Source organism: Salmo salar, chromosome 09 (genome assembly GCF_965601325.2).
Source record: "Salmo salar chromosome 09, fSalSal1, whole genome shotgun sequence".
NCBI classification, from domain to species: Eukaryota; Metazoa; Chordata; class Actinopteri; order Salmoniformes; family Salmonidae; genus Salmo; species Salmo salar.
Window position 1 is genome coordinate 79,161,580 of NC_138299.1, and position 72,089 is coordinate 79,233,668.

Sequence of the window (72,089 nt, forward strand, 5' to 3'; positions counted from 1 at the left end):
ATAGACCTGTAGTTATTATCGTGGTTGTATCAGGGGCGAAAATCTGATATCAACTTTGGAGGGGACAATTACATTACATTTTCTCAAGAGCAATTCCTGAGGGGGACACCAAAAGTAGTGCTGTAACACATAGCCTACGTTTAATATGGTAAATGTATATTGAGGAACCAAAGAAATAAGGTGTTTGCCGTACTCCTAACTACCGGTACCCAAAACTACACAACTAATCACAACAGCAATACCATTGCCTTTAACAAATCTTAGTTCAGTCACCAGTTTAAGTTGAGAGTGGGGGTATCCATGGCATTTTCCAATTATGTTCCTATTTTACAAGTCAAAAAAATTGAGAACCTTTCATAATGTTGCCAAACAAAGACTCAACAAACTTACCTGAGACTCCCTGTCTCTGCCAGTCTGTCCCTGCATATCTGTCCCCAACTCTGCTGTCTGTGTGCCATCTGTTGCCTGCTCTGCCTAATGACATCATTGTGAAACATTTCCATTAGAATTTCATTTCTTTCTTATGAACATTTTATCAACTAGTCTTTGAGATATTAGACTACTAGGGTTCTTACTTTGCGTTTTGGTGTACCGAAAAATACTCTGATGTCCGTCTTTTTTCTGCCATTTTTCTGCCATTTTTCTACCTGGCTGGCTACACACACACAGTATGTAGGTTATTTACAGTAGGAGATGGGCTTCTATCATCTTATCTTCTATCATTCTATATGGGCTTTGATCTAAAAGGTAGCTAGCAAATGTGAAACGGATTGCAGTGACAAGAGTTGACAGCTGTATGAGTTCACCATTTACACAACATATGCTGCAACCTTTTGTAATTTTAATCGTTTGTTTCATATTGGCTGGCTTCTAAGAATAGCTGAATTTGCAAAGCTAGCGAGCACCAATTCAGTGGTGTTTGCTATAATCTTTGCTACCCGGGTTAAATAAAGGTGAAATAAAATATTTAAATAAAAGTTCCCTTGCGACAATTTAGCTTTCGCAACGAGACCATTAAATATATTTAAAACAATGGTAGAAGAGAGTGTAGTTCTGTTCAGTTTATCGCTAACCTTATCACAGGGACTTTGAAGCACTAACTTACATGCATGCTGATCTTGGAATAAATTGACGATAGCAAAGATTCCATCTTTGACGACGCCACATAAATGGAATAGGTACTAGCTAGCTTAATAGTTAATATTTGCGCGCTAGCTCTGCCTATTCAGCTAGTGTGTGTGCGCGATTGACTGGATTAACCTCACGTCAGTTACGTGCATTGAGTGCCTTTCAGACAGTAGATACGACCTCTGTTACCTAGCAAGCTAAGGAACTGGCAGTGGATCAAACCATTGTGAGGCAAAGGGTGGGGGGGTCGCAATCTTTTTAAACTTAACCTCTATGGGCTAGGTAAAATTGATCAGCATGCATGTAAGTTAGTGCTTCAAAGTCCCTGTGATAAGGTTAGCGATAAACTGAACAGAACTACACTCTCTTCTACCATTGTTTTAAATATATTTAATGGTCTCGTTGCAAAAGCTAAATTGTCGCAAGGGAACTTTTATTTAAATATTTTATTTCACCTTTATTTAACCCGGGTAGCAAAGATTATAGCAAACACCACTGAATTGGTGCTCGCTAGCTTTGCAAATTCAGCTATTCTTAGAAGCCAGCCAATATGAAACAAACGATTAAAATTACAAAAGGTTGCAGCATATGTTGTGTAAATGGTGAACTCATACAGCTGTCAACTCTTGTCACTGCAATCCGTTTCACATTTGCTAGCTACCTTTTAGATCGAAGCCCATATAGAATGATAGAAGATAAGATGATAGAAGCCCATCTCCTACTGTAAATAACCTACATACTGTGTGTGTGTAGCCAGCCAGGTAGAAAAATGGCAGAAAAATGGCAGAAAAAAGACGGACATCAGAGTATTTTTCGGTACACCAAAACGCAAAGTAAGAACCCTAGTAGTCTAATATCTCAAAGACTAGTTGATAAAATGTTCATAAGAAAGAAATGAAATTCTAATGGAAATGTTTCACAATGATGTCATTAGGCAGAGCAGGCAACAGATGGCACACAGACAGCAGAGTTGGGGACAGATATGCAGGGACAGACTGGCAGAGACAGGGAGTCTCAGGTAAGTTTGTTGAGTCTTTGTTTGGCAACATTATGAAAGGTTCTCAATTTTTTTGACTTGTAAAATAGGAACATAATTGGAAAATGCCATGGATACCCCCACTCTCAACTTAAACTGGTGACTGAACTAAGATTTGTTAAAGGCAATGGTATTGCTGTTGTGATTAGTTGTGTAGTTTTGGCTACCGGTAGTTAGGAGTACGGCAAACACCTTATTTCTTTGGTTCCTCAATATACATTTACCATATTAAACGTAGGCTATGTGTTACAGCACTACTTTTGGTGTCCCCCTCAGGAATTGCTCTTGAGAAAATGTAATGTAATTGTCCCCTCCAAAGTTGATATCAGATTTTCGCCCCTGTCCGCATTTAGTGGCTTCATGGTGTGACATAATCTCGGATAATCTGAGGATTACACCGGCTCATTTACACCCACGACGCCTGGACCAACGTTCCCCTGTCCCCGTATGCTCATTCCATTACCAGTGGAGAGAGAGCCAGCTATGACACCGTTTCTGCCGCGTTCCCAAATCCACAGTGCATAATATACCCACCCGGCACAGATGTCAGTTCAACTTCAATTTTTTATTTACATTTGGTTGAGCTGTCAACTAACGTGAATTCAACGTGAAATCAACCAAAAATGTCACCATGTCATTGGATTTAGATGCAAAGTTGGGTGAAAAAAAGACGAAATTCCTTATGTTGATTACATTTTTCAAATCTAAGCAGTTTTTCACGTTGATTGAACGTCATCACATTGCATTTTTTGATTAACATGACGTGGAAACAACGTTGACTAGACTTGTTTTTGCTATGTGTGTAGGACTGCAGAAGGTCATATTAGGCTAAATCAAAATGCATGCAATCGAAAAAATATATATATACATCAAACATATAATTTAATAGAATAAAACGATCAACAACATATAGGTACACAAAAAATAGTCATTATGATTTCAATATAAAATAGCCTGATAACTAAATATGAAAGTAAATATGAAAATGTGTACGCGAAATGACAGCTATAACAGTCCATTTCTCTCTCATGAAAATAGGCCACCGGTGTGCTCACGATGGTGGGGAAACTATAGCCAATTCTGCCAGTCCATATTTCTGAACAACCACGTCAAGTTTTGGTTAGGTCTCTTGATATGCCTACCCCGTTTGTTCGTTTATGGAAAACACATGTATTGTAAACTACGTATTAATACGAGATCATTATTATTCATAAAGGAATTTCCCCAGGATGAATATGAAAACCTTAACGCACATAATAAAAAATAAAAAAAAGTGATATAGATGGGACAAAAAAAAAACAAGAGAACCTCCGTTATGGACATTTACTCATGCAACAAATTCGATCGAGGTTATAATTTTGCTTGTGGGAGGTACCTAGTTTATATCGCCTCATCAAATGAATCATTAAAATAGTCGTATTGTTATCTATGCCTGTCAAAATTAAAACCTATAACAAACTGGCAACCCAAAATATAGGTTTCAATTATAGCCTAATAGTTCACAAATGTTTTACCTGTGTTAAGAATCTTCGCTTTTGTCGATAAATAAAATGTACATGTTAAATATGATAAAGCCTATGGGCCTATATCCGGTCTAGAGAGACGAGGACAGGAACACATTTCAGCAAAGCTCTAGCCAGGGGTACATAAACAGTTAATTGTGTCCGTCTTTTCATTGATTCTGATGGGCAGGAGGTTCCAGCGACCATGCAGACCCTCCACTTCTTCTGTATAGCCCGTGGCCTCGTCAGACAATTCCCTTTTATTATCAATGAATGTGCCACAGTCGGGTTGTACCGTGCACCATTGTCATTTAGTTAAGGACTTAAAGCATTATGATTACCAGCCGCAAACACGGTTCGGATACAACCTATTCGTTTACTTCAAATGTATGTCTTACACAGAGTAATCAAAACGGAGAAGTAATACCTCGCTTCCTCTATACCTCAAATCAATGGCCCTAACCAAGGCCCACTTCAATCCACGACGAATAGACTCTTGTGTTAATACAGGTCCTCTCGTGTTCCTCGTAGAAAATCAATAAGACGACTGAACTGCCTGCATCCATCTTCACTGCTCCACAGGTCCGGTGAGAGACTCGCAGCCACAAACATGTGTATTGCGGGATGGACATGTCACAGAGAAGAGACAGAGACAAGAGCTAGAGATTATCAACGACTAAACTGTATCGAAATAGGAAAAGGCAATGGGAAGTAAGAAATATGGCATCGTTGCAACTTGTATCTGTTATTTCATGTCAATGAATATATTTCATTACAGCCTACTGTATTTTCATGGAGATCGGACAATGACAAGGCAACAAAATGGAGGTTAGAAAACAGGGACTCCGGGCACTTTTTCAAAACCTGTGGGGCGGCCTAGTGGTTAGATTGTTGTGCCAGTTACCGAAAGGTTGCTAGCTCGAACCCCCAAGCTGGCAAGGTAAATATCTGTTGTTCTGCCCCTGAACAAGGCAGTTAACCCACTGTTCCTAGGCCATCATTGTAAATAAGAATGTGTTCTTAACTGACTTGCCTAGTTAAATAAATAAAACACTAGGTCAAGTGAATTGTCCAAACAGGTCAAATGAAAGGTTTAGAAATGTATACTCTGATATTGAACTAAATTATATGAACTCTGTCGGAAAGCAGTCTAGGTTATGGTGTTAAATTAACCTCCCCCCAAGGGGTTGACAGCACCAACCAATAAAAACACAAGAATGGGGGGCAGCAAGACCAACATGTTTTGACGCATGGAACAGAGCGTCACAGACTTATCCAAACGCACATCAAACTTTCATGGCGTGCGCGAGGATGATCTGAAGGAGTGCTTTCCGAAGTTTCAGATGGTCGGATTCTGAACGGAGGATGACAATGGAGCCAACCGCAGTTTCTCTTTGGCACAAATCGGCTGTTTAACCTCGTTATTTAATTTCCATCCTGTCCAGCCATCCCACGGTCTGAGTAAACGGTGGGGATGGAGCGCGCACCCAGCGCCCCAAGCCCTCCTCACAAAGCGGTCCAGCACGAACCCATCAGCTTCGGCATCGACCAGATACTTAGTAGCGGTGCTGACTCAGAGAGCGGCCGGACCAGCAGTGGAGACGGTTACCTTTTGGGGAGCCCAACTGGAGGGAGCGCAGCGTCCTACACCGCGCTGTCCATCTCACTCTCGGGTATGGTACCACAGTTAGAGGATCCTGGTTTGTACGGAGTGAACCACAGCCTGGGCAGCAGAGGAGTGATCCGGGTGCCCGCTCACAGACCGTTGACGGTCGAGGGACCGCCGCATGTGGGGAGCGCTGTGCCCGGGTATGGAGGCCTGTGTTTCCCGTGGGTCGGTTATAGGTTTGCCAAGGACAGGTTATCAGGTAACTTTCCGATAGAACCCTTAGCCTATAGCCCATCAAATCATGTTTATTCTGTTTATATATATATATACATACCATTTCAGACACAGTGATTTAGTCTATCCACCTGAACATTTCCGAAATGTTCCCGGTTTCCCGTAATGGCAATTTTCAAAACATCTTATCTTACAATAAACGTGTAATAAGCTTTAAAAAAGTTAAAAGCCAAATAATAACGATAACGATACGGCAATAAAACAACAGTAATACAGATTATGTGATCAATAAAATAACAAAGCATTTTGATAACCATTAATTCAATCTTCAACCTTTTACGCATTAAAACGTAAGAAAATGCTAGCCTATTTCCTTTTTTCTCTAGATATTTAGCATATTTTAATGTTACAAGGCGTGTGCATGATAAAGTTAATTAATACTTATAGCAACGAAAACCAGATGTAAATATTTAATAGGACTATACAAATAAAATGTGGTAAAAAAAATGAGTCCGAACATAATTGCTACAATAATCAAATTGCATTGTGAAATCACCCAGAATAGCCTTAAACTGTATTGCTTTATGCCTCCATTTGTATTCACTTCCAGTTTAGGATCTTCTAGCGCCAATGACGTGATAAATTATTATTTTTAGATGTATCTCATGCACGTTGTTGTTATTGGCCTAAATATATATATTTTAAATATAAGGATTTTGTTTCACACCCAACAGTTTATACAATCTGATAAAGACATATGAAAACATTCTCGCGAAGAGTGGTAAGCCATAGTGTGAATGTTAGGCAATAATGCTATTGATCTCAAATGTAGGCCTATTCAATTTGTAATAGCCTAATTCGGCACCCAGAGTCGAACCCAACATGATCGACTCCCTGTATTTACTATTTAATGTCGTTGTTTGCTCACGCAAGAGGAAGCCCAACTTTAATATCCAGACAGAAATTATGGCTTTATCCCCAGAGAATAAACGAGTAAAATAAGGTTAAAAATGAATATTCACAAATTGCAGATGGATGAGTCGACGTAGGCCCAAACAGAAACGCCCGGTTTTATGCAGACGCCAAATCAACCAATACAATTCTCTTCTAACTAGGCTAATAATGAATATAAACTTTATTTTCTGCTGAGGATTAGCCTATACGCCAGAATGTATGAACTGTATAACAACACAGTTGGAGTCTTTCCTACCACAGAGGACAAAACACACATCACTCATCCACGGTGTAAACTCATCCTCCAGTCTGTTGTTCTGCTCCCTCCTTCAGCTCTCGTGCCATTCACGGTGACCCGGCGGATAGGTCATCCATACCAGAACCGCACACCGCCCAAACGGAAAAAGCCACGGACATCCTTCTCCCGGGTGCAGATTTGTGAGTTGGAGAAGCGCTTCCACCGGCAGAAGTACCTCGCGAGCGCGGAGCGGGCCACCCTCGCCAAGAGCCTGAAGATGACAGACGCGCAGGTCAAGACCTGGTTCCAGAACCGCAGGACCAAGTGGAGGTCAGTTTATCAATTTTACAGTTTACATGTTTAGTTATACCTTAAAGTAAATGTCAATTGAACATCTCAATGGATGATGTCATCCTCGTGAGGAGAATGAACTGGCCAATTAGCAGTCTACTCGCATGAATATTTTTAACGATGGTATATGCCCACACCGTTCTGTTGTTGGGGTACGCCCACACCATTCTGTTGTTGGAGTAAGCCGACATCATTTCAACACAGAAAAGCTGCTGCTTTTAAAAGCTGCTACACATAGGATTTTTGTTGTTGTTGGATTTTTGGATTGTAATTTCAGGAAATGTCCATATTAAATCTGGAGCAATAGTGAAATTAAAGTGTTTCATAGTCACTATCATTCCACTATTAACAGCAGATCTATCATGAGCATTTTCTGAAATTATACTAAACAAAAATATAAACACAACAGGTAAAGGGTTGGTCCTATTTCATGAACTGAAATAAAAGGTACCAGAAATCTTCCTCATGCACAAAAAGGTTATTTCTTTCAAAAGTTGTGTGCAAATTTGTTTACATCCCTGTTAGTGAGCATTTCTCCTTTGCCAAGATAATCCATCCACCTGACAGGTGTGGCATATCAAGAAGCTGATTAAACAGCATGTTCATTATACAGGTGCACCTTGTGCTGGGGACAATAAAAGGCCACTCTAAAATGTGTAGTATTATCACACAAGTTTTGAGGGAGCGTGTAATTGACATGCTGACTGCAGGAATGTCCACCAGAGCTGTTGCCAGGTAATTTAATCTACATTTCTCTACCATAAGCCACCTCCAAAGTCATTTTAGAGAATTTGTCAGTACGTCCAACTGGCCTCACAACCACAGACCACATGTAAGCACACCAGCCCAGGACCTCTACATCCGGCTTCCTCACCTGCAGGATCGTCTGAGACCTGCCACTCGGACAGCTGATGAAACTGTGGGTTTACACAATCTAAGAATTTCTGCACAAACTGTCATAAACCATCTCAGGGAAGCTCATCTGCATGCTCGTTGTTCTCACCAGGGTCTTGACCTGACTGCAGTTTGGCATCATAACCGACTTAAGTGGGCAAATACTCACCTTTGATGGCCACTGGCACGCTGGAGAAGTGTGATCTTCATGGATGAATCCTGGTTTCAACTACACCAGGCATATGTCAGACAGCATGTATGGCGTCGTGTGGGTGAGCGGTTTGTTATTCACAACATTGACGTCAGAGTGCCCCATGGTGGTGGTGGGGTTATGGTATGGGCAGGCATAAGCAACGGAAAACAAACACAATTGCATTTTATTGATGGCAATTTTAATGCAGAGAAACCGTGATGAGATCCTGAGGCCTATTGTCGTGCCATTCATCCGCCGCCATCACCTCATGTTTCAGCATGATAATGCACAGCCCCATGTCGCAAGGATCTGTACACAATTCCTGGAAGCTGAAAATGACCCAGTTCTTCCATGACCTGCATATTTACCAGACATGTCACCCATGGAGCATGTTTGGGATGCTCTGGATTGACGTGCACGACAGTGTGTTCCAGTTCTCGCCAATATCCAGCAACTTTGCACAGCCATTGAAGAGGAGTGGGACAACATTTCACAGGCCACAATCAACAGCCTGATCAACTCTATGCAAAGGAGATGTTTCACGCTGCATGAGCCAAATGGTGGTCACACTAGATACTGACTGGTTTTCTGATCCACTCCCCTACTTTTTTAAAGGTATCTGTGACCAACAGATGCATATCTGTATTCCCAGTCATGTAAAATAAATAGATTAGGGCCTAATTAATTTATTTCAACTGACTGATTTCCTTATATGAACTGTAACAGTAAAATCTTAGAAATTATTGTGTTTATATTCTTGTTCAGTATACAATGCAAAAATGAAAAAGAAAATCCTATCTGTAGCACCTTTAAACTGTGATGTAAAGTACTTACACTACCGTTTCAAAGTTTGGGCTCACTTAGAAATGTCCTTGTTTTTTAAAGAAAATCTATTTTTTTGTCCATTAAAATAACATCAAATTGATCAGAAATACAGTGTAGACATTGCTAATGTTGTAAATGACTATTTTAGCTGGAAATGGCTGATTTTTAATGGAATTTAAGCATAGGCGTACAGAGGCCCATTATCAGCAACCATCACTCCTGTGTTCCAATGGCATGTTGTGTTAGCTAATCCAAGTTTATCACTTTAAAAGGCTAATTGATCATTAGAAAACCCTTTTGCAATTATGTTAGCAGTTTTATTGCTTCTTTAATCAGAACAACAGTTTTCAGCTGGGCTAACATAATTGCAAAAGGGTTTTTTAATTATCAATTAGCCTTTTAAAGTGATAAACTTGGATTAGCTAACACAACGTGCCATTGGAACACAGGAGTCATGGTTGCTGATAATGGACCTCTGTACGCCTATATAGATATTCCATTAAAAATCAGCCGTTTCCAGCTACAATAGTTATTTACAACATTAGCTATGTCTACGCTGTATTTCTGATCAATTTTGTTATTTTAATGGAACAAAAATGTGCTTTTCTTTCAAAAACAAGGACATTTCTGTCACGTCCTGACCAGTATAAGGGTTATTTGTTATTGTAGTTTGGTCAGGACGTGGCAGAGGGTATTTTGTTTATGTGGTTTATTTAGTAGGGTGTTGGTTTAGTTAGTTCCGGGTTTTTGGGGTTATGTTCTATGTTTGTATTTCTATGTGGTCTCTAGTCTTTTGTATTTCTATGTCTAGTTTATTGGGGTTGGACTCTCAATTGGAGGCTGGTGTTTTCTAGTTGCCTCTGATTGAGAGTCCTATATATGGGTATGTGTTTGGTTAAGTGTTTGTGGGAGATTGTTTCTTGTTTTGCCTGTGTGAGCATGACAAGACTGTTTTGTTGTTCGTGCGTTCTTCGTTTTGGTGTTCTCTTTATTTAAAATAAATATCAAGATGAGCATCCACATTCCTGCTGCGTTTTGGTCCTCTATTCCCGACGACAGCCGTTACAATTTCTAAGTGACCCCAAACTTTTGAACGGTAGTGTAGTTAAAAATACTTCAAAGTACTAATTAAGTAATTTTTGGGGGGGATCTGTACATTACAGAGATGATGTAGTCATTCAAAAAATCATGTTAAATACTATTTCATGCAACTTATTATGTGACTTGTTAAGCAAATGTTTGCTCCTGAACTTATTTAGGCTTGCCATAACAAAGGGGTTGAATATTTATTGACTCAAGACATATCAGCTTTTCATTTTTTATACAATTGTAAACATTTAAAAAATGTAATTTCACTTTGAAATTATGGGGTATTGTGTGTAGGCCAGTGACAAAAAAATCTCAATTTAATCAATTTTAATTTCAGGCTGTAACACAACGAAATGTGGAAAAAGTCAAGGGTGTGAATACTTTCTGTAGGCACTGTATAATTGCTGATGATTTGAAACTATAGGTCTTGAGTCAATAAGTATTCAACCCCTTTTTTATGGCAAGCCTAAATAAGTTGAGCAAAATGTTTTATCCAGACTCATTGCAGGTAAGAAAACAAACGTCCGTGGGCATGGCATAGAATTTGGCCGAATTAAGGAGCCTGGGTAGCCAGGCAAGCTGTCAGCATGGCCACTGCTCTTTAAATACGTCACTCATTGCTTCAAGTCACACCCTGCCACACCCACCAAATGGAGCAAATGTACCTCAAAGTCTGCTCAAGAATGCTGAAGAAAGTTTTGGTGAAAGATGTCGTTCAGTTCAAACCATTATGCAACATAGCGATCGTTCAATCGAACTGAACAGCTGGTAGATCCCTAATTCTTCTGCCCAAAAAATTATTGGACTATCCTGTAGGCCTAACAGAATAAGTCAGGAGAAAACAGGATGGTAAGATCAGCCCAAGTGTCACACCTGCTCCCGCTTCCCCTCTCTGGCGCTCGAGGGCGCCAGGCTGCCCTTCATTACGCACACCTGTCACCGTCATTACGCACATCTGCGCTCATTGGACTCACCTGGACTCCTTCATTTTGTTGATTTCCCCTCTATATCTGTCTGTTCCTCAGTTGGTTCCCCCTGTCAGCATTATTGTCATCATGTTGTTTCGTTCCCCCGTCCAGGTGCTGTTCTTGTTTTGTTTGATGTCTGTTTTCCATTAAATGTTCACTTCCTGTACTTGCTTCTCGTCTCCGGCGTCAGTCCTTACAGAATGCTGACACCAGTATTTGAAGCATCAGGGAGTTCTTGTTTTTTGTTTTTGGTGGTGAAGTCGGATCCAGATGCCATCGCTGATGGAACCAGGGGTGCCTCAGCTGGCTCATCGGGCTTCCACGCCTTAGTTGGCACGAGAGTTTTCATTGCCTCGGTTGGCTCGGCAGGCTCCCATTCCATGTCATGCCTCAGCCGGCCCATCAGGCGCCCATGCCTGAGCCGGCTCGTCAGGCTCCCATGTCTCAGCTGGATCGTTAGGCTCCCACGCCTACACCTCTGTCCGCTAGTACAGCGACAATGCCTCGGCCTGGCCCGTCAGGTTCATCCAGGTGGGATGCCAGGTGGGGCCCCTGGGGGGGGGGGGGGGGCACTGTCACGCCTTCTCCCCCTTCCCCTCTCTGAGCTTGAGGGTGCCAGGCTGCCCTTCATTACGCACACCTGTCACCATCATTACGCGCATCTGCTCTAATTGGACTCACCTGGACTCCTTCACGTTTGTTGATTGCCCCTCTATATCTGTCTGTTCCTCAGTTGGTTCCCCATGTCAGAATTATTGTCGTCATGTCGTTTTGTTCCCCTCCGTCCAGACGCTGTTCTTGTTTTGTTTGATGGCCGTTTTCCATGAAATGTTCACTCCCTGTACTTGCTTCTTGTTTCCAGCGTCAGTCCTCACACCATAAGTTTGACCATTGTTGAATTTCAACATATTAGAAGTATTCTATGTTCATAATTAGATTGTAAGCAAGTAGGCCTAATCTCTCTCTTTCTCTGTTTTAGGAGACAGACAGCAGAGGAGCGGGAGGCTGAGCGTCAACAGGCCAATCGGCTAATCCTACAGCTGCAGGCCGACGCCCTCCACAAGTCCCTCAATGAATCAGCAGGCTTTGACCCGCTGTGCTCACATAACTCCTCCTTGTATGCCCTGCAGAACCTCCAGCCCTGGGCCGAGAAGAGGGAGTAGGAGGAACCTGCAGCCCTGGGCCGAGGAGAGGGAGTAAGTCTCCCATAACCACTGATCCAGGGTCACGTATTTGGCCATCCTTCCCAATTGTTAAGACGAGGAATTGAATGATTTGACCCTAGCTCAGTTGGTAGTGGCAAAGTGGAGATTATGGACAGTGTGTGATGCCCCATTGAGACTGTGTGGACACAAGGTGCCTGATAGCCCTAATACTACACCCAACCCCTCATCCTTAGATTGAGCCCTATCTTGGTCTATCTACACTAGCCAAGCACCCTTACAGGTGTTTTGACCCCTATCTGGCCTTATGTTACATCCCACACTGTGGCCATGTTCGAGAGCGTCAAATCCATGGTGCATTGTGGGTAAATGGTTACCGACTGACTGATCTACAGATAAGAATGTGTAGTTATTTATGATGCAAGGTGATTTATAGATCAGTCAGCACTGTCGGCAGCAACGTGGAACAAGCTCTATGACTCTATGACTAAAGACAGATTGTAGACTCAAGTGACAGGGAACTGAGGGAAGGACAGGAGGAGCCATGTGTGAGAGGTAGAGGGGTATAGAAGAGAGGGAGGAAGTAGAGAGGTGGAAGAGTGATGCATGTAATGTCGGTAAAGTATGAAACTAAAACATCCTCAAATGTTCCATTTGTGACTCATTTCCTATGAGGATGTGGGTGTAAATGTATCGTCATTTGTACTTGGGATGTAGATATGTAAATACCGATATACACTCTTCACTTGAGAACTCTTCATTTGTTGCCTGTGGTGTACACACATGGATGGAAAGCTTTGTTTTACTCAAAGAAGACATATCAAACGTCACTATTTTTTCAGAAATGTTTGTTAAATATCATTTTGTACCACATTTCAATACACTGATGTTTTCTGTGAGATAACTGTGAGGAAAGGGATTTTGTATTTTCTTGTCAGTAAGTCTTCACATTGATTAGGCTATTGTCATCTCTCATGGCTTTATTCCTGTATTTTCAGTGACAAGGTCTCTCTCTCTCTCTCTCTCTGGTCACAGTGAGTGGTTGGGTATTGTCTTGAGAGTTGTTACTGTACAGTCGTAATATCCCACATAAGAACACACTTCAAAATGGGACTTGCAATAACTTCCTACCACTGTATATGTCTATCATAGGCCACATAACATCCAATCCAGGCTCTGTGGGCGGGATGTCGTCTGGCCATGACTTAGATTGACAGATAAAGAGACCAACCACGAAACAGATGAAAATAGCTCATTGCAGACAGAAAGATAGAAGCCAAAAACACTATGACACAAGTCACCACAACACCAAAAACATTGAATAACACTAACACACATTCGGTAGGACTTCTGCATTTAGCAGGGTTACGACTGACTTGGTTCAAATGTATTTTTCTTAAAGGTCAATTACCGATCAGATGAATTCTACAGATGAAAATGTACTGATTGTGTATTTGTTATTTGTAGTCGATTGAGGATTCAATCCAAGGTATGTGTGTATGCCTTAATCTGTGTGTGTTTATGTCAGTAGGTACACTAACAGGTGTGATATACACTCTCAGAGAGATCAGTAACCATAACAACAGAACAAGACAGAGAGGACTAGGGTGAAAGGTTACAGGGTCACAAGAAGTTCAAAAACAGGTACAGGGGTCAGAGGTCAAGGGCAAGGGTCATAACCCAGCCCGTTGATGGTCACTGCCATGGTAACATGATGGTGAGACACTGTGCCACACGACTGGTGTGTATAGCTGTTGTTGGGCAGCCGGTGTCGAGTACCTCTCGTAACCATGGTGACAACAACGTTTTTTTTGTGCCTCTTTTTTCCATTAAATGGCAGGCTGCTTTTCCTTCTCACAGTTCAAGCATCTCTTCCAATCCCTCCCGGTCTTTCTTTCTCTGTGTCTTTTCTCTCCTTTTCTCTGTGTGGTCTATATGACATTTTTGAAGAGCTGCAGGGACCTCATGATGTTTTCGTCCTAAGAAAATAAAGTATGGAAAAAAGGAGAGCTGATTTAATATCAGGTGGAAAAAAATGATTAAAAAAAAAAGATACCTCTGAACTTGCAGTTCTCATAACCACCACGAGGGGGCAACAAAGACAGAGGAGAAGATAGCAAGGGACAGCAATGTGAACAGCAGAGACAGTACAGAAATCAAGACGCCTCATATGCTTGTTTTTTTCTGGTTGGGGCAGGGTTGGCGTGGCAAGAGGGAGGAATGGAGTTTAGTCAAACAAAACCAGCTGCTATCACATTGATGCCTATGCTAAGCTAAGGACCCTGGGACTAAACACTTCCTTCTGCAACTGGATCCTGGACTTCCTGACAGGCTGCCCCCAGGTGGTAAGGGTAGGTAACAACACATCCGCCACGCTGATCCTCAACACAGGGGCCCCTCAGGGGTGCGTGCTCAGTCCCCTCCTGTACTCCCTGTTCCCTCATGACTGCACGGCCAGGCATGACTCCAACACCATCCTTAAGTTTGTCGATGACACAACAGTGGTCGGCCTGATCACCAACAACCATGAGACAGCCTATAGGGAGGAGGTCAGAGACCTGGCCGTGTGGTGCCAGGACAACTCCCTCAACGTGATCAAGACAAAGGAGATGATTGTGGACTACAGGAAAAGGAGGACCGAGCACGCCTCTATTCTCATCGATGGGGCTGTAGTGGAGCAGCTTGAGAGCTTCAAGTTCCTTGGTGTCCACATCACCAACAAACTATCATGGTCCAAGCATACCAAGACAGTCGTGAAGAGGGCACAACAAAACCTATTCCCCCTCAGGAGACTGAAAAGATTTAGCATGGGTCCTCAGATCCGCAAAAGGTTCTACAGCTGCACCATCGAGAGCATCCTGACTGGTTGCATCACTGCCTGGTATGGCAACTGCTCGGCCTCTGACCGCAAGGCACTACAGAGGGTAGTGCTTACGGCCCAGTACATCACTGGGGCCAAGCTTCCTGCCATCCAGGACCTCTATACCAGGCGGTGTCAGAGGAAGGCCCTAAAAATTGTCAGACTCCAGCCACTCTAGTCATAGACTGTTTTCTCTGCTACCGCACGGCAAGCGGTACCAGAGTGCCAAGTCTAGGTCCAAGAGGCTTCTAAACAGCTTCTACACCCAAGCCATAAGACTCCTGAACATCTAATCAAATGGCTACCCAGACTATTTGCGTTGCTACTCTCTGTTTATTATCTATGCATAGTCACTTTAACTCTACCTACATGTACATATTACCTCAATTACCTTGACTAACCGGTGCCCCCGCACATTGACTCTGTAACGGTACCCCCTGTATGTAGCTTCGCTATTGTTATGTTACTGCTGCTGTTTAATTATTTGTTGCTTAGATTTTTTTAATGTTATTTTTGGAGAGGTATTTTTTCTTAAAACTGCACTGTTGGGCTTGAAAGTAAGCATTTCACTGTAAGGTCAACATCTGTTGTGGTGACAAATACAGTTTGATTTCATTTGATTTGATGGGAGAGCCATAGGATTTGACCGAATATTGTGGATTTCTCCCCCACACAGTGACTGGAGTAAATTTCAGGTGACTTTATGACAAGCCGAATGTGTTTTGAGCATTCTGAGCCCGAACGGTTTCCATTACATTTTCCAGGCTGTGACATCTTCATTCTAAATCTTTGGTGGACCGAATGAAGAAGTTAAAAAGGTGAAGACCTACAGAAGGGGCAAATAGAAAATAATATTATACCTCATAAAATAACCCTAAGTCACTGTTGTGTACTTCTAAACTACACAACAGTGTTTGGAACTGTAACGATAATTGATTATCTGCCTAGCAGCTACCTTGTTCTAATCTGATTGGTCAGATGTTTGTTGTTGACATAGAGATGGTAGATGGTTAGAAGCAAACCGTAAGTGGTTGAGTTGACGCATGGCTGTGGAGTTGGTCAGTTGATCATTGAATTTGATCCATCCAAAACCCTCAAACTACAATATAAGACAAGAATAAGTGGGTGGAACAGTGATGATCGTATAAATGTAGAGAAAGTTGACCTCCTGGCAGGACAGAATGAACTCATCCAGAGTGACTACTCCATCTCTGTTCTTGTCCATCTTCTGGAAGAAGGCATCCACATGTTGTTTGGGAGTGTCTGTCTTCAGGGCAGGGTAGGTGTACTTCCCCATCATGTCATATATCGCTCTGACGATGTCTGTCATCTCCTGTAAAACACACACACAAAATACACAAAACCACAGCATATGAAGCAAAATATATGCAATAATATTTGCCTGTCGTTGCTAAATGGTGAAATAACCACACGCAATATTTAAGTACACACACACCTCCTTGTTGATGTAGCCATCTCTGTTGATGTCATACAGGTTGAACGTCCACGTCAGTTTCTCCCTCACTGAACCCCTCAGCAGGGTGGACAACGCCATGATAAAATCCTGGGGGAGGGAGAGAGTGACAAAATGAGATGCCTTACTGGAGAGAACAAGTTGAAGAATGATCCAGAATACAAAAAGGTTAGTCATCTGATGATTGTGAGAAAGAGAAAGAGAGAGGGGGGAGTAGAGAGACAGTAGAGGAATGTTAACCTCAAACTTGATGGATCCACTGTGTGCTGAGTCAAAGGCGTTGAACAGGTAGTGTGCGTAGGTACTGGCATCTGCAGAGCATTGGAGAGAAGAGATACACTATGTATACAAAAGTATGTGGACACCCCTTCAAATTAGTGGATTCGGCTATTTCAGCCACACCCATTGCTGACAGGTGTATAAAATTGAGCACACTGCCATGCAATCTCCATAGACAAACACTGGCAGTAGAATGGCCCGTATTGAAGAGCGCAATGACTTTCAACGTGGCACCGTCATATGATGCCACCATTCCAACAAGTTAGTTCGTCAAAGCTGCCCCGGTCAACTGTAAGTGCTGTTATTGTGAAGTGTAAACGTCTAGGAGCAACAACGGCTTAGTCGTGAAGTGCTAGGCCACACAAGTTCACAGAACGGGATCGCCGTGCTGAAGCGCGTAGCGCGTAAAAATCGTCTGTCCTCAGTTGCCACACTCACTATTGAGTTCCAAACTGCCTCTGGAAGCAACATCAGCACAATAACTGTTAGTCGGGAGCTTCATGAAATCGGATTCCATTGCCAAGCAGCCGCACACAAGCCTAAGATCACCATGCGCAATGCCAAGCGTCGGTTGGAGTGCTTTAAAGCTCGCCGCCATTGGACTCCAGAGCAGTGGAAACGTATTCTCTTGAGTGATGAATCACGCTTCACCAACTGGCAGTCCGACAGATGAATCTGGGTTTGACGGATGCCAGGAGAACCCTACCTGCCCCAATGCATAGTGCCAACTGTAAAGTTTGGTGGAGGAGGAATAATGGTCTGGGCCTGTTTTTCATGGTTTGGGCTAGGCCCCTTAATTCCAGTTAAGGGAAATCTTAACTCTAGAGAATACAATAACAATGCCCCCGCGGACAAAGCGAGGTTCATTCAGAAATGATTTGTCAACATCGGTGTGGAAGAACTTGACTGGCCTGCACAGAGCTCTGACCTCAACCCCATCTAACACCTTTGGGATGAATTGGAACGCCGACTGCGAGCCAGACCTAATCACCCAACATCAGTGCCCAACCTCACTAATGCTATTGTGGCTGATTAGAAGCAAGTCCCCGCAGCAATATTCCAACATCTAGTGGAAAGCCTTCCCAGAAGAGTGGGGGTTGTTATAGTAGCAAAGGGGTGACCAACTCCATTTTAATGCCTGTGGTTTTGGAGTGAGATGTTGGACTAGCAGGTGTCCACATAATTTTGGTCACGTAATGTACGTATTACTCTTTATGTGATCATAACACAAATCCACTGCACAACTCAACACCTTTAAAGGTTATGTACACACAGACACAAACTCATTCCCTACCTCCATGGGGAAAGAACTGTGCGTATATTTGTTTGAAGGTGTCCTCATTCACCACCCCACTAGGGCACTCCTACGATGGAGAGAGAGGCAGAGAAAGACAGAGAAAATAGAGAGAAACGAGAGAGATCAGCCATAGAGAGAGTGACGGACACTAAGTGATGAAGTAATGGAGAAATGGAGTCACACGCATAGATTGACTACATACGTTTTTGAAGCCTCGGTAGAGCACTTGCAGCTCTTGCTTGCTGAAGTTGGTCTGAGCCTCTAGTTTATCCAGCCCTTCTGGCCGATGACACACAATGCTCAACTCAAAATCATCATCTATTTTATCTAGAGAGAGAGAAAGAGCATCAATATCATCAGAAGGAATTTACACAAAATGTTGCATTTTCATCAGCTATAGATAGGAGTAACACTGTAGGTAGGGAAAGAGAGAGAAGGGAGGACACAATAGCACAGAGATGAGATGGATCTCAGAGAGAGAGTGAGAGAGAGGTCAGTGTAGAAGTCCCTGTGTTCCTCCACCTCAGTCACCTGACCAAGTCACTGTTCAATGATACTGTATACTCTTAGAAAAAAAGGTGCTACCTAGAATCTAAAAGTGTACTTCAACTGTCCCAATAGGAAAACCATTTGAAGAACCCTTTTTGGTTCCAGGTAGAACCCTTTTGGGTTACCTGGAACCAAAAAGGGTTCTCCTATGGGGACAGCCGTAGAACCCTTTTGGAACCCTTTTTTCTAAGAATTTACAGTCACACAAAACCAGTCTTACACACAGGTAATGGTAGTACACTCTCCCTCCTTTCTTTCAATACTCATGGCAATCTTCATTCATATGGAAAAGTTTTACAATGCAGAAATCGGAGAGACCCTTTAAGCTCAGCAGTGGTAACATGCCGGGTCACTATCTGGGTTGAAAATCCTGGATAACCCCCAGTGGAAACGAATCACCCTCAACGTGGATAACCCCCGTGCTAACTACCCACCCTCAACGTGGGAAAACCCCAGTGGTAATTACTCACCATCAACGTGGATAACCCCCGTGCTAACTACCCACCCTCAATGTGGATGACCCCCATGGTAACTACACACCCTCAACGTGGAATACCCCTAATGGTAGCTACTCATCCTCAACGTGAATAACCCCCAGTGGTAACTACTCACCTCAACCTCAATGTGGATAACCCCCAGTGGTAACGACTCAGCCTCAACGTGGAATACCCCCAGTGGTAACGACTCAGCCTCAACGTGGATAACCCCCAGTGGTAACGACTCAGCCTCAACGTGGATAACCCCCAGTGGTAACTACTCACCCACAACGTGGATAACCCCCAGTGGTAACGACTCAGCCTCAACCTCAATGTGGATAACCCCCAGTGGTAACGACTCAGCCTCAACGTGGATAACCCCCAGTGGTAACGACTCAGCCTCAACGTGGATAACCCCCAGTGGTAACTACTCACCCACAACGTGGATAACCCCCAGTGGTAACGACTCAGCCTCAACCTCAATGTGGATAACCCCCAGTGGTAACGACTCAGCCTCAGCGTGGATAACCCCCAGTGGTAACGACTCAGCCTCAACCTCAATGTGGATAACCCCCAGTGGTAACGACTCAGCCTCAGCGTGGATAACCCCCAGTGGTAACGACTCAGCCTCAACCTCAATGTGGATAACCCCCAGTGGTAACGACTCAGCCTCAACCTCAACGTGGATAACTCCCGTGTTAACTACTCAGCCTCAGCGTGGATAACCCCCGGTGGTAACTACTCACCCTCAACATGGATAACCCCCAGTGGTAACTACTCACCCTCAACGTGGATAACCCCCAGTGGTAACTACTCAGCCTCAGCGTGGATAACCCCCAGTGGTAACTACTCACCCTCAACGTGGATAACTCCCGTGTTAACTACTCAGCCTCAGCGTGGATAACCCCCAGTGGTAACTACTCAGCCTCAGCGTGGATAACCCCCAGTGGTAACTACTCAGCCTCAGCGTGGATAACCCCCAGTGGTAACTACTCAGCCTCAACGTGGATAACCCCCAGTGGTAACTACTCAGCCTCAGCGTGGATAACCCCCAGTGGTAACTACTCAGCCTCAACGTGGATAACCCCATGGTAACTACTCAGCCTCAGTGTGGATAACCCCCAGTGGTAACTACTCAGCTTCAACGTTGGTAACCCCCTGCAGTAATTACTCTCCCTCAACATGGATAACACCAAGCGGTAACTGCTCAGCCTCAAAGTTGGTAACCCCCAGTGGTAACTACTCAGCCTCAATGTGGATAACCCCCAGTGGTAACTACTCACCCACAACGTGGATAACCCCAAGTTGTAACTACTCACCCTCAACGTGGATAACCCCCAGTGGTAACTATTCACCCTCAATGTGGATAACCCCCAGTGGTAACTACTCACCATCAACGTGGATAACCCCAGAGGTAACTACTCACCCACAACGTGGATAACCCCCAGTGGTAACTATTCACCCTCAACGTGGATAACCCCTGTGGTAACTACTCACCCTCAACGTGGATAACCCCTGTGGTAACTACTCACCCACAACGTGGATAACCCCAAGTTGTAACTACTCAGCCTCAACGTGGATAACCCCTGTGGTAACTACTCACCCACAACAAGGATCACCCCCGTGGTAACTACTCACCCACAACGTGGATAACCCACGTGGTAACTACTCACCCTCAACGTGGATAACCCCCAGTTGTAACTACTAACCCACAATGAGGATCACCCCCGTGGTAACTACTCACCCACAATGTGGACAACCCACGTGGTAACTACTCACCCTCAACGTGGTTAACCCCCCGTGGTAACTACTCACCCACAACGTGGTTAACCCCCAGTGGTAACTACTCACCATCAACGTGGATAACCCCAGAGGTAACTACTCACCCTCAATGTGGATAACCCCCAGTGGTAACTACTCACCCTCAATGTGGATAACCACCATGGTAACTACTCACCCTGAACGTGGATAACCCCCAGTGGTAACTACTCACCCTCAATGTGGATAACCACCAGTGGTAACTACTCACCCTCAACGTTGATAAACCCCAGAAGGTGCAGTAGTTTAACCCACACATTTCAGTACTATAATAGTTATAGAATGGAGACAGCTGCCTCATCTTCTCCCTCCTCCTTACCCATCTATCTTTATTTATCTCTCAAGTGATTTTTTTCTCTTTCTATACCCCCTGTTCTCCTCTGTCTGTACTTATCTAAACATTCTATAGGACCTGTCCTGCTCTCTGTCTCACTCATTCCCCTCTGTATCCCCTCTCACTGACTGCCTCAGTGACTGCACTGTCATTCTACCTGCCTCTCTCTTCTTTCTCTCCCCCTGTCCTTCGCTTTATGCAAGTGACTCTCACTCCCTCTATCCCCAGTTTCCCTCTCCCTCATTCTCTCGTTCCCATTCTCTTTCTCTCTGTTTAGTAACAGAATGTCTTTCAGTCTCAGGATGGACCCCACCTACGAGATGAGAGCTGATCCACTGATCCTACCAGAACAACCATACACTCACCTTCAACCTGCCGGCCGTCTGTGTGTGTGTGTGTGTGTGTGTGTGTGTGTGTGTGTGTGTGTGTGTGTGTGTGTGTGTGTGTGTGTGTGTGTGTGTGTGTGTGTGTGTGTGTGTGTGTGTGTGTGTGTGTGTGTTGATGAATGAGGGCATTTTTCACTGTACAACATAATGTAGCTGTGCTTAACTTGCCTGAAAGTAACTTTGCTAAACTGTCGTTATATCCGTTCAACGATACCCAACAATGACACAAGTCATTGTCCCCCATGTAGACCAACCAGTCAGGCCCAATAGTTATTACTACTATCAATACATTACATGCCGCTCTATGAATCTAGTCAAATCTACTTGTAGTAATCACAATCTACCAGTAGAGGGAGGCAGACAGTTTTGCCAGATCAGATCCCTGACGTTGTGACGTTCCTATTCCCCTCTTTCATGTCAACATCTTGTATTCTCTTATATTGGCCTGATGGTGTTGTTTCCAGAACCTCACTGACCATGAGAAAGCAAACCTTCCTGGAGTCATATCAGGATTTTATTATTGAGTATATAACCCAGACTCTTTCACTATTTTTCTCTCCCTTTTCCTCTCTTCCCTCTCTCCCTTTCTCACCTCTCCCCCTCTTCCCCTCTTCCCCTCTTCCCTCTATCCCTTTCCCCCATCTCCCCCTCTCCCTTTCCCCCCTCTGCCCCTCTGTTCTCTTCCCTCTATCCTTTCCCCCCTCTCCCCCTCTCCCCCGCCTGTTCTCTTCCCTCTATCCCTTTCCCCCATCTCCCCCTCTCCCTTTCCCCTGTCTCCCCCTCTCCCTTTCCCCCATCTCCCCCTCTCCCTTTCCCCTGTCTCCCCCTCTCCCTTTCCCCCGTCTCCCCCTCTCCCTTTCCCCCCTCTCCCCCTCCTGTTCTCTTCCCTCTTCCCTCTGTCCCTTTCCCCCTCTCCCTTTCCCATCTCCCCCTCTCCCTCTCCCCCCTCTCCCTCTCCCGTTCTCTTCCCTCTCTCTTGTTCTACTCAAACTGATCCCTACAATCCTTCCATATGAGACGCTCGTTTGCATAATCTGAGTTAGCCTAATCTGTGGCGTCCTCCAGCGAACACAACAGCTGCCTCTCATTGGCCACTTATCATCGAGGAGCGCTCTCTATGAAGCAGAACCACTACTCTGACATCACAACACTGAGCAGGTATATGGATCACACACACTCATATTACACACACACCAATAGGTTTACACAGCATTACACCCACTCACAACAAGTGGAGATAAGATACTGCATTCTAAATTCTATTTGACTAAAGCAACTGTGTGACTTCAGGCCAGGGTGACACAAATTGACATACTGTACCTAAACCTTCACTTTGCATGCCTTCGGGTCACCCTTCACTCACACCAATAAATCACTGGGAAATGTTAAGCAGTGCTACTGCTAATGTACATATTCACTGGGAAATGTTAAGCAGTGTTACTGCTAATGTACATAACATAATCACTGGGAAATGTTAAGCAGTGTTACTGCTAATGTACATAATCACTGGGAAATGTTAAGCAGTGTTACTGCTAATGTACATAATCACTGGGAAATGTTAAGCAGTGCTACTGCTAATGTACATAATCACTGGGAAATGTTAAGCAGTGTTACTGCTAATGTACATAATCACTGGGAAATGTTAAGCAGTGTTACTGCTAATGTACATAATCACTGGGAAATGTTAAGCAGTGTTACTGCTAATGTACATAATCACTGGGAAATGTTAAGCAGTGTTACTGCTAATGTACATAATCACTGGGAAATGTTAAGCAGTGTTACTGCTAATGTACATAATCACTGGGAAATGTTAAGCAGTGCTACTGCTAATGTACATAATCACTGGGAAATGTTAAGCAGTGTTACTGCTAATGTACATAATCACTGGGAAATGTTAAGCAGTGTTACTGCTAATGTACATAATCACTGGGAAATGTTAAGCAGTGTTACTGCTAATGTACATAATCACTGGCCTTTTGAAGGGCTCACTAAGACATCTCCACATATTCTTAGAAAGTGCAAAAGAAACACATTCATTATTAAAAACAGGCAGACACTGGCTGACACAAATTCAGTGGCTCAGAAAAGCAGATCCACACACACCATTGCACTAAATATTATGCTAATGCCATGACACAGTCCGTGTGAAATGCATTAGAGTGGTGTTTGTCTGCTCATCCTCATGGACAAGAAGAGATGCTTCTGCAATCAACACATGAAGAAAGAAATACACTGAAGTAGATGGTCAACTGAGGCTGTCGTCACAGGATGACTTGGTTCATAGGCACTCTCACACCCTGCAATACTCTGTATGAGCGTTGGTGAGAGAAGGAATGTGAGAGAGGATGGGAGGGAGGGAAGGAAATGGGGATGAGAGCAAAAAGAGGGATGTGAAAGGGTTGGGATGAGAGCAAAAAGAGGGATGTGAAAGGGTTGGGATGAGAGCAAAAAGAGGGATGTGAAAGGGTTGGGATGAGAGCAAAAAGAGGGATGTGAAAGGGTTGGGATGAGAGCAAAAAGAGGGATGTGAAATGGTTGGGATGAGAGTGAGGAAAAAGATGTAGATGATGAATCAGAGTGTGTGGGAGAAAAAAACGAAGAAGTGATAAAACCAGAAAGAAAGGTGGAATGAGTAGGAGGGGGGAGCAGAAACAGAGAGGGAGGAGTAGAATTGGGGACAAGAAGGAGAGGATGACAGAAAGAGAGAGGGAGAGAGAGAGAGACATACAGAGGGAGACAGAGGGAGGTATGGAGAGAGAGAGAGAGAGAGAGAGAGCGGGAGAGAGAGAGAAAGACAGAAGGAGACAGCGAGATATGGAGAGAGAGAGCGGGAGAGCGAGAGAGAGAGACAGAGGGAGACAGAGGGAGATGTGGAGAGAGAGAGAACGGGAGAGAGAGAGAAAGACAGAAGAGCGAGATATGGAGAGAGAGAGCGGGAGAGCGGGAGAGAGAGACAGAGGGAGACAGAGGGAGATGTGGAGAGAGATACGGAGAGAGATATGACAGAGAAAGGAAGACGAGAAAGGGTTTGGGAGACACGAAGGCAGGAAAAGACAGGAAGGGACAGAAAAGATGAGCGAGGGAGAGAGGGAGAGTGGCAGGGAGAGAGAAGAGTAAGACAACATTGCTGCAGGCAGCCCAAGTGAGGGATGGAAGGATGGGGGCGGAGGAGAAGGAATGACACATCCACCAGAGAAAAAAAGCCATCAAAAGCTTCTGTCGGAGCTGGCTGTCATCAACCCCATGTCACTAAGACCCTGTCAGACTGACTGTTACAGAGAAGACACACACACACACTGTCACAGCGATAACATGCATCAGAAAACATCAGAGAGATGGAAAGACCCAGATAGGATAACACACCTCAATAGCACAGCTCTAATAAGGTCAAGCTAGGATACTGTATTTCACAAGGAACTATAACTGTAATCGGACATTACCACTAGCCTTACACTCTTAGAAAAAAAGGTGTTACCTAAAAGGGTTTTTCAGCTTTCCCAATAGGAGAATCCTTTGAAGAACTCCTTTCGGTTCCTTTTTTATATATACAGTTGAAGTCAGAAGTTTACATACACTTAGGTTGGAGTCATTAAAACTCGTTTTTCAACCACTACACAAATTTCTTGATTAACAAACTCTAGTTTTGGCAAGTCGGTTAGGACGTCTACTTTGTGCATGACACAAGTAATTTTTCCAGCAATTGTTTACAGACAGATTATTTCACTTATAATTCATTCACTGTATCACAATTCCAGTTGGTCAGAAGTTTACATACATCAAGTTGACTGTGCCTTTAAACAGCTTGGAAAATTCCAGAAAATTATGTCATGGCTTTAGAAGCTTCTGATAGGCTCATTGACATCATTTGAGTCAATTGGAGGTGTACCTGTGGATGTATTTCAAGGTCTACCTTCAAACTCAGTGCCTCTTTGCTTGACATCATGGGAAAATCAAAAGAAATCAGCCAATACCTGAGAAAAAAAATTGTAGACCTCCACAAGTCTGGTTCATCCTTGGGAACAATTTCCAAATGCCTGAAAGTACCACGTTCATCTGTACAAACAATAGTACGCAAGTATAAACACCATGGGACAACGCAACCATCATACCGCTCAGGAAGGAGACGTGATCTGTCTCCTAGAGATGAACGTACTTTGGTGTGAAAAGTGCAAATCAATCCCAGAACAACATCAAAGGACCTTGTGAAGATGCTGGAGGAAACAGGTACAAAGTATCTATATCCACAGTAAAACGAGTCCTATATCGACATAACCTGACAGGCCACTCAGCAAGGAAGAAGCCACTTCTCCAAAACCGCCATAAGAAAGCCAGACTACGGTTTGCAACTGCACATGGGGACAAAGAGCGTACTTTTTGGAGAAATGTCCTCTGGTCTGATGAAACAAAAATAGAACTGTTTGGCCATAATGACCATCGTTATGTTTGGAGGAAAAGGAGGAGGCTTGCAAGCCGAAGCACGGTGGTGGCAGCATCATGTTGTGGGCGTGCTTTGCTGCAGGAGGGACTGGTGCACTTCACAAAATAAATGGCATCATGAGGATGGAGAATTATGTGGATATATTGAAGCAACATCTCAAGACATCATTAGGAAGTTAAAGCTTGGTCGCAAATGAGTCTTCCAAATGGACAATGACCCCAAGCATACTTCCAAAGTTGTGGCAAAATGGCTTAAGGACAGCAAAGTCAAGGTATTGGAGTGGCCATCACAAAGCCCTGACCTCAATCCCATAGAAAATGTGTGGGCAGAACTGAAAAAGTGTGTGCGAACAAGGAGGCCTACAAACCGGATTCAGTTACACCAGCTCTGTCAGGAGGAATGGGCCAAAATTCACCCAACTTATTGTGGGAAGCTTGTGGAAGGCTACCCGAAACGTTTGACCCAAGTTAAACAATTTAAAGGCAATGCTACCAAATACTAATTGAGTGTATGTAAACTTATGACCCACTGGGAATGTGATGAAAGAAATAAAAGCTTAAATAAATCATTCTCTCTACTATTATTCTGACATTTCACATTCATAAAATGAAGTCATGATCCTAACTGACCTAAGACAGGGAATTTTTATGTCTGGATTAAATGTCAGGAATTGTGAAAAAACTGAGTTTTAATGAATTTGGCTAAGGTGTATGCAAACTTCCGACTTCAACTGTATATACTGTATATAAAATACATTTTTTAAAGGAGAACCCTTTTTGGATCCAGGTAGAACCCTTTCCACAAAGGGTTCTTCATGGAACCCAAAATAGTTCTACCTGGAACCAAAAAGGTTCTACCTGGAACCTTTTTTTCTAAAAGTGTAGCATACATCATTGATATGACAAGATAGATATGTAAGGAACAAGACAGATATTCAAAATGTTTATTTTTTCCATCATCAATCTACACACAATACCCCATAATGACAAAGCAAAAACAGGTTTGTAGAAATTTTGAAAATGCATAAATCAAATCAACTGAAATATCACATTTACATCTCTATCTGTCTTGTTCCTTCCTTAAAGCTGTAACATAACAAAATGTGGAAAACGTCAAGGGGTCTGAATAGTTTCTGAATGTACTGTACGTAAGGAATAAGACAGATATGGAAGGAACAAGACAGATAAGGAAGGAACAAGACAGATATGGAAGGAACAAGACAGATATGGAAGGAACAAGACAGATAGGGAAGGAACAAGACAGATAAGGAAGGAACAAGACAGATACGGAAGGAACAAGACAGATAAGGAAGGAACAAGACAGATATGGAAGGAACAAGACAGATAGGGAAGGAACAAGACAGATATGGAAGGAACAAGACAGATATGGAAGGAACAAGACAGATAGGGAAGGAACAAGACAGATAAGGAAGGAACAAGACAGATAGGGAAGGAACAAGACAGATAAGGAAGGAACAAGACAGATATGGAAGGAACAAGACAGATACGGAAGGAACAAGACAGATATGGAAGGAACAAGACAGATATGGAAGGAACAAGACAGATATGGAAGGAACAAGACAGATATGGAAGGAACAAGACAGATATGGAAGGAACAAGACAGATAGGGAAGGAACAAGACAGATAAGGAAGGAACAAGACAGATATGGAAGGAACAAGACAGATAGGGAAGGAACAAGACAGATATGGAAGGAACAAGACAGATAGGGAAGGAACAAGACAGATAGGGAAGGAACAAGACAGATATGGAAGGAACAAGACAGATATGGAAGGAACAAGACAGATAGGGAAGGAACAAGACAGATATGGAAGGAACAAGACAGATAGGGAAGGAACAAGACAGATAGGGAAGGAACAAGACAGATAGGGAAGGAACAAGACAGATAGGGAAGGAACAAGACAGATAGGGAAGGAACAAGACAGATATGGAAGGAACAAGACAGATATGGAAGGAACAAGACAGATAGGGAAGGAACAAGACAGATATGGAAGGAACAAGACAGATAGGGAAGGAACAAGACAGATAGGGAAGGAACAAGACAGATATGGAAGGAACAAGACAGATAGGGAAGGAACAAGACAGATATGGAAGGAACAAGACAGATAGGGAAGGAACAAGACAGATATGGAAGGAACAAGACAGATAGGGAAGGAACAAGACAGATAGGGAAGGAACAAGACAGATAGGGAAGGAACAAGACAGATAGGGAAGGAACAAGACAGATATGGAAGGAACAAGACAGACAATGCAATGCAAACTATATTTTATCATTTATATTTAATGTCTTCATTACGTCAATATTTCATGATATAAAACATGATATGTTATCTAATGTGATTTATATTACAATATGCAAATAGCCCATGGAAAAATAATTGAAAGAGGAACATGAAAAATTGTGCAAATTTGCAATAAGCATGGTTAACTTTGGAACCACCAATCTCATAACATCTCACTGACCCCCAAAACTGATAATATTTTGTTGCCATGCCAACCGTGGTTCCAAGGGAACAGGCAAGACGGAAGAGAGTGTGTGAGCAGAGTGAGAAATACCTTGTGTACGTTTCCCCTCCACTGGTGTGTGCACATACACTTATGTAGACACACACACACGTCACTCCCTCTCACATCAAGCAAACACATGCACATAGACATTATCTTACACTAGAGCATGTATAGATCCTCTATGTCCTGATGACGGAGTGTGGGGAAGGGGGAGAGAAGGAGTGTGGGGAAGGGGGAGAGAAGGAGTGTGGGGAAGGGGGAGAGAAGGAGTGTGGGGAAGGGGGAGAGAAGGAGTGTGGGGAAGGGGGGAGAGAAGGAGTCTGGGGAAGGGGAGAGAAGGAGTGTGGGGAAGGGGGGAGAGAAGGAGTGTGGGGAAGGGGGAGAGAAGGAGTGTGGGGAAGGGGGAGAGAAGGAGTGTGGGGAAGCGGGAGAGAAGGAGTGTGGGGATGGAGAGAGAAGGAGTGTGGGGAAGTTGGAGAGAAGGAGTCTGGGGAAGGGGGGAAAGAAGGAGTGTGGGGAAGGGGGAGAGAAGGAGTGTGGGGAAGCGGGAGAGAAGGAGTGTGGGGAAGTTGGAGAGAAGGAGTCTGGGGAAGGGGGGAAAGAAGGAGTGTGGGGAAGGGGGGAAAGAAGGAGTGTGGGGAAGTTGGAGAGAAGGAGTCTGGGGAAGGGGGGAAAGAAGGAGTGTGGGGAAGGGGGGAAAGAAGGAGTGTGGGGAAGGGGGAGAGAAGGAGTGTGGGGAAGCGGGAGAGAAGGAGTGTGGGGAAGCGGGAGAGAAGGAGTGTGGGGAAGGGGGAGAGAAGGAGTGTGGGGAAGGGGGAGAGAAGGAGTGTGGGGAAGGGGGAGAGAAGGAGTGTGGGGAAGGGGGAGAGAAGGAGTGTGGGGAAGCGGGAGAGAAGGAGTGTGGGGAAGGGGGAGAGAAGGAGTGTGGGGAAGGGGGAGAGAAGGAGTGTGGGGAAGGGGGAGAGAGAACGGAAGAACAGAATGGAAAATGGAAGAGAAACAGAAAGAGAAGGAGTGTGGGGATGGAGAGAGAAGGAGTGTGGGGAAGGGGGAGAGAAGGAGTCTGGGGAAGGGGGGAAAGAAGTAGTGTGGGGAAGGGGGAGAGAAGGAGTGTGGGGAAGGGGGAGAGAAGGAGTGTGGGGAAGGGGGAGAGAAGGAGTGTGGGGAAGGGGGAGAGAAGGAGTGTGGGGAAGGGGGAGAGAGAACAGAAGAACAGAATGGAAAATGGAAGAGTAACAGAAAGAGAACGATTGAGGGGGTAAAGAGAGAGATTGAGGATAATGACAGAGCTGTTATGTGCTGAAGCACCGCCTGAAAAATCTGAAATAAAAAATATGTATACATTTTTAAAAAGAAAATTAAAATAACTTTTTTTCTCTCTCACAAAAGTAGTGCACTGTGCCTTTACTAGTCCTGTATTAGCAGACTGATATAGCCAACTGTAGCACGGGCCCCAAAAATATATTCTAGATGGAGAAATGGAGAGAGGGAGCGGTGGAACAAAGACCCTCACACAGTGTGCTGTGAGCTAATGCCAAGGCCATTAGTCAAGAAGCAACTTTAACCAACGAACATCATTATAGGAAGAAAATGGTACAATACACTGAACACTATGTGTGAATATACACAACTTTGCTCGTTAATCAAATACACTAACTCAGAGGTCTTAAAAACAGCATGTATGTATAGCCTGAGTATGACAGTTCCGGTCAAGTGAGCCAAGGCTCTCTTATGAGTAATACATCAGGAGTCTTAATGAGTTCATCCACATAATGAGACTAAAGAATGTTAGTTATAAAATGGTATAACAATGACCATACATAGCAATATGCACTGAGTATACAGAACATTAGGAACACCTTCCTAACAATGAGTTGCCCCCCCCCCCCCCCCCCGTTTTTACTCTCAGAACAGCCTCAATTCCTCAGGGCATGGACTCTACACAGTGTCAAAAGAGTTCCACAGGGATGAAATAAAAATATTCACCACAAAGGTGTTGCACTGCACCTTTACTAAAAATATCACAGCACCCCCAACCAAACACATCTTCCCACAGCTATGACCAAAACCATTCAGAGTTAATGCCTAACCTTAATAATTCAGAGTTAATGCCTAACCTTAACCATTCAGAGTTAATGCCTAACCTTAATAATTCAGAGTTAATGCCTAACCTTAACCATTCAGAGTTAATGCCTAACCTTAATAATTCAGAGTTAATGTCTAACCTTAACCATTCAGAGTTAATGCCTAACCTTAATAATTCAGAGTTAATGCCTAACCTTAATAATTCAGAGTTAATGCCTAAACTTAACCTTGGAACGATACAGAGAAGTAACCAAACACTTTGAAATGACGTTTGAGAAAAATGGATGAACGTCTAATTCTGACGTGAGACTGTGAGAGCTAGTTGGTGTGTTGTATTGTGTGTTGTATTGTGTGCTGTATTGTGTGTTGTATTGTGTGTGCCTCTGAAAAGCTTGGTGAGAGAGAGAGAGACAGAGATAGGAGGACCAAATGTGAATTCATTAATAAGCATATAGAGAACTGGAAAGGAGGGATGACATGAAAAGAGAGATAGAGCGATAGAAGGGGACATCTTGATGACAATGAAGAAGTCAGTCAGACCAAAGAGCCTTTGAAAAGCAACACATCCCTCAGACTTCAGACACACTTATGTCTCCTTAGACAAAATATTATGCCCCTCTTTCGCTCACAGACAGTTCCTAAAAACTCTGGAAACGCATAGTGTAGTGTAGACAAAAGTATGTGGACACCCCTTCAAAATAGTGGATTCGGCTATTTCAGCCACACCTGTTGCTGACAGGTGTATAAAATCAAGCACACCGCCATGCAATCTCCATAGACAAACATTGGCAGTAGAATGGCCTTACTGAAGAGGTCAGTGACTTTCAACGTGGCACCGTCGTTGGATGCCACCATTCCAACAAGTCAGTTCATCAAATTTCTGCACTGCTAGAGCTGCCCAGGTCAACTAGTGCTTTTATTTAAGTGCTTTTATTGTGAATTGGAAACGTTTAGGAGCAACAACGGCACAGCCGTGAAGTGGTAGGCCACACAAGCTCACAGAACGGGATCGCCGAGTGCTGAAGTGCATCAAAAAATATCTGTCCTCGGTTGCAACACTCACTACCGAGTTCCAAACTACCTCTGGAAGCAACGTCAGCACAAGAAATGTTCGTCGGGAGCTGTATGAAATGGGTTTCCATGGCCGAGCAGCCGCACACAAGCCTAAGATTACCATGCGCAATGCCAAGTGTCAGCTGGTGTGGTGTAAAACTCACCACAATTGGACTCTGGAGCAGTGTAAACGTGTTCTCTGGAGTGATGATGCATGCTTCACCATCTGGCAGTCTGGTGAATGAATCTGGGTTTGGCGGATGCCAGGAGAACGCTATCTGCCCCAATGCATAGTGCCAACTGTAAAGTTGGAAGAATAATGGGGAAGAATAATGGTCTTGGTCTGTTTTTCATGGTTCTGGCTAGGCCCCTTAGTTCCAGTGAAGGGAACTCTTAATGCTACAGCATACAATGACATTCTAGACAATTTTATGCTTCAGTTTGGGGAAGGCCCTTTCCTAGTTCAGCATGACAATGTCCCTGTGCACAATGTGAGGTCCATACAAAAATGATTTGTTGACATCGGTGTGGAAGAACATGACTGGCCTGCACAGAGCCCTGATCTCAACCCCATTGAACACCTGTGGGATTAATTAGAACACCAACTGTGAGCCAGGCCTAATTGCCCAACATCAGTGCCCGACCTCACTAATGCTCTTGTGGAAGCAAAACTCCGCAGCAATGTTCCAACATCTAGATGAAAGCCTTCCCAGAAGAGAGGAGGCTGTTATAGCAGCAAAGTGGGGACCAACTCCATATTAATCTCCATGATTATGGAATGAGATGTTCGACGAGCATGTGTCCACATAGTTTTGGTCATGTAGTGTATCTTTATCAAGATAGACTTTGTGTGCCTTGAGACATAAACATATCTCTTCACATATCTCTTCACAAAATCAATTGCTCATTAATGTCCATTCCTTTCCTCCACAGTCCTCAGATATGGATATGGATCTCATCTGTGTAGATATTGTAAACCTTCATACGTCAAATTAATTCTGCATCAATTCCTTTCCTTCACCGTCTTAAAAATTTCTCAGACATCCGGTATTTATCAGGATAGACTTCACAAGCCTTGAGTCATGAATATATCTCCTCAGAATACCAATTTCACATCCTTATCTGTTCCTTTGACTCACAGTCCAAAAGACAAGTCTTGTTGCATAGCTGTATCTCTCTCTCTCAGACCCATCTCAGACCTTGCTTTCCCAATGAGCACAAGACGTTGAAAAGATGTCGAAAAAGATTGGGTTGAAAACCAAACCATCTTTTCCAAGCCATCTTTTTGACACATTTTGCTCACTGGGTTATCTCTATCAGTACACAGTAGTCATGATGAACCTTCCTTCAGATGATTGAGGATCCCAGTCCTATTGATGGGTCACCAACACTCTGAGACTGAGACAGAGAAGGTAACAGAGGGAATAGAGCTGCCATACTCTCTGACACACCTTGCTATTATTCTCATCTAACGGGAGATGTTTTGTCTCTGCTCCTGGTGCTGTCTGTGACAGACTGGGTGCTCGGGTCAGAACAGATTCTCCTTCTGATTAGTTTATAGGTTGGGAGTACTGTGGGAGTGGGAGCAGGGAAGAAAGCAGTTCTGACAGTAAATCTATGGTTGGTCGGTTCCGTTTAAGATGAGGGAAGATGATCATTGTTTTTGTCAGCACGGCCTGATTTCTATTACAGCATAATGGATGACTGTCATTCATATTCCATTCACCCAGTTCAATGTAACATTGATAGGTTTAGGCTGCTACATGATACTAGAATTTTCACTATACCCATCATGAGGTTGCTACAACCTAGCCTATGAAGGAAGTTTTACAGCGTAGGTGCACACAGGTCGAGAGAAAGATTTGCGGTGACAGAAGACATTTCTTCCAGCAGAATTGATGGAATGAGTACACCCTTGATTACACTCAGACAGTTCACTTTCATAGCCACATATAAACAGCTCATTGTATTCTTTCTCGCATCTATGCGCTCTCCTCCTCTCAACGTTTCCCTTCGCTTGTGGACTTCAGTGCACAACAAATCAGTTGTCTGTGACCAGGTGAAAAAACCTTTCCAAGCGAAACCTTCATATCATAACCGCTACACACAGCCTACATCGTTTGCACCATATTAGCTAAAGTAACGGCATAGCCATCCTAGCCAATAGAACTAACGCGTTAGTAAGCCCTCTACAATCATGCAGAACCGTGTACACCCAGTAAGCGGTTTGTCAGTTATACCAGCAGGCCACTGTGGCAATGAATTAGTAGAACCAAAAGCTTACCTTGACTTGGAAGAGTTCCAGTGTTGGATGATCATAGCCAGTTCGCTAACATAGCATTCCTCTGTTTGAGTAGGCTAAACTAGCTAGCTGCCTTTGCTAGCTAACTAAGTGAAAGGGGAAATAAATGACGAAATAGCTTTCTCTCTCATGCTCCTCCTTCATTTTTGAAGAGATTAATTTGTTCAAAACTGTTCAACCTTTGTCTTTTTCTCTCTTTGAGTGAACTACTCACCACATTTTATGCACTGTAGTGCTAGCTAGCTGTAGGTTATGATTTCAGTACGACATTAATTATCTGATCCTTTGATTTGGTAGACAACATGTCAGTTCATGCTGCAGGAGCTCCAATAGGTTGGAAGACGTCCTCCGGAAGTTGTCATAATTACCATGTAGGTCTATGGAAGGGTGTGAGAACCAAGAGCCTCCTAGGTTTTGTATTGAAGTTAATGTACCCAGAGGAGGATGAAAGCTAGCTGTCCTCCGGCTACTCCATGGTGCTACCCTACAGAGTGCTGTTGAGGCTACTGTAGACCTTCATTGCAAAGATGACAATAGATACGCTTGCACACACATATTGGAGATGGGCAACACACACACGCACGCACGCACGCACACACACACACACACACACACACACACACACACACACACACACACACACACACACACACACACACACACACACACACACACACACACACACACACACACACACACACACACACACACACACACACACACACACACACACACACACACACACGGGTCACTTCAGTTGACAGCCACAACTCAGCTTGAGCTCTGACTCATTTGTCTCCTGTTGACTAGGGCAGTCACATAGGCCTCTCTTCACAGCACAACAGTCATGACCACAGCCATATACAGTCACGCATCATGTAACATGCCACTGAGCAACTGAAACATAATCACTGAAGCTCACAGAAACACGGCAGCACAAATGAGGAGAAGACCACACAACAGGCATGCAACACATCCAGTATGAATATGAGTCTGATAGTATGTGTAAGAACCATACATTTCTGTAATTTAGATGAATATTTACACCAATTGTTGTAGCACATAGCTCATTCCAATAGCACTGGGCAGGGACGTCACTCTTCTTACAAATTCTGTCTGGAAATGTAGGATGTTTGAATATTTCTGATGTCCCTAATCTCCTCAGCTTTAACTTCTCACATCTACATTCCTGGCGGTCAGAAATATTCAGCCTCTCTCTCGGGGGCCAATGACATTTGAATAGGAAGTCTTTCTTCATCATTAAACACCAACACATTTCAGCACACCAGCTTTAATCAGGGTGCTTTTCACATGACTGAATAGGCTTCTCAACATGCTGTTGATCCAGAGCATCCCAAACATGCCCAATGGGTGAAATGTCTGGTGAGTATGCAGGCCATGGAAGAACTGGGACATTTTCAGCTTCCAGGAATTGTGTACAGATCCTTGCAACATGGGGCTGACGATTATCATGCTGAAACATGAGGTGATGGCAGCGGATGAATGGCACGACAATGGGCCTCAGGATGTTCACAACATTGACATCAGTAAACCACTCACCCACACAACACCATACACGTGGCCTGCGGTTGTGAGTCCAGTTGGACGTACTGCACAATTCTCAAAAATGACGTTGGAGGTGGCTTATGGTAGAGAAATTAACATTCAATTCTTTGGTGGACATTCCTGCACGCTCCCTCAAAACTTGAGACATCTGTGGCATTGTGTTGTGTGACAAAACTTTTATTCGCCCCAGAATAAGGTGTACCTGTGTAATGATCATGCTGTTTAACTTCTCTAGGGTAGGGGTCAGTATTTTGACGTCCGGATGAAAGGTGTGCCCAAATTAAACTGCCTGCTACTCAGGCTCAGAAGGTAGGATATGCATATTATTAGCATATTTGGATAGAAAACACTCTGAAGTTTTTAAAATTGTTTGAATGATGTCTGTGAGTATAACAGAACTCATATGGCAGGCAAAAACCTGAGAAGAATCCAACCAGGAAGTGTGGAAATCTGAGGTTTGTAGTTTTTCAAGTGATTGCCTATACAGTATTCAGTGACTTAGGGTTCATTTTGCATTTCCTAAGGCTTCAACTAGATGTCAACAGTCTTTAGAACGTTGTTTCATGCTTCTACTGTGAATATGGAGCGAACAAGAGGGCCTGGAAGTTGATGAGTGAGAAAATGACATGAGCTCAGTGGCGCGCACTCACGTGAGAGTTAGCTGTGTTCCTTTTCTTTTTTGAAGACATTGGAATTGTCCGGTTGGAATATTACTGAAGATTTATGTTAAAAACATCCTAAAGATTGATGCTATATATCGTTTGACATATTTCTACAAACGTAAATAGAACTTTTTTTGACTTTTCATCGTGACATTTTGTGTGCGCTTCCTGCATTTGGAGTAGTGGACTGAACGCGCGAACAAAAAGGAGGTATTTCAACATAAATGATGGACTTTATCGAACAAAACAAACATTTATTGTGGACCTGGGATTCCTGGGAGTGCATTCTGATGAAGATCATCAAAGGTAAGTGAATATTTATAATATTATTTCTGAATTTTGTTGACTCCACAAAATGCCGGGTTTGGTTTCGTGTCTGAATGCTGTACTCAGATTATTGCAAAGTGTGCTTTCGCTATACGTTTTTTTTTTAATCTGACACAGCGGTTGCATTAAGGAGAAGTGTATCTATAATTTTTTGAATAACAGTTTAATATTTTATCAACGTTTATGATGAGTATTTCTGTAAATTGATGTGCTCATTCACCGGAAGTTTTGGGAGGCAAAACATTTCTGAACATTACACGGCAATGTAAAATGGGGTTTTTGGATATAAATATGAACTTTATCGAGCAAAACATACATGTATTGTGTAACATAAAGTCCTATAAGTGCCATCTGATGAAGATCATCAAAAGTTAGTGATTAATTTGAGCTGGTTTTCAGGTTTTTGTGACGCCTCTCCTTGCTTGGAAAATGGCTGTGTGGTTTTTCTTGTCTCGGCGCGTCCTAACATAATCTAATGTTATGCTTTCGCCGTAAAGCCTTTTTGAAATCGGACAATGTGGTTGGATTAACGAGAAGTGTATCTTTAAAATGGGATATAATAGTTGTATGTTTGAGAAATTAGAATTATGAGATTTTTGTTGTTTTGAACTTGGTGCTCTGCTATTTCACTGGCTGTTGAATAGTGTGTCCCGCAGGTGGGACGCTAGTGTCCCACATACCCCAGAGAGGTTAATCAGCTTCTTGAGATGTCACACCTGTCAGATGGGTGGATTATTTTAGCTAAGGATAAATGCTCACTAACAGGGATGTAAACAAATTAGCTTTTTGTTCGTGTGGAACATTTCTGGGATCTTTTATTTCAGCTCATGAAACATGGAACCAACACTTTACATGATGCGTTTATATTTTTGTTCAGTGAAAATACGGTACACAGACACCGGAAAATGCATGCGCACACGTGAATACACACATGCACGCGTGCACAGACAAACATGCACTTGCATGCACGCACACCCAACCACAATATCACACACACAGTGCTGTGGGCAGTGGATTATCACCCCTGGATGGAGCCATGTGACTAATAAAGCTCTTTGGCAGTTCTAACACAGTGCTGTGGGCAGGGGATTATCACCCCTGGATGGAGCCATGTGACTAATAAAGCTCTTTGGCAGTTCTAACACAGTGCTGTGGGCAGTGGATTATCACCCCTGGATGGAGCCATGTGACTAATAAAGCACTTTGGCAGTTATAACTGATCCTTGTGGTGTCTGTTGATGTGAGGGGATGAGGGGGGTTACTGATGAAGCTGGAGGAGCAGAGAGGAGCAGAGAGGAGTGGAGAGGAGCAGAGAGGAGCAGAGAGGAGCAGGAAGAGAGGTGCAGAGAGGAGCAGAGAAGAGAGGAGAGGAGCAGAGAGGAGAGGCGCAGAGAGGAGAGAAGAGGAGATGTGCTCTTCTAATGCTGCTGATGTAGCCTCTTTAGCCTGTGGCTGAGGGGGATATTATCCCAAAGACACACTCACTACACACACACTACTCTAGACTAGATAGCCCCACACTCACAGAACAAGATTAGCCCAACACATGTTTCAAAGCCAGCGATGAGCTCAGCATGCAGTATGGATGTCCCTATCAGACCTGATAACGACAGATAGAGGAAGTTTGAATATAGAGCGAGAAGGGGTGAGAGAGAGAACAGGGAAGAGAAATCGTTTGACAGAGAGAGCAAACTAGAATGCTATTTGGCCCTAAACAGAGAGTACACAGTGGCAGAATACATGACCACTGTGACTTACCCAAACTTAAGAAACGCTTTGACTATGTACATACTCTGCCGTAGGCAGACCTGGCTCTCAAGAGAAGACAGGCTATGTGCACACTGCCCACAAAATGAGGTGGAAACTGAGCTGCACTTCCTAACCTCCTGCCAAATGTATGACCATATTAGAGACACATATTTCCCTCAGATTACACAGACCCACAAAGAATTCGAAAACAAATCCAATTTTGATAAACTCCCATATCTACTGGGTGAAATACCACAGTGTGCCATCACAGCAGCAAAATGTGTGACCTGTTGCCACAAGAAAAGGGCAACCAGTGAAGAACAAACACAATTGTAAATACAACCCATATTTATTGTCACGTCCTGACCAGCAGATGGAGCTGTTGTAGTAGTTTGGGGGTCAGGACGTGGCAGTCTTGTGTGTCTTGTGACTCCTGATCAGGAACAGCTGGGAATCGTTGTTCCTGATTGGGAGTCATATATGTAGGAGTTGTTTGTCACTGGGGTTTGTGGGTGGTTGTTCTTGCACTGTGTTTTGTATGCATGTAAGACTGTCACTGGTGTGTTTATTGGTTTTTTTTCAGTGGATGCTTTACTCCTTTTTTGAAAATTAAAATATGAGTATCCATATTCCCGCTGCGCCTTGGTCCTCCTTTCAACAGCACGAAGGATTTTGTGACATTTATGTTCATTTATTTTCCCTTTTTTACTTTAACTATTTGCACATCGTTACAACACTGTATATAGACATAATATCTGAAATGTCTTTATTCTTTTGGAACTTTTGTGAGTGTAATATTTACTGTTCATCTTTTATTGTTTATTTCACTTTTGTTTTTATCTATTTCACTTGCTTTGGCAATATTAACATATGTTTCCGATGTCAATAAGGCATCTTGAATTGAATTGAGAGAGAGACGAGGGTGAGTTAGTGATGGGTTTCTTGTTGCTATGTTTTTGTTGTTACGGAGAATCATTCCTATTGGAAGTAGTGTGTTGTGAGGTGAAGGAAGTTAACTGCATCATGTTCCCTGAGGCTCTTCAGAAGAAGCCATCTGTTTTAATGCCAGCTCTATGGCCTCCTGCTTTACTGACTAAGATCTACACCTCTCAGTAGACCTCTGTTAACCTCCTCTCTCTACCTCTATCTATCTACCTCTGTTAATCTCCTCTCTCGCTCTACATCTACTTCTGTTAACCTCCTCTCTCTACCTCTGTTATCTCCTCTCTCTCTCTACGTCCATCTACCTCTCTACCTCTATCTACCTACTTCTGTTAACCTCCTCTCTCTACGTCCATCTACCTACCTCTGTTAACCTCCTCTCTCTCTCTACGTCCATCTACCTACCTCTGTTAACCTCCTCTCTCTACCTCTATCTACCTCTGTTAACCTCCTTTCTCTACTTCTATCTACCTCTGTTAACCTCCTCTCTCTACCTATCTCCGTTAACCTCCTCTGTCTACCTCTGTTATCCTCCTCTGTCTACCTCTGTTAACCTCCTCTGTCTCTCTCTGTTAACCTCCTCTCTCTACCTCTATCCATCTACCTCTGTTAACCTCCTCTCTCTACCTACCTCTGTTAACCTCCTCTCTCTACTTCTATCTACGTACCTCTGTTAACCTCCTCTCTCTACTTCTAACTATCTACCTCTGTTAACCTCCTCTCTCTACCTCTATCTACCTACCTCTGTTAACCTCTTCTCTTCTGTTTTTTGGTAGGTTTCCATCTATAGCATTTCTTAATATTACTCAGTTCCTTTGGCTTTGATGTCTCATGATTGAGTATTGCTCTGTTCAAGTAGACTGTGATTTTGCTGTGATCTGATTGGGGTGTCAGTGGGCTGACTGTGAACGCTCTAAGAGACTCTGGGTTGAGGTCAGTGATAAAGTAGTCTACAGTACTACTGCCAAGAGATGAGCTATAGGTGTACCTACCATAGGTGTCTCATCGAAGCCTATCATTGACTATGTACATACCCATTTACATTTACATTTAAGTCATTTAGCAGACGCTCTTATCCAGAGCGACTTACAAATTGGTGGATTCACCTTATGATATCCAGTGGAACAACCACTTTACAATAGTGCATCTAAATCTTTTAAGGGGGGGGGGGGGGGTTAGAAGGATTACTTTATCCTATCCTAGGTATTCCTTAAAGAGGTGGGGTTTCAGGTGTCTCCGGAAGGTGGTGATTGACTCCGCTGTCCTGGCATCGTGAGGGAGCTTGTTCCACCATTGGGGTGCCAGAGCAGCGAACAGTTTTGACTGGGCTGAGCGGGAACTGTGCTTCCTCAGAGGTAGGGAGGCGAGCAGGCCAGAGGTGGATGAACGCAGTGCCCTTGTTTGGGTGTAGGGCCTGATCAGAGCCTGAAGGTACGGAGGTGCCGTTCCCCTCACAGCTCCGTAGGCAAGCACCATACCCAGCGTTTGACAGAGCTGCAGGAGATGTGACCCATTTTTGTTGGCTATGTTGTCATAGTTGTGCCTAGGGGGGCATATGGGGGAGGGAATGCTGTCACCTGCAGGCAGGTGTTTGTCCCCCTGTGTGCTGAGGGTGTCGGGTTCTTGTCCAGTTCTGGCATTTAGGTCACCACAGACTAGTACATGTCCTTGGGCATGGAAATGATTGATTTCCCCCTCCAGGATGGAGAAGCTGTCTTCATTAAGCTGTGGGGATTCTAGTGTGGGCATATAGGTAGCACACAGGAGGACCTTTTTCTCTGTTAAGATAATTTCCTTTTGAATTTCTAGCCAAATGTAAAATGTTCCTGTTTTGATTAATTTAATGGAGTGAATTAGGTCTGCTCTATACCAAATTAGAATACCACTTGAGTCCCTTCCCTGTTTCACACTTGGTAGTTTGGTGGGTGGGACTACCAGCTCTCTGTAACCTAGAGGGCAACCAGTGGGTCCGTCTCCTCTATACCATGTTTCTTGTAGGATGACAATGTCTGTATTTCCGATTTCTTTGATGAAGTCCAGGTTCCTGCTCTTTAGGCCAAAGGCAGATGACCTCAGGCCTTGGATATTCCAGGATGAGATAGTGAAAACTTTATCCATAAAGTATCCAATGTTGTTGGTCGTGTGGTTTGGCCTCAGGCCAGTAAGTGTGAGCAGAGCCTGCTGAGCATCTGGTACATACCATTGGCTTGGGCTAGTGTAAGAGTGGGGGTTGGGCCTGTTAACCCGCTCACAGCCTGGGCGTATGTGTGACTTCCATGTTGAGGCCCTCTTTGCGGGGGTGGGGGGCATGGGGTGGGCAGGAGGGGCATAAGTCTGATCTGAGGGTGCCTAAATGGGGTGTGGGCATGGTTGATTTGGGGGGGGGGAGGGGGGGGGGGGTTGTTGATTGGTTTGGGTGGGGTTGTGTATGTGGCTGGTGGTGTTGTGATCTAGATGTAGGTCCTCTCAGAGTGGGTCCTCTATGTGTACCCCCACCCCCACCCTGTCAGATGGCCAGCAGAGGGACTGAAGGCTCCCCAAAGCCCTGGTGGTTCCTGCTTGTCCCTGGGTACATCTCAAATGGCACCCTATTCTCTACATAGTGCACTACTAAATATGGGGCTCTGGTGAACAGAAATAGAGCGCTATACACAGGAATAGATGGTGGATTAACAGTTTATAGTAATGGATAATGCTCCTGTAGACCCAGTTTCTGTTGGTTTAGTATTTTTAGATCTATGTATGGGAGTTCTATGCTCTCAAGGTCTGTGTCCAATGGTGAGTGACAATCTGTAGTCAGCAGACACGCCACAGCCAATGGCTGACGGATTACAGTGGTTACCTGAACACAACATAAGGGGCTAGAAAGATGCCCCTTAAGACCAACAGACAGACAGACACACACACACACACACACACACTTTCCTGTCCTTGTAAGACACTGGCAGACAGAACACAGGTTTTGTTTTAATGAGCAGAAGCAGAGATGTGGAGGCTAGAGAATACCATCACCTTTTATAGACATGATCCCAACCCTCTCTATTTACCTTAGCAGTGTGCTGTCTACACACACACACACACACACACACACACACACCACACACACACACACACACACACACACACACACACACACACACACACACACACACACACACACACACACAGTGTACAGAAAACAGGAGAAGTTGACTATGGTATAGTGCTAGTGCTGAAACCAAGTTGGTTATCCTCCCTGTAACTTTGCTCTGCTCTGGTGTCCAATATACATTTGTTTATTATTCACTCACAGACTGTAGCCTACAAGTAATCATATTCACTTACAGACTGTAGCCTACAAGTAATCATATTCACTTACAGACTGTAGCCTACAAGTAATCATATTCACTTACAGACTGTAGCCTACAAGTAATCATATTCACTTACAGACTGTAGCCTACAAGTAATCATATTCACTTACAGACTGTAGCCTACAAGTAATCATATTCACTTACAGACTGTAGCCTACAAGTAATCATATTCACTTACAGACTGTAGCCTACAAGTAATCATATTCACTTACAGACTGTAGCCTACAAGTAATCATATTCACTTACAGACTGTAGCCTACAAGTAATCATATTCACTCACAGACTGTAGCCTACAAGTAATCATATTCACTTACAGACTGTAGCCTACAAGTAATCATATTCACTCACAGACTGTAGCCTACAAGTAATCATATTCACTCACAGACTGTAGCCTACAAGTAATCATATTCACTTACAGACTGTAGCCTACAAGTAATCATATTCACTCACAGACTGTAGCCTACAAGTAATCATATTCACTTACAGACTGTAGCCTACAAGTAATCATATTCACTTACAGACTGTATTCTACATGTAAATGTAATCACATATGCATAAACAACTGATAAATCATGCCTTGACACTGACACTAATGGATGCTAGTCCATATGCAGTACATGCAGACACATATATGCATGATTTAGCCCATACATACAATGAATGTACAAAATCCCCTATTCGCCCTCAGAATAGACTCAGTTCATCAGGGCATGGACTCTACAAGGTGTCGAAAGCGTTCCACAGGGATGCTGGCCCATGTTGACTCCAATGCTTCCCACAGTTGTGTCAAGTTGGCTGGATGTCCTTTGGGTGGTGGACCATTCTTGATACACACAGGAAACTGTTGAGCAGGAAAAAAACAGCAGCTTTGCAGTTCTTGACACAAACCAGCGTGCCTGGCACCAACTACCATACCCAATTCAAAGGCATTTCAATATTTTGTCTTGCCCATTCACCCTCTGAATGGCACATATACACAATCCATGTCTCAATGGTCTCAAAGCTTAAAAATCCTTCTTTAACCTGTCTCCTCCCCTTCATCTACTGTACACTGATTGAAGTGGATTTAACAAATGACATCAATAAGGGATCAAAGCTTTCACCCAGATTCACCTGGTCAGTCTATGTCATGGAAAGAGCAGCTGTTCATAATGTTTTGTACACTCAGTGTATATAACAAAGTCTCTCACACACAGACATACAGTACTAACCCTGTAACACACAGTAAACTGAATCAGTCTCCTACTCTACTAGAATAAACAATGGAGGTCTTACCTTTCCGATAGGTCCGATCCTGCTTATTGCTCTGCATGGAAAAGGTCCCCATGACGAGCCCCATTTTTACAGCCACACAAAGAGTCTGTGTCTGCGATTGATTGAGTGTGTGTGCGTGCGTGCGTGCGTGCATGTGTGTGTCTTGTGTGCCTGTTGTTGTTAAGTTATGAATGTGAGGCTACTCCGTGTGCAAGCCAGTGGCATTCCTCTTCTGTCTGACTCCTACGCAGTTGTAATGTTGGTGTGTGCGAGAGCGTGTGTGTGTGCGAGAGTGTGTGTGCATGAGAGAGACCACATGCACTACGGCACTACCTTTGTCTGTATGGCAACACTGACACCCCTAGGTTTACATGAATCTCTCTCTCTCTCTCTCTCTCTCTCTCTCTCTCAATATCTCTCTGTCACAGCCATCTTGTCATTCTATTCATTCTTAATATACGTCTGTTACTCCCCCTCTTTTTCCCTCTCTCCGTCTCTTTGTCTGTCTCGTGGGGAGAGGGGGATCACACTGTTGCTTATGGAACAGGAAGGAAGCAGACAGAATCTCACAGAGGAAAGCTGGAAGCTGGGAGGAGAGAGGAAAGAGGGATGCAGAGGGGAAAAAAGAGAAGGATTCAGCTTGATGAAAAGGAGAGTGATTAAGAGGATTTGACACTGGATAATGCAAAAAGCAGGGGAGTGAGAAACAGAGAGAGATGAGGTGAGAAAGGGGAGGGGCTCTGCTCCATCTCTATTGTTATTCTGCAGACACACGGTCTGTCTGTGTTCACTGGATGTTGCATTATCTCACACACTACTGGCTTGGCGAGTGTGTGTGTTTGTGTGTGTGTGTGTGTGTACATGTTTTACTACCTTATCAGGACCACAATGTCCTAACAATTCACCAGAGTGTGTGTGTGTGTGTGTCTGTGTGTACTGTGTGTGTACTGTGTGGAAGTGTTTAACTATGGGACCACTAGTGTTCTCCCACCCACACCCACCCATGGGACCACTAGTGTTCTCCCACCCACACCCCCCCATGGGACCACTAGTGTTCTCCCACCCACACCCACCCATGGGACCACTAGTGTTCTCCCACCCACACCACCCCATGGGACCACTAGTGTTCTCCCACCCACACCCCCCCATGGGACCACTAGTGTTCTCCCACCCACACCACCCCATGGGACCACTAGTGTTCTCCCACCCACACCCACCCATGGGACCACTAGTGTTCTCCCACCCACACCCCCCCATGGGACCACTAGTGTTCTCCCACCCACACCCCCCCATGGGACCACTAGTGTTCTCCCACCCACACCACCCCATGGGACCACTAGTGTTCTCCCACCCACACCCCCCCATGGGACCACTAGTGTTCTCCCACCCACACCCACCCATGGGACCACTAGTGTTCTCCCACCCACACCCCCCCATGGGACCACTAGTGTTCTCCCACCCACACCCACCCATGGGACCACTAGTGTCCTCGCAAATGTCGTCTGAAGTTACCCGGTAGCAGTTGGAAAAACAAACAGAAGAATATATAGAGACTGTTAAATTCCCAAAATAAGGGGTTAAAATGTAAAAAACATTCAAAAAATGCTATTATCCTGATCTTTCTTATATCTCTCACATATAGGACAGACACTTCAGGACAAACTTCCTATCTGTTGTTCCATGTAGTGAATCTCAATTTTATGGGCTAATAGCAGTAATGCCAAATAAAAATGCTAATCTAATAATTTTTGTATCTTTTTTTTATATACTTCAAGGGGTCATAAAATACAAAATCAAATAGAAAAATGGTATGACAATCTTAAAACAATTCCATATAGCTTGGTAGAACCCCCTTCCCCGGCTTAGACAGGGATTAGACTCTAATGGGTTAAAGGAGAGCTCCTCAGTGAGACCAAGCATAAAATGGCAGTAATACAGTCATTAGGGCAGCACTCTCATTAAACACACTGCTCCCTCAGCACAGGTAGTCAATCAGGACAGGGAGGAAGGGAGAGGAGGGAGAGGAGGGAGGGAGGGAGGTAGAAACTGGTGTGTAATGAAACGTGACATTTCCTTCTCTCTCCCTCTGCCCTCCTGGCTCAGTGAAAGTGATATGACAGCATTTTTAGATCTATCCTCATACAGAGGTGCAGCACACCCACACACTCTCTGTCACTCTCTCCATCTCCCTGGAATGCACAGGAGGGGAGTGAGGAATACAAAACAGTATGTCTGATCAGACATGCCAGGCAGGGCAGCAACAAACCTAAAGAGACATCACACCACCACTAGTGTTCACCACACATTCACCACCAGCCATTCACCACCAGTCATTCACCACCAGCCATTCAAAACCAGCCAATCACCACTAGCCATTCACCACCAGCCATTCACCACCAGCCATTCACCACCAGCCATTCACCACCAGCCATTTAAAACCAGCCATTCACCACCAGCCATTCAAAACCAGCCATTCACCACCAGCCATTCACCACCAGCCATTCAGCACCAGCCATTCAGCACCAGCCATTCACCACCAGCCATTCACCACCAGCCATTCAAAACCAGCCATTCAAAACCAGCCATTCAGCACCAGCAGCAACAGCCATTCACCACCAGCCATTCAAAACCAGCCATTCAAATCCAGTCATTCAGCACCAGCAGCACCAGACATTCAAAACCAGCCATTCACCACCAGCCATTCAGCACCAGCCATTCAAAACCAGCCATTCAGCACCAGCAGCACCAGCCATTCAGCACCAGCCATTCACCACCAGCCATTCAAAACCAGCCATTCAAATCCAGCCATTCAGCACCAGCAGCACCAGACATTCAAAACCAGCCATTCAAAACCAGCCATTCACCACCAGCCATTCAGCACCAGCCATTCACCACCAGCCATTCAAAACCAGCCATTTAGCACCAGCAGCACCAGCCATTCACCACCAGCCATTCAAAACCAGCCATTCAAAACCAGCCATTCAGCACCAGCAGCACCAGACATTCAGCACCAGCCATTCAGCATCAGCCATTCAAAACCAGCCATTCAGCACCAGCAGCACCAGACATTCAGCACCAGTCATTCAAAACCAGCCATTCAAAACAGCCATTCAGCACCAGCAGCACCAGACATTCAGCACCAGCCATTCAGCATCAGCCATTCAAAACAAGCCATTCAAAACCAGCCATTCAGCACCAGCAGCACCAGCCATTCAGCACCAGCCATTCAAAACCAGCCATTCAGCACCAGCCATTCAGCACCAGCTCTAACACACATCAGACATCAGTGTCAGCACTGAGCTTTTAAAAACACTGACGTGGAGAGATAAAGCAGTGTGTTGCTGTTTTTTGCTCTCTCTGTTGCTTCCTGGCACTGAAATAGCAAACAGGAACAAAATGAAGTGGTCTTGTTCCCCTGCTAGTCCGTGTACCTGAACATGTCGAAAGCAGAGAAGCAATATACATGTTTTGTGTTCCTAATTGAGGACCGATAAAAAACTGTTTAGCACAGTGAAACACTAAGCCACTGTAGGGTAAGTGGAGAGCTGTTAGGTGAGTCTGATGAATTTGGATGGTGTAGTGTCTGTGACTGGGATGATGGAAACACCAACAGCAAGGTTGACAAATGACCAGAGCATTCACATATACTGTAGTAGTTCCTTTCTGTCATGTTTTACCACAGGGGTCCAAGAGTTACCCCGTGATCTCTTTCTAGGCAGGAAGACCAGACAAAACAGTGGTTAACCTGATATGAAGACAGGCCAACCTTACATGGAGACGAGGAAAGTGAGAGAGGGAGAGAGAAAGAGACGAGAAAGAGAGACAGAAAGAGAGAGAGTCCAAGCTGAGACAGTGAATAATGCAAACACTTTGTGCGTTTGGGCTTTGGAGTTCCTCCATGGAACACTGTGTCTGTAGTACTGAAAAATGAAAGGAAGTACATATGAAGACTGTTAAGTGCCAAAAATAAGAGGTTAAAATACATTATCCTGGTATTTCTTATATCGCTCAGATATAGGACAGACACTTCAGAAAAGTATTAGATTAGCATTTATATTTGGCAGTACTGCTATTAGCCCATACAAACACATTGAATAACAGATTCACTACATGGAACAACAGATAGTCCCCCCCCAAAAAAATGGAAAGGAAGTTTGTTCTGAAGTGTCAGTACTATAGACACAGTGTTCAATAGAGGAACTTCAAAGCCCAAATGCTGTGACCATATTACCGCCATACCAGCGAGTCAAGAAGGCAGCGGTCACGAGTCTCCAAGCTCTGATGCTGCTGCTGGTCATTAATAGCATTCCAGACTCACTAACTGCCTGGTACTCAGCATTCTATTGTCCCTCTAATCACTCTGACATCAATGCAAATGTATTCGAAAATCGAATCAAACACTTCATGAGCTCATGTTGCGCAACATCTCTATAGGCGATGCAATTGCGGGTGAAAACAGGAGTGATGGCCACTAATAAAAAGTGGAGGATCCCATTGGCTTTCTATAGGCCTAATATATTTATTTCTCAACTTTCCTAATATTAAACACATTGCTTATATTTACAACAGGGGTATAGCCTACCTGGCTGGTATGAAAATTAACCACGGGAAAAGCGTCCTCCATTTGCTATTTAAGTGCATAGATGACATGTTTTTTTTCCAGCTTCCACTGGTTCGATACAGGTGCATGATAATGGTCTATTCTAAATAAAATAAAATGTCACACATATATTATTTAGTATATGTGTAACGCCCTGGCCATAGAGAGGGGTTTTTGTTCTTTATTTTGATTAGGCCAGGGTGTTACATTGGGTGGGCGTTCTATGTTCCTTTCTCTATGTTTTTGTATTTCTTTGTTTTGGGCCATGTGTGGCTCCCAATCAGGCACAGCTGAAGCTCGTTGTTGCTGATTGGGAGTCACACATAAGGAGCATGTTTTTCCTTTGGGTTTTGTGGGTAAATGTTTTCTGTTTAGTGTGTTCCTAACAGAACTGTTGCTAGTCGTTTTTTGGTTTCTTTTGTATAGTGTTCGTTGATCATTAAAACCTTTTATGATGAACACTAACTCCGCTGCACCTTGGTCTCTCTCTCACGACAGCCCTTACAATATGTATAGACAAGATTAAATCAAGAATACTCTGATGGGTGACAATATTAGCCTGTTACTTGTGAACTAAATATTATCACTTTTGAATGATGCCCATCATGAGAAACAGTGCATTTTTTTGGTAAGTTGTCCGAATCATAGTCGCACACCTCATGTAGCCTAGCCCATAGGCCTATATGTTTTAATAAGGTTTGTATCACAACTAAAGTGGCTGAATAACTTCTTAAAATTAAGCACATTAATCTTCTTTAAAAGGGGTGTAGAGCCTTACTGGCATGTATAAGCAGTGTGTGAGTTTCAAGTTTGGGAAGATCATTTTCACCATTAAAATGCACCTTTACAATAAAAGCATTACATGCATAATTACATTTGCGGTCACTTTTGATAATGGTGTTTCTGCTAATGGAACATTCGTGCTTATAGCCTACTACCATGTGCGCATTGCTGCGCTTATAATGTGAAGAAATAGCCTAATAGTAATCAACATTTTAAGCTAAACGTTCTGATCTGTTGCGGCAGCCACATTGCATAAAATAGTTTTTTTGACGCTAGTGGTTGTATCAATTTGAGATCTATCGCATCCCACAACTGTCCCAGACTATGTTTGGAATAATTATTTCTCGCGCAGAATAGAATAGGTCAACCTTTGTACTATGGGGAATAGTTGATTGACATAGGCTAGTGCTTTTGCTGTTCGTTAGGCCTACTCATCTTGTTGGCTGATGAAAAGTAAATGTGGACAGTTCTTCCAATATCTTCTATATGTACCTCGGAATTGGATAAGGACTCACGCAGTTGCATCACTGATGTGTCTGTCTTAACTTGTAGCCTGTGAGAAGACTGAGAGAAGCTTCGAATCGGCAGTACTCTCAGTGAGAAGGGCACAATGCAGCACTCCAGGCCGCAAAAGGCATTCATATTTTTAGGGTGCATTACGGCCACAAAAGGGATGCCTCCGTGAAATTCGAGGTATTATCAAGTCAGGGGCGGAAATCCCAGAGGGGACGGGGGGGACACGACCCCCCCATCCTGGGAAAAATATGATTTGTCCCCCCAATATATCACTGAAACATAACTATGTAATTTAAATAATATTAATAATACGCAATGAAAGCAATTGTACTGATTATAGACACTTAAAAGCGCGTTTTTAAGTTTCAAAAGATTGCGACCCCCCCACCCTTTGCCTCACAATGGTTTGATCCACTGCCAGTTCCTTAGTTGGCAAGGTAACAGAGGGGTCGTGTCTACTGTCTGAAAGGCACTCAATGAACGTAACTGACGTAAGGTTAATCCAGTCAATCGCGCACACACACTAGCTGAATATGCAGAGCTAGCGCGCAAATATTAACTATTAAGCTAGCTAGTACCTATTCCATTTATGTGGCATCGTCAAAGATGGAATCTTTGCTATCGTCAACTTATTCCAAGATCAGCACGCAGATGATGTAAGTTAGTGCTTCAAAGTCCCTGTGATAAGGTTAGCGATAAACTGAAGTCCAAACTGAACAGAACTACACTCTCTTCTACCATTGTCTTAAATATATTTAATGGTCTCGTTGCAAAAGCTAAATTGTCGCAAGGGAACTTTTATTTATTTATTTTATTTCACCTTTATTTAACCCGGGTAGCAAAGATTATAGCAAACACCACTGAAACTGAATTGGTGCTCGCTAGCTTTGCAAATTCAGCTATTGTTGGAAGCCAGCCAATATGAAACAAACTATTAAAATTACAAAAGGTTGCAGCATATGTTGTGTAAATGGTGAACTCATACAGCTGTCAACTCTTGTCATTTTAATCCGTTTCACATTTGCTAGTGTCATGACGTTGGCCTGTGGGTAAGGTTTATGACCCCCCCCCCCCCCCCCCCCCCATAAATACCTTTCTCCCTTCCCCTCTCTGACCCTACTGAAGGACTTGAATAGCCTGTGTTAAATATAGAGAGTCTGGGAACATCAAACAAATGGGGAAAAGGAACTATATTTTGGTAATAAAACCAGTTGGAAATATGCTTGGGAACGTATGTCAGTTCGGTTGTCATCTGAGACATTATGACTGATGACAGGACGACATAAACTGTACCTGAGAAAGTATACACCCTCTAGTTATCAGAGTAACATGGAATTGTTATGCAATTGAAATGTTTGATATTGAAATTGTTTGTTAGGAGATTAAATGTAATTTTAGCTTCCAAATGAGAGATTTGGGTTTTCGTAAGGAAAGTGCCCTGCTTGATCAGTGGCCCACCCCTGTGAAGAGGAGGGGTTATAAACGATGAAACACATCCTTCCCCCTCTCCACTATATAAGCCTTTGACGAAAAGATAACCAGGTTGGTTCCAGTACGTGAGGTCTGCAGCCTCTACGTTAGAAGGACACACGTCAAGTACAGAACTAAGCCAACCTCAGCGTGAGCTTTGGTGGCGAATGGTATGAACTTTGAGCTTATTCACTACAGAAGTGATACTTCCTAGCCGTTGAGTTAGCAACGGCCGCTGTAGACGGGGGCTAGGAAAGGACGGACGACGGATCCAGTCTAACAGACGGACGAAGATACCACCACGTATCCAATTTACCACCAGAGACATTCTTCCGAGGACAGGAAGATCTGTTGGCCAACCCGGCCAGCATCTATGACCAATATACCGAAGCGCAGCTCAGAGTAAATATTTATTGCATTTTCCTTTTACAAATGGGCGGTAATTTAGAATGCATAAGATAATGTATTTACGATAGCATAGCTGCTGTTTCTTTGTTCCTAAATCTTCCCGCTCTTTCATTCAAGCCCAACCCCCTTTCCTTTGTGTAACCAGCTTTCATACATGTTCCGTCCACCGGGATGTTTCTGTATGACATCATTTTATTCTGTGTATATGTAATTCTGTGTGATTAGTTTAGGTATTTAGTAAATAAATAATTAAACCCAATTTGGTATTGCTGATTCAACTTGTTAGCCAGGGTTCGTGAAGATAGCCAAGAATTTACAACTTTCATTATGAGACTGAAAATAAGATAAGGGTTAATATTGACTGCTATCGATGTAAAATATTACTAAGTATTTTAAGAGTTTATTCGGAAGATAACGGCTCTATAAACGTTCTTCCGTGGTGCCCCGACTTTCTAGTTAATTACATTTACATGATTAGCTTAATCAGGTAATATTAATTACAGAGAAAGGATTTTATAGGTTAGCATGTCATATCACTTAATCCGGCATAGCCAAAGACACGACACTAGCTACCTTTTAGATCGAAGCCCAAATAGAATGATAGAAGATGATAGAAGCCCATCTCCTACTGTAAATAACCTACACACTGTGTGTGTGTGTGTAGCCAGCCAGCCAGAAAAATGGCAGAAAAATAAAAGACGGACATCAGAGTATTTTTCAATACACCAAAACGCATAGTAAGAACCCTAGTAGCCTAATATCTCAAAGACTAGTTGATAAAATGTTCATAAGAAAGAAATGAAATTCTAATGGAAATGTTTCACAATGATGTCATTAGGCAGAGCAGGCAACAGATGGCACACAGACAGCAGAGTTGGGGACAGATATGCAGGGGCAGACTGGCAGAGACAGGGAGTCTCAGGTAAGTTTGTTGAGTCTTTGTTTGGCAACATTATGAAAGGTTCTCAATTTTTTTGACTTGTAAAATAGGGACATAATTGGAAAATGCCATGGATACCCCCACTCTCAACTTAAACTGGTGACTGAACTAAGATTTGTTAAAGGCAATGGTATTGCTGTTGTGATTAGTTGTGTAGTTTTGGGTACCGGTAGTTAGGAGTACGGCAAACACCTTATTTCTTTGGTTCCTCAATATACATTTACCATATTACAATGTAGGCTATGTGTTACAGCACTACTTTTGGTGTCCCCCTCTGGAATTGCTCTTGAGAAAATTTCATGTAATTGTCCCCTCCAAAGTTGATATCAGATTTTCATCCCCTGTATCAAGTGCTTGTCAAATTGTGAATGAGACACTATTGGAGTGTGTACAGTCTGTGCAAAAAACAAAGAGCTCACGCCTTTCAAGCAACTTTTTTCAAATCATCATTTGAGTCTCATCATGCAGCCATATAATGTATTAAAAATCTAAACATACTATAAAATAATATAAAATACTGCCACGGAATTACAAGCAAATCTTATCTGCTAAATGAATTAGTGTAGCCCACAGCCATTTGGCATAGCCACATCAGGACCTAACATAAGGACAATTCAGAGTATGCTCTTCTGTTCTTCTGAAATAGACTACATTTTCTTCATATTATGTTTCTTTAGACCTGTCTTCAATAAATAATGATTTATTGTGAAGGTGTAGGCTATTTTACATGGATTTATTAGACTTTTAAAATGGCTTGTAGGCTATGTGTGGAAGCCAGGAGGTGCTAAATGTGTTTATGTTAATTAACGGTCAATTACCGTGAGACCAACAGTTATTTGCTTGACAATCACCGGCTGATGAAAATTTCTTGACTGACACAGTGTTAGTACTGATGAACAGAGTTGAAGACACAGAGTTCTACAAACATCTGTTAAGTTTGGCAGTTCTGCCACATAGTTCCACCATGTCACAGTCCAGTCCTGGAGTCAGAACAAAGCAAACAGAGGGTCCCCTTGCAGGCAGGCAGCCATTTTTCATCTGGGATTAAATATTTACTGTTCCATATACACCATATGAGTGTTTTACACACACTAGTTTCTTCCTCCCTCTCTTTGTCTCCACATTGAATACAACAGCACAGCCACCTCTCCTTGACTTTGTGGAAGGGCAGAGGCGGTTGAATGATGGCATTATTCTGTACATTTTTTATTAGGCACTCTTGAAGAACACCTAAAGCAGAGGACCAAGGAGTGAGGAAGGACCTTGTGAAATTGTTTAATCTATTAATCGGTGTCAATAACGGTTTGGCTGAAATCGCTTTATCAGTAAGTCTTTTGGTGTAAAACACGTAAGGGGGGGGGGGGGGGGGGTTGCATCCATGGACCATAGGTAAGGTTTGAATGTATTGGATTTTTTCTGTTTAGACCAATTTGACAAACTGCTTCGAATAAATTATCCATCAACATTAAAGAGAATGACTTCTATTTTCTCAATATGAATCAGGGGACTTCTATCGCCATCTGCTGTTCACTAGAGGGACATGCCATAGTGACAGGACAGTTGAGATGAGGGTTGAATGGTGGGAACCCGGTTAACAAGATTTCCCAACCGAAACCACTCCCTTTTCCTGGGATAAATAACTGTTTTAAAACAGCCTATCACTGTGATTGCCGAAAACTTCAGAACTAGTGTGACTACAAATACAAAGTTGCCAATGTCTTTGCAATTGTTAGAAACAAGCAAAAGAGCATACCACTGCATTCTACTGCTAGCTTGCTTCTGAAGCTAAGCAGGGTTGGTCCTGGTCAGTCCCTGGATGGGAGACCAGGTGGTGTTGGAGGGCTAGTGGGAGGCATCCTTTCCTCTGGTCTAAAAATAAAGATCCCAGGGCAGTGATTAGGGACATTGCCCTGTGTAGGGTGCTGTCTTTCAGATGGGACATTAAACGGGCGTCCTGACTCTCCGTGGTCACTGATGATCCCATGGCACTTATTGTAAGAGTAGGGGTGTTAACCCCGGTGTCCTGGCTAAATTCACAACCTGGCCCTCATACCATCATGGCCACCTAATCATCCCAAGCTTACAATTGGCTCATTAATCTCCTGTAACCATTCCCCAGGTTCTTGCTGTAAATGAGAATGTGTTCTCAGTCAACTTACCTGGTAAAATGAATATAAATGTGGCTCAAAATAAAACGACCTATTCAAAACAATTTGATGTTAATTGAGTTGTATTTAGCTTTTTTGTACACTACGGTCTGTAACATGTGTGCAAATGATGTGTCAAATCTTGGTTTAGTGAATTATTATAGGGTGAGAATTAGAAAAAGCCTCCTCAATACAATATTTGTAGCCATGGGTGATATATCATAGGAGTTGATCCGTCGTCAGTATTGTGGAATAATTCTAATGTTAAGGTAAGATTTGAAAGGGCTGATCTGAGAGCAGTGCTGCCTGCCTTTCTTTCGATCCTATCAGTGTTGTTGACACATGCCTCAATAATGCACTTATAGAGCCTTCTCTTTGAATCGTGTTTTGGGGAACGCATACATCTTGGCATGAAATGGTTTTGATGGATGAACAAGTTGTGGGTGTGTCAAGGCTTGGCCCCTCACTGGTCAATCAGAATCAAATCAAATCAAATGTTATTTGTCACGTGCGCCGATTTCAACAGGTATTCCGTACAGTGAAATGCTTACTTACAGGCTCTAACCAACAATGTAGTTAAGTAAAAATAGATAAGTCAAAAATAAGAAATAAAAGTAACATAATTAAAGCAGCAGTAAAATAACAATAGTGAGGATACATCCAGGGGTTACCGGTACAGAGTCAATGTGTGGGGGCACCGGTTAGTTAAGGTAACTGAGGTAATATGTACATGTAGGTAGAGTTAAAGTGACTATGAAAAGATAATAAACAGAGAATAGCAGCAGCGTAAAATAGAGGGGGGGGGGGGGGCAATGCAAATAGTCTGGGTAGCCATTTGATTAGCTGTTCTGGAGTGTTATGGTTTGGGGGTAGAAGCTGTTAAGAAGCATTTTTGACCTAGACTTGGCGCTCCGGTACCGCTTGCCGTGCGGTAGCTGAGAGAACAGTCTATGACTAGGGTGGCTGGAGTCTTTGACCATTTTTAGGGCCTTCCTCTGACACCGCCTGGTATAGAGAAAGGTGCTCAGATGGGAGGCGTAGAAATATTCCGCAGTCAAAATTCATGCCATAACCGACTGAATTACCACTAAAAACAGCTTTTGGTTGGTCTTAAATACCCCTACCAGCACTGCCTGAAATTAGCACTTTGGATCATGTGTTTAAGGACACGACTCAAATATTTCCACCCCTGCCATCTGAGTACCTACGTGCTGATGTTAGACAGGTAAAGTACTGGTAAATTGACACTAGCGCCACCTTACAGCCAGCCAGAAACAGAGCCCATTGAGTGCGTCTGAAAGTGGGTGTTGCAAAAGAAGTGGGGGGATCACATCAATGGGTGGATCAACAGCGATGGGTGTAACATCAGCCTTCCATTATTAGTTAGACCGGCCATAGCCAGGTGCCTCGCAGGTCAGCTTAATGTTTACATTGCAGGTTAGGAGAACTCATGTAGCAGGTTAAGAGAACTCATGTAGCAGGTTAGGAGAACTCATGTAGCAGGTTAAGAGAACTCATGTAGCAGGTAGCAGGTTAAGAGAACTCATGTAGCAGGTTAAGAGAACTCATGTAGCAGGTTAAGAGAACTCATGTAGCAGGTTAAGATAACTAATGTAGGAGGTTAAGAGAACTAATGTAGGAGGTTAAGAGAACTCATGTAGCAGGTTAAGAGAACTCATGTAGGAGGTTAAGATAACTCATGTAGCAGGTTAAGAGAACTCATGTTGCAGGTTAGGAGAATTAACATGGCAGGTTAGATGAATTAGCGTGGCAGGTTAGGAGAACTAACGTAGGTAGCCGGTTAGGAGAATTAACGCAGTAGGTTAAGAGAATGAGGTTAAGGTTAGGAAAAAAAGTTAGGGTTATGCTTAGCTAAAATGCTACAGTTGTCAACAATCGACTTCCATGCAGCCCAATCAGCTATGCAAAACAGTCTTGACTGGCAACAAATTTTCCCAATTAGCTTCCCATACACCCACTTCTGTCGATCCTTCCACTTCTGTTGACACCCCCACTTTCAGACACAGTTACCTACGACCGGCCCTGAACGTTAAAGCGCATCTCTTGCAGTACGGTTTTGGAAACATAAGGAACATCTCACTGGGCACACACTGGTTGAATCAACGTTGTTTCCACATCATTTCAATTAAATTACGTTGAACCAACGTGGAATAGACGTTTAATTGACGTCTCTGCCCAGTAGGGAATCTTTCATATCAGCGAGAAATAATAATTTAAAAAAAGGTTATATTACTACACACATTTATAGGGTTAAGGTTCCCACACAGCCATTTCTCCATGTTACAGTGCTTGTTTACGGATAACAGATGGAAGACAGAGCAGACTACCTGTGCTAATTAGCTATCTGCATCTCAGAACACCTGTGTGTAAACGGAAGGCAGACGCCACAAACATGTTGTCACTGAAAAATACTGTCGGCTGTGTTAATACTGGTTAAAACCTGTTAAAACAGTCTACAGTATGTGGAAATATTTTGATGCGATATGAAAGCAGAGGTCCCCCACAAGTTATTCCTTATTTATCCACATATGTCGCACGAGCAGGACTTTTATTTTGACATGAGGTAAACAGGGAGGGAGTGGGTCTACAACAGACCCACGTTTGGAAAGTCTGTTTAATAGGATGATCCTTGACGTTTTGACTCAAATCCCCCCGTCATAATGACTAACCGTCCTGCCCACCTGCACTGTAAGTTGAAATGGAATTGTATTTAACTCCTGGCTTCCCCCGGACTGTTTTTGTGCCACCCGGTACAATAGAAAGCAACGCTAAAAGCACCTGACTAATGCTGCTCTAAGTGGTGAAGCCATAAATATCCAACAAGTGTCATAATAACCAAAACTAAATGGGGTTTCTACAGACATAAACATCTATTTTCCGAATAACATTCTTTACATTTCATACATAATTCAACACATTTTCTTTCCCAACAAAATGGCTCTTACAAGATGAAAGAGAGGAAATGGCTCTTACAAGATGAAAGAGAGGAAATGGCTCTTACAAGATGAAAGAGAGGAAATGGCTCTTACAAGATGAAAGAGAGGAAATGGCTCTTACAAGATGAAAGAGAGGAAATGGCTCTTACAGGATGAAAGATAGGAAATGGCTCTTACAAGATGAAAGATATGAAATGGCTCTTACAAGATGAAAGAAAGGAAATGGCTCTTACAAGATGAAAGAGAGGAAATGGCTCTTACAAGATGAAAGAGAGGAAATGGCTCTTACAAGATGAAAGATATGAAATGGCTCTTACAAGATGAAAGAGAGGAAATGGCTCTTACAAGATGAAAGAGAGGAAATGGCTCTTACAAGATGAAAGAGAGGAAATGCCTCTTACAAGATGAAAGAGAGGAAATGGCTCTTACAAGATGAAAGAGAGGAAATGGCTCTTACAAGATGAAAGATATGAAATGGCTCTTACAAGATGAAAGATAGGAAATGGCTCTTACAAGATGAAAGATAGGAAATGGCTCTTACAAGATGAAAGATATGAAATGGCTCTTACAAGATGAAAGAGAGGAAATGGCTCTTACAAGATGAAAGATAGGAAATGGCTCTTACAAGATGAAAGAGAGGAAATGGCTCTTACAAGATGAAAGAGAGGAAATGGCTCTTACAAGATGAAAGATAGGAAATGGCTCTTACAAGATGAAAGAGAGGAAATGGCTCTTACAAGATGAAAGATAGGAAATGGCTCTTACAAGATGAAAGAGAGGAAATGGCTCTTACAAGATGCGAGGAAATGGCCAAGAAGTATTAAAGGTCTGTTCTTATGTACTATTACAAATAATATAAAGCACTTTGCAGATACTTTTATCCGAAACGACTTGTTAGTGACAGAATACTCAACATATATTTTAGTTGTTAATTTCTAGTTTGAAACTATGGGAGATGATTCTCAATTGACTCCTCCTTCCCCACTCCTCTGTGACCCAGAAACCAATAAGTGGTCAGGTGCTTGAGGAGAGTGTCAATTCGTTAGTGGCGAGAAGTGTCCTCCTCTTGCACAGGATACTGAAGTCCATTCTGTGTGGAAGAGTTTTGAAATCTGCCACACCCCCTTTGAATCAGCTGTTGTTTACTCAGAGGAGAAAAGCATGCAAACGTTTAAAAACAATATGATGCTTATCCTTTTCTTTATAACATGTCTTGCACAACTAACTAAATTAGTTTGAATCACTTTACACATTTATTAGGATCCACCCCTATAAATGTCATTTGCCTGATGACACACGAGTGGAGAAGAGAGGCGATAGGAGTTGAGCAGAACCAATTGAGATTCTCCCAATGACTGTAAGCAATGTTGAGTGTGAACCTCAGCCCAATAGTAAACCAAAGAGGGAAGCAGGTCCTCTAGTGCAGTGGTTCCCAAACTGTGGGGCGTGCCCCCTAAAGGAACAGTCCGGCTTTAAACCTACTCTTAAAAGTTGTAATAGTAGAATGCACAAGGTGCAATTTCTAAATTGGGTAGTGCATCATCAGTTCCTCTTGTCATGTCAGTCATTGCATAACTTAAAGAGCCATGTATAACTTATCAGATATGTCCACATCAACTAGCCCATGTCAGCTAATGTTTTTCTATTTCAGTTTTTTGCCCATAGATATTGTTGTAATTTTTTTGTCACTCAAATATCCCATGAATACACACTAGACATAGCAAAATGTATAGAATTGCAAGAAAATGTGTTTAAAAAATGCAACATTTTCTTTGCAACCCATGACAAAATGTGTAGAATTGCAGGAAAGAAGCTTTAAACCTGCAGAATTCTCTCCACCAACAAGAGGGGTGTGAACAGTTTGTTTCATGAACAGTGCTTGTGCACATAGAAATAGACGTGTCGCGTGCGCAGGGGGACGCGGGATGCCCCCCAAAGCTGGAAGTGGGGCCCAGGTGAAAAGGTTTGGGAACCCCTGCTCCAGTGGGCATGAAAGGAACGGACAGAGCTACACTGCTACCAGCAGAGGTCAGTGTTACTCTGTCAGTGACTCCTCCGTGAGCCAAAGCCCAGACAGACCGGATTCACTGATTTCTCTCCACCATTTTAACTGAAATTGGAAGCAATGGGCACTTTCTACCCAAGCATAAAACTCTAATTGGAAAGCAATGTGCAGTAAAAACAAATTCTAATCAATGCATTCTGAAAATATTTAGACCCCTTGAATTTTCCACATTTTGTTACATTACAGCCTTATTCTAAAATGTATTAAATCATTTTTCCCTTCATCAATCTATACATAATACCCCATATTGACAAAGCAAAAACAGGTAAAAAATGTTTTTTGCACATTTAAAAAACAGAAATACCTTATTTAAATAAATATTCAAACCCTTTGCTATGAGACTCGAAATTGAGCTCAGATGCATCCTGTTTCCATTGATCATCTTTGATATGTTTCTACAACTTGACTGGAATCCACCTGTGGTAAATTAAATTGATTGGACATGATTTGGAAAGGCACACACCTGTCTATATAAGGTCCCACAGTCAGAGCAAAAACCAAGCCATGAGGTTGAAGGAATTGTCCTTAGAGCACCGAGACAGGATTGTGTCGAGGCACAGATCTGGGGAAGAGTACCAAAAAATGTCTGTAGCATTGAAGTTCCTCAAGAACACAGTGACCTCCATCATTCTTAAATGTAAGATGTTTGGAACCACCAAGACTCTTCCTAGAGCTGGCCACCCGGAAAACTGAGCAATCGGGGGAGAAGAACCTTAGTCAGGGAGGTGACCAAGAACCCGGTGGTCACTCTGACAGAGCTCCAGAGTTCCTCTGTGGAGATGGGAGAACCTTTCAGAAGGACAACCATCTCTGCAGCACTCCACCAATCAGCCCTTTATTGTAGAGTGGCCAGATGGAAGCCACTCCTCAGTAAAAGGCACATGACAGCCCATTTTAAGTTTTCCAAAAGGCACCTAAAGACTCTCAGACCATGAGAAACAAGATTCTTTGGTCTGATGAAACCAAGATTGAACTCTTTGGCCTGAATGCCAAGTGTCACGTCTGGAGGAAACCTGGCACCATCCCTAAGGTGAAGCATGGTGGAGGCAGCATCATGCTGTGGGGATGGTTTTCAGCAGCAGGGACTGGGAAACTAGTCAGGATCGAGGGAAAGATAAACGGAGCAAAGTACAGAGAGATCCTTGATGAAAACCTGCTCCAGAGAGCTCAGGACCTCAGACTGGGGTGAAGGTTTACCTTCCAATGACCCTAAGCACACAGCCAAGACAATGCAGGAGTGGCTTCGGGACAAGTCTCTGAATGTCCTTGAGTGGCCCAGCCAGAGCTCGGACTTGAACCCGATCGAACATCTCTAGAGAACTGCAAATAGCTGTGCAGCAATGCTCCCCATCCAACCTGACAGAGCTTGAGAGGATCTGCAGAGAAGAATCGGAGAAACTCCCCAAATACAGATGTGTCAAGCTTGTAGCGTCATACCCAAGAAGACTCTAGGCTGTAATTACTGCCGGAGGTGCTTCAGCAAAGTACTGAGTAAAGGGTCTGAATACTTATGCAATAAGTGATATTTCAGTTTTACATTTTTTAGACATTTGCACACAAAAAACTGTTTTTGCTGTGTCATTATGGGGTATTGTGTGTAGATTGATGAGGGGGAAAAACAATTTAATCCATTTTAGAATAAGGTTGTAACATAACAAAATGTGGGAAAAGTCAAGGGGTCTGAATACTTTCCGAATGCACTGTACATACAAAAACAAAATGTTCAGATTCTAACGACTGTGTGTGTGTGTTTGTGTCTTGGCCATAGCCTTTATGACCATTGTGTAATCTGATGTTCTAGATGTAGCTCTCGTTCCCTGTGGAGCACTGAGACTCTGAGACTCTGAGACTCTGAGACTCTGAGACACTGAGACACTGAGACTCTGAGACTCTGAGACTCTGAGACTCTGAGACACTGAGACACTGAGACTCTGAGACTCTGAGACTCTGAGACTCTGAGACACTGAGACACTGAGACTCTGAGACTCTGAGACTCTGAGACACTGATTGTAACACTTGCCCGTGCCTGCAATTTTCAGGCCCTACCCTACCCAGGCCCGATTGCTTCTGCCAAATTTAAGGCCCTGCCCGAAACCCGAAATCATAAATAACTTCCTCCATTAGTAAATCAATTAGCTGGTCCTCTCTGTCTATCACTCTCTAACTGCATGCAGCTCGCTCTGCATGAGCTCTGCTCATTGGCGGCTCTGAGTCTGCGAGTAGCCATGGCAATGGCTCCGCTTAGGCTGCTCTGCTCAATGACGAGACACGAGAGAGCAGTTAGCTGTTAGCTACATTTGTCACTTTAAACTCTATACATGATTATTTTCTATGAAAGAATCTCTCCAGTCTTATATTTGACGAGGTTGAAGCACTTCTGACACCATGTTAGGATCTTAGTCAGATATGACTGTACTGCGCAGCAGAGCACGAGTAAATGGCTCAGCTTCAAAATGTTACTGATCAACTTAGTGATACCCGAGCCCTGCTCGTACCCTAGTTATTGATGAAAAACCAGGCCCTACCCCGAAGTATAATGTCGGGGCCCCTCGGGCTTGAGTCTGGTAGCAGAGCTCTATCCCCTAATGACATCACCCGTTTACCCCCTCTACAGAGCCGGCTCTAACACTAGTGTGTGCGTGTGTTGGTTTGTGTGCGTGCGCTGTATATCCTCCAGTCTCATAATGTACTGTACTCTACTGTACTGTACTGTACTCTACTGTTCTCTGATCTACTGTACTGTACTCTACTGTACTGTACTCTACTGTACTATGTACTCTACTGTACTCTACTGTACTGTATTTGAGATTCAGCTAATTTTGTTTAATCCTGCCCTGCTATCCTCCAGCAATAAAGGCAATATAATGAAATCATGAATCACACACACACACACACACACACACACACACACACACACACACACACACACACACACACACACACACACACACACACACACACCACACACACACACACACACAGTAGAAAACAATGAATTCACAACAGTAAAGCTTTTCCTCCTATATTGAGAGCTTCTCCCTGTTTTTCCCAGCCAGTGCGTTGCCACGCCGACACGTTATTACACACATTCATCACACTGTAAAACACATTCTGCTCTCAATCAAGTTTATCACTCCTCTATTACCACACCCTTCCTCCCTCCCTGCCTCCCTGCATCCCTCCCTGCATCTCTCCCTCCCTGCCTACCTGCCTCCCTGCCTCCCTCCCTCCCTCCCTGCACCCCTCCCTTCCTTCCTTCTTGCCTGCTTGCCTCCCTGCCTCCCTGCCTGCCTGCATCCCTCCCTCCCTGCCTCCTTGCCTCCTTGCCTCCTTGCCTCCTTGCCTCCCTGCCTCCCTGCCTCCCTGCATCGCTCCCTCCCTCCCCCTCCCTACCTGCCTGGCTGCCTGCCTGCCTGCCCCCTCCCTCCCTCCCTCCCTCCCTCCCTGCCTCCTTGCCTCCTTGCCTCCCTGCCTCCCTGCCTCCCTGCCTCCCTGCCTCCCTGCCTCCCTGCCTGGCTGCCTGCCTGCCTGGCTGCCTGCCTGCCTCCCTCCCTCCCTCCCTCCCTCCCTCCCTCCCTCCCTGTCCCTTTCACTTGCCTCGTTTATACAAGAATCATTCTGCCAGAGATAGGGGGAGGACGGAGGAATAGTGGGAGAGAAGGAAAAGGTAAAAGAGAAGAGGATAAAGTCAGATAGTGACACAAACAAAGAGAAATTAATAGAGAGAGAGAGAGAGAGAAAGAGAGAGAGGAGGAAAGGGAGATACATTGTGTTGGACACTTAGGTCTAGCTTTGTAACTTACGTGTTGGTTCAATAGTTTAGACAGAGCTTTAGATGAGTAGCCATGCAAACTCTATAAAACTGACACAAGCACAATGTCATGTACTGATATGGTGAGGTTCCTACAACGCATACAGCTCCACAACAGACACTCAAACCCACAGAGAGCAAATCGAACCCTATAGCTACGTACTCCTACACAGTTCACACTCATTCTGCTTTATACTGTATAAACAGTATATTCACACGCCCATGCTCAAATTTGTCCTTGGACGCACACACTCACACAACGCCCAGTGACGTACCTTTGTTGAGAGTCCCTGTGACTAGTTTGTGCAGGGACAGTACACATTTCACTAATCCCTGTTTACAGCGCTTAGCACAGCCTGCCATCCTGACTCCAAGCTGGGCCAAAGCAGGCCAAGACAGACCCAAGGGTGCCAATGTGGTCTGGAGCTGGAGGTGCAGTCTATGGCACTAGCCTGAGTCAGATGTCTAAGGAGTTGAGAAGATACGCAGTATTAAAGGAGGACCTCTCCTGAATCTCTCTTCCTGGGCTGAAAAAAAACTGTGATCTCACCCTCTGTTTCCCAACCTCTGTTTCCCAATCTCTCCCTCCCTCCATCACATACCCCTCCTCTTTCCCCCTAAATATGTCAAATTCTCTGTCTCAAAGAAAGCGAGGGAGAGAGAGAGCGAGGGAGAGAGAGAGCGAGGGAGAGAGTCAGAATATCACAGATTTAAAAAAAAAAATAAGCTCTGATGTTAAAATCCAACTTTTGACAATCATACATCTTCTTCTCCCCAAATGACTCCAAACTTCAAGAGGAAACCTTGAATAGACAGTCCAGTGTGCTCTGAGTGTCCGAACATATCCTGCTTTATTTTAGTCCTCTTTCTTCCATGCTCTCTTTCACCATTTCTCTCTTCCTCTGAATTAACAGAGTGGTAATCCACCTATGGCACCACTACCGGTGGGCAGCTCCCAACAATGCAGGGCAACGCACCCTTTCGCTTTCTCTCTTTGTCTCTCTTCCTCTCTCTCTCTCTCTCTCTCTTTCTCTCTCTCCTCCCTCTTCCTCTACCCCTCACACACACAACCCCCTACACTGTGCTCACATATGTTCTGCCTCTGTACAATTCCAGTCCATTATCACACTAACAGCCATGAAGTCAGCGGATGGATATTCTCCAATCTGTACTTAAGCAACAAATATCATACATACTCAGTCTAAAATCTCACTTCACCTTCAATCTGTCAGCCAATCATAATAGGGTCTAATTAAGCCTGCTTTCACAGGTAAGAGATCAGGGACCTTAAAGTGTAGGCTCTGCCTCCGCCTTCTCAATCTCTCCAGTTCAGACCCGGTAGCTCTCCTTCCTAAGCAAACACACTTCAGCTATAAGTGTGTGTGTGTGTGTGTGTGTGTGAGAGAGAGAGAGAGAAAGAGAGAGAGAGTGAGAGTGAGAGTGAGAGTGAGAGTGAGAGTGAGAGAGTGAGTGAGTGAGTGAGTGAGTGAGTGAGTGAGTGAGTGAGTGAGTGAGTGAGTGAGTGAGTGAGTGAGTGAGTGAGTGAGTGAGTGAGTGAGTGAGTGAGTGAGTGAGTGAGTGAGTGAGTGAGTGAGTGAGTGAGTGAGTGAGTGAGTGAGTGAGAGAGAGAGAGAGAGAGAGAGAGCCGTGGAGTGAAACAGGGAGGCAGCTTAAGCCCCACAATCTTCAACATATATATCAACGAATTGGCGAGGGCACTAGAACAGTCTGCAGCACCCGGCCTCACCCTACTAGAATCTGAAGTCAAATGTCTACTGTTTGCTGATGATCTGGTGCTTCTGTCCCCAACCAAGGAGGGCCTACAGCAGCACCTAGATCTTCTGCACAGATTCTACCAGACCTGAGCCCTGATAGTAAATCTCAGTAAGACAAAAATAATGGTGTTCCAAAAAAGGTCCAATTGCCAGGACCATGAATACAAATTCCATCTAGACACCGTTGCCCTAGAGCACACAAAAAACGATACATACCTCGGCCTAAACATCAGCGCCACAGGTAACTTCCACAAAGCTGTGAATGAGCTGAGAGACAAGGCAAGAAGGGCCTTCTATGCCATCAAAAGGAACATAAAATTCCACATACCAATTAGGATCTGGCTAAAAATACTTGAATACTTGAATGCTTGAATCAGTTATAGATCCCATTGACCGTTATGGTTGTGAGGTCTGGGGTCCGCTCACCAATGAAGAATTCACAAAATGGGAAAAACACCAAATTGAGACTCTGCATGCAGAATTCTGCAACAATATCCTCAGTGTACAACGTAAAACACCAACTAATGCATGCAGAGCAGAATTAGGCCGATACCCGCTTATTATCAAAATCCAGAAAAGAGACGTTAAATTCTACAACCACCTAAAAGGAAGCGATTCCCAAACCTTCCATAACAAAGCCATCACCTACAGAGGGATGAACCTGGAGAAGAGTCCCCTAAGCAAGCTAGTCCTGGGGCTCTGTTCACAAACACGAACAGACCCCACAGAGCCCCAGGACAGCAACACAATTAGACCCAACCAAATCATGAGAAAACAAAAAGACAATTACTTGACACATTGGAAAGAATTTACAAAAAAACAGCTAACTAGAATGCTATTTGGCCCTAAACAGAGAGTACACCGTGGCAGAATACCTGAACACTGTGAATGACCCAAAATTAAGTACATATTTGACTATGTACAGACTCAGTGAGCATAGCCTTGCTATTGAGAAAGGCCATCGTAGGCAGACCTGGCTCTCAAGATAAGACAGGCTATGTGCACACTGCCCACAAAATGAGGTGGAAACTGAGCTGCACTTCCTAACCTCCTGCCCAATGTATGACCATATTAGAGACACATATTTCCCTCAGATTACACAGATCCACAAATAATTCTAAAGCAAATCCAGTTTTGATAAATTCCCATATCTATTAGGTGAAATACCACAGTGTGCAATTACAGCAGCAAGATTTGTGACCTGTTGCCACAAGAAAAGGGCAACCAATAAAGAACAAACATATTCATTTATTTTCACTTTTGTAGTTTAACTATCTGCACATCGTTACAACACTGTATATATACATAATATGACATTTGAAATGTCTTTATTCTTTTGGAACTTTTGTGTAATGTTTACTGTTCATTTTGTATTGTTTATTTCACTTTTGTTTATCTATTTCAGTTGTTTTGGCAATGTTAACATATGTTTCAGAGAGAGACGGAGAGGGCAGAGAGAGGGACAGAGAGGAGCAGGAGACAGAGAGAGAGACGAGAGAGACGGGGGGGAGGCAGAGAGAGAGAGACGGGGGGGGAGAGACAGAGAGACGGGGAGAGCAGCGAGAGGAGACGGGGGGAGAGAGGGAGACAGAGAGACAGAGAGAGGGAGACAGAGAGATGGAGACAGAGAGACAAAGAGATGGAGACAGAGAGACAGAGAGATGGAGAGAGGGACTAAGAGTTTACTACCTCTGTGACTATCCTGGAGGAGAGGAGAGGAGAGGAGAGGAGAGGGAGGAGGAGAGGAGAGGAGAGGAGAGGAGAGGAGAGGAGAGGAGAGGAGAGGAGAGGAGAGGAGAGGAGAGGAGAGGAGAGGAGAGGAGAGGAGAGGGATTAGAAAAGAGAATGGGGAGAAGAGGAGGCGAGAAAAACGGTTTGGTTGAGAAAGGTTATGGTTAGGGTCAGACTGATACAACAGAACAAAATGAGAAAGATTGGAACATGAGGAGGGAAGGAAAGGAAAGGTCAACATTTAAGGAGAGATCTCATAAGGTATCAGTTCAAGAAGAGGGGAAAAGACCAGAAAGTGGAGGAGAACAGATGAGTGGGGGAGAACAGATGAGTGGGGAAGAACAGATGTCACGTCCTGACCAGTAAAGGGGTTATTTGTTATTGTAGTTTGGTCAGGACGTGGCAGGGGGTATTTCTTTAGAGTGTTTCGGGGTTTGTTGGGCTATGTTCTATGTTAGTATATTTCTATGTTTATCTAGTATGTCTAGTTCTATGTTTAGTTAATGGGGTTGACCTTCAATTGGAAGCAGCTGCTCCTCGTTGCTTCTAATTGAAGGTCCTATTTAAGAGGGGTGTTTTTCTATGGGATTTGTGGGTAGTTGTTCCTTGTTTAGTGTTTGTTGCACCTGACAGGACTGTTTCGGTTTGTTATTTTTTGTATACGTATTTATCTGTTTCTCCTTCTTCAAAATAAAAAGAAGATGAGTATACATATTCCCACTGCATTTTGGTCCAATCCATACGACAACTGTGACAACAGATGAGTGGAGGAGAACAGATGAGTGGGGGAGAACAGAGGAGTGGGGGAGAACGGATGATTGGGGGAGAACAGATGAGTGGAGGAGAACAGATGAGTGGAGGAGAACAGATGAGTGGAGGAGAACAGATGATTGGGGGAGAACAGATGAGTGGAGGAGAACAGATGAGTGGAGGAGAACAGATGATTGGGGGAGAACAGATGAGTGGAGGAGAACAGGAGAACAGATGATTGGGGAGAACAGATAAGTGGAGGAGAACAGATGAGTGGAGGAGAACAGGAGAAGAGATGAGTGGAGGAGAACAGATTATTGGGGGAGAACAGATGAGTGGAGGAGAACGGATGATTGGGGGAGAACAGATGAGTGGAGGAGAACAGATGAGTGGAGGAGAACGGATGATTGGGGGAGAACAGATGAGTGGAGGAGAACAGATGAGTGGAGGAGAACAGATGATTGGGGGAGAACAGATGAGTGGAGGAGAACGGATGATTGGGGGAGAACAGATGAGTGGAGGAGAACAGATGAGTGGAGGAGAACGGATGATTGGGGGAGAACAGATGAGTGGAGGAGAACAGATGAGTGGAGGAGAACAGATGAGGGGAGGAGAACAGATGAGTGGAGGAGAACAGATGAGTGGAGGAGAACAGATGAGTGGAGGAGAACAGATGAGGGGAGGAGAACAGATGAGTGGAGGAGAACAGGAGAACAGATGATTGGGGGAGAACAGATGAGTGGAGGAGAAAAGGAGAACAGATGCGTGGAGGAGAACAGATGAGTGGAGGAGAACAGATGAGTGGAGGAGAACAGATGAGGGGAGGAGAACGGATGATTGGGGGAGAACAGATGAGTGGAGGAGAACAGATGAGTGGAGGAGAACAGATGATTGGGGGAGAACAGATGAGTGGAGGAGAACAGATGATTGGGGGAGAACAGATGAGTGGAGGAGAACGGATGATTGGGGGAGAACAGATGAGTGGAGGAGAACAGATGAGTGGAGGAGAACGGATGATTGGGGGAGAACAGATGAGTGGAGGAGAACAGATGAGTGGAGGAGAACAGATGAGGGGAGGAGAACAGATGAGTGGAGGAGAACAGATGAGGGGAGGAGAACAGATGAGTGGAGGAGAACAGATGAGTGGAGGAGAACAGATGAGTGGAGGAGAACAGATGAGTGGAGGAGAACAGGAGAACAGATGATTGGGGGAGAACAGATGAGTGGAGGAGAACAGGAGAACAGATGCGTGGAGGAGAACAGATGAGTGGAGGAGAACAGATGAGTGGAGGAGAAGAGATGAGGGGAGGAGAACAGATGAGTGGAGGAGAACAGATGAGTGGAGGAGAACAGGAAAACAGATGAGTGGGGGAGAACAGATGAGTGGGGGAGAACAGATGAGTGGAGGAGAACAGGAGAACAGATGAGTGGGGGAGAACAGATGAGTGGGGGAGAACAGATGAGTGGAGGAGAACAGATGAGTGGAGGAGAACAGATGAGGGGAGGAGAACAGATGATTGGGGGAGAACAGATGAGGGGAGGAGAACAGATGAGTGGAGGAGAACAGGAGAACAGATGAGTGGAGGAGAACAGATGAGTGGGGGAGAACAGATGAGTGGAGGAGAACAGGAGAACAGATGAGTGGGGGAGAACAGATGAGTGGGGGAGAACAGATGAGTGGAGGAGAACAGATGAGGGGAGGAGAACAGATGAGTGGAGGAGAACAGATGATTGGGGGAGAACAGATGAGTGGAGGAGAACAGATGAGTGGAGGAGAACAGATGAGTGGAGGAGAACAGATGAGTGGAGGAGAACAGGAGAACAGATGAGTGGGGGAGAACAGATGAGTGGGGGAGAACAGATGAGTGGAGGGAGAACAGATGAGGGGAGGAGAACAGATGAGGGGGGGAGAACAGATGAGTGGAGGAGAACAGGAGAACAGATGAGTGGGGGAGAACAGATGAGTGGGGGAGAACAGATGAGTGGAGGAGAACAGATGAGGGGAGGAGAACAGATGAGTGGAGGAGAACAGATGATTGGGGGAGAACAGATGAGTGGAGGAGAACAGATGAGTGGAGGAGAACAGATGAGTGGAGGAGAACAGATGAGTGGAGGAGAACAGGAGAACAGATGAGTGGGGGAGAACAGATGAGTGGGGGAGAACAGATGAGTGGAGGAGAACAGATGAGGGGAGGAGAACAGATGAGGGGAGGAGAACAGATGAGTGGAGGAGAACAGATGAGTGGAGGAGAACAGATGAGGGGAGGAGAACAGATGAGTGGAGGAGAACAGGAGAACAGATGAGTGGGGGAGAACAGATGAGTGGAGGAGAACAGATGAGTGGGGGAGAACAGATGAGTGGAGGAGAACAGGAGAACAGATGAGTGGGGGAGAACAGATGAGTGGGGGAGAACAGATGAGTGGAGGAGAACAGATGAGGGGAGGAGAACAGATGAGTGGAGGAGAACAGATGATTGGGGGAGAACAGATGAGTGGAGGAGAACAGATGAGTGGAGGAGAACAGATGAGTGGAGGAGAACAGATGAGTGGGGAGAACAGGAGAACAGATGAGTGGGGGAGAACAGATGAGTGGGGGAGAACAGATGAGTGGGGGAGAACAGATGAGTGGGGGAGAACAGATGAGGGGAGGAGAACAGATGAGTGGAGGAGAACAGATGAGTGGGGGAGAACAGATGAGTGGGGGAGAACAGATGAGGGGAGGAGAACAGATGAGTGGAGGAGAACAGATGAGGGGAGGAGAACAGATGAGGGGAGGAGAACAGATGAGTGGAGGAGAACAGATGAGTGGAGGAGAACAGATGAGGGGAGGAGAACAGATGAGTGGAGGAGAACAGGAGAACAGATGAGTGGGGGAGAACAGATGAGTGGAGGAGAACAGATGAGTGGGGGAGAACAGATGAGTGGAGGAGAACAGGAGAACAGATGAGTGGGGGAGAACAGATGAGTGGGGGAGAACAGATAAGTGGAGGAGAACAGATGAGGGGAGGAGAACAGATGAGTGGAGGAGAACAGATGATTGGGGGAGAACAGATGAGTGGAGGAGAACAGATGAGTGGAGGAGAACAGATGAGTGGAGGAGAACAGATGAGTGGAGGAGAACAGATGAGTGGAGGAGAACAGGAGAACAGATGAGTGGGGGAGAACAGATGAGTGGGGGAGAACAGATGAGTGGAGGAGAACAGATGAGTGGGGGAGAACAGATGAGTGGGGGAGAACAGATGAGTGGAGGAGAACAGATGAGTGGAGGAGAACAGATGAGGGGAGGAGAACAGATGAGGGGAGGAGAACAGATGAGTGGAGGAGAACAGATGAGTGGAGGAGAACAGATGAGTGGAGGAGAACAGATGAGGGGAGGAGAACAGATGAGTGGAGGAGAACAGGAGAACAGATGATTGGGGGAGAACAGATGAATGGAGGAGAACAGATGAGTGGAGGAGAACAGATGAATGGAGGAGAACAGATGAGTGGAGGAGAACAGGAGAACAGATGAGTGGGGGAGAACAGATGAGTGGGGGAGAACAGATGAGTGGGGGAGAAGAGATGAGTGGAGGAGAACAGGAGAACAGATGAGTGGGGGAGAACAGATGAGTGGGGAAGAACAGATGAGTGGAGGAGAACAGATGAGTGGAGGAGAACAGATGAGGGGAGGAGAACAGATGATTGGGGGAGAACAGATGAGGGGAGGAGAACAGATGAGTGGAGGAGAACAGGAGAACAGATGAGTGGGGGAGAACAGATGAGTGGGGGAGAACAGATGAGTGGAGGAGAACAGATGAGGGGAGGATAACAGATGAGTGGAGGAGAACAGATGATTGGGGGAGAACAGATGAGTGGAGGACAACAGAAGAACAGATGAGTGGGGGAGAACAGATGAGTGGAGGAGAACAGATGAGTGGAGGAGAACAGATGAGTGGAGGCGAACAGATGAGTGGAGGAGAACAGATGAGTGGAGGAGAACAGGAGAACAGATGATTGGGGGAGAACAGATGAGTGGAGGAGAACAGATGAGTGGAGGAGAACAGATGAGGGGAGGAGAACAGATGAGTGGGGGAGAACAGATGAGTGGAGGAGAACAGGAGAGTGGAGGAGAACAGATGAGTGGAGGAGAACAGATGAGTGGAGGAGAACAGATGAGTGGAGGAGAACAGATAAGGGGAGGAGAACAGATGAGTGGAGGAGAACAGATGAGTGGGGGAGAACAGAT

The 72,089-nt window shown here is 44.1% G+C and overlaps 2 protein-coding genes across 2 annotated transcripts; one reads left to right on the top strand and one right to left on the bottom strand.

Annotated features, from left to right (window-relative positions):
* The first annotated feature begins 4,782 nt into the window (after positions 1-4,782).
* Positions 4,783-12,929, top strand: LOC106611906 (T-cell leukemia homeobox protein 3). Its single transcript, XM_014212564.3, has 3 exons — positions 4,783-5,534; positions 6,797-7,031; positions 12,001-12,929. The coding sequence occupies exons 1-3, from the start codon at positions 5,141-5,143 to the stop codon at positions 12,182-12,184; spliced, it is 813 nt and encodes a 270-aa protein (XP_014068039.1). The 5' UTR covers positions 4,783-5,140; the 3' UTR covers positions 12,185-12,929.
* Positions 12,930-13,015: 86 nt separating this feature from the next.
* On the bottom strand, positions 13,016-44,330 carry LOC106611908 (A-type potassium channel modulatory protein KCNIP1). Its single transcript, XM_014212565.3, has 7 exons — positions 43,933-44,330; positions 18,297-18,421; positions 18,092-18,161; positions 16,759-16,829; positions 16,501-16,608; positions 16,210-16,377; positions 13,016-14,163 (listed from the first exon to the last, which is right to left on the bottom strand). The coding sequence occupies exons 1-7, from the start codon at positions 44,063-44,065 to the stop codon at positions 14,116-14,118; spliced, it is 723 nt and encodes a 240-aa protein (XP_014068040.1). The 5' UTR covers positions 44,066-44,330; the 3' UTR covers positions 13,016-14,115.
* Between the last annotated feature and the right edge of the window lie 27,759 nt (positions 44,331-72,089).

Coding starts and splice junctions, on each gene's coding strand:
- LOC106611906 (XM_014212564.3), top strand. CDS start 5,141: ATGGAGCGCGCACCCAGCGCCCCAAGCCCTCCTCACAAAGCGGTCCAG. Junction 5,535..6,796: donor TGCCAAGGACAGGTTATCAG/GTAACTTTCCGA, acceptor TCCCTCCTTCAG/CTCTCGTGCCATTCACGGTG. Junction 7,032..12,000: donor AACCGCAGGACCAAGTGGAG/GTCAGTTTATCA, acceptor TCTCTGTTTTAG/GAGACAGACAGCAGAGGAGC.
- LOC106611908 (XM_014212565.3), bottom strand. CDS start 44,065: ATGCACGCACGCACGCACGCACACACACTCAATCAATCGCAGACACAG. Junction 18,162..18,296: donor TCTACCGAGGCTTCAAAAAC/GTATGTAGTCAA, acceptor TCTCCATCGTAG/GAGTGCCCTAGTGGGGTGGT. Junction 16,830..18,091: donor ACAGTTCTTTCCCCATGGAG/GTAGGGAATGAG, acceptor AATGCTCTGCAG/ATGCCAGTACCTACGCACAC.